The 72,089-nt window shown below is 35.0% G+C and overlaps 5 protein-coding genes across 5 annotated transcripts; 1 reads left to right on the forward strand and 4 right to left on the reverse strand.

Annotated features, from left to right (window-relative positions):
* Positions 1 to 6,243: 6,243 nt before the first annotated feature.
* LOC131617378 (F-box/kelch-repeat protein At3g23880-like) lies at positions 6,244 to 7,741 on the reverse strand. The gene has a single exon (XM_058888677.1). The coding sequence runs from the start codon at positions 7,705 to 7,707 to the stop codon at positions 6,559 to 6,561; it is 1,149 nt and encodes a 382-aa protein (XP_058744660.1). The 5' UTR covers positions 7,708 to 7,741; the 3' UTR covers positions 6,244 to 6,558.
* Positions 7,742 to 36,136: 28,395 nt separating this feature from the next.
* LOC131617380 (uncharacterized) lies at positions 36,137 to 37,565 on the forward strand. The gene has a single exon (XM_058888679.1). The coding sequence runs from the start codon at positions 36,487 to 36,489 to the stop codon at positions 37,420 to 37,422; it is 936 nt and encodes a 311-aa protein (XP_058744662.1). The 5' UTR covers positions 36,137 to 36,486; the 3' UTR covers positions 37,423 to 37,565.
* On the reverse strand, positions 37,490 to 40,785 carry LOC131617379 (calmodulin-binding receptor-like cytoplasmic kinase 1). Its single transcript, XM_058888678.1, has 6 exons — positions 40,459 to 40,785; positions 40,042 to 40,286; positions 39,095 to 39,260; positions 38,902 to 38,991; positions 38,490 to 38,785; positions 37,490 to 38,251 (listed from the first exon to the last, which is right to left on the reverse strand). The coding sequence occupies exons 1-6, from the start codon at positions 40,694 to 40,696 to the stop codon at positions 37,916 to 37,918; spliced, it is 1,371 nt and encodes a 456-aa protein (XP_058744661.1). The 5' UTR covers positions 40,697 to 40,785; the 3' UTR covers positions 37,490 to 37,915.
* Positions 40,786 to 43,782: 2,997 nt separating this feature from the next.
* Positions 43,783 to 46,029, reverse strand: LOC131619284 (protein RBL-like). The gene is made up of 5 exons (XM_058890398.1): positions 45,936 to 46,029; positions 44,682 to 45,763; positions 44,054 to 44,486; positions 43,876 to 43,950; positions 43,783 to 43,790 (listed from the first exon to the last, which is right to left on the reverse strand). The coding sequence occupies exons 1-5, from the start codon at positions 46,027 to 46,029 to the stop codon at positions 43,783 to 43,785; spliced, it is 1,692 nt and encodes a 563-aa protein (XP_058746381.1).
* A 10,176-nt stretch (positions 46,030 to 56,205) lies between these two features.
* Positions 56,206 to 61,670, reverse strand: LOC131620714 (probable anion transporter 4, chloroplastic). Its single transcript, XM_058891866.1, has 9 exons — positions 61,129 to 61,670; positions 60,740 to 60,966; positions 59,512 to 59,872; positions 58,787 to 58,831; positions 58,539 to 58,685; positions 57,715 to 57,852; positions 57,583 to 57,616; positions 56,831 to 57,010; positions 56,206 to 56,513 (listed from the first exon to the last, which is right to left on the reverse strand). Exons 1-9 carry the CDS (start codon positions 61,528 to 61,530, stop codon positions 56,506 to 56,508), a joined length of 1,542 nt encoding a protein of 513 aa, XP_058747849.1. The 5' UTR covers positions 61,531 to 61,670; the 3' UTR covers positions 56,206 to 56,505.
* Between the last annotated feature and the right edge of the window lie 10,419 nt (positions 61,671 to 72,089).

Consider the following 72,089-nt stretch of genomic DNA (forward strand, 5'->3'; position numbering starts at 1 on the left):
ATTCCGCGAGTTTGCAATTGATTTCTCGACGGGAGCCAATCTTGCCTCCACCCAAACATTTCAATTTTACACGGAGCAAGAGATTTCCAAATGTATTTCAACGATAAAAGCATCGGGGGCCTGCATAATCTCTGCTTAATTCCCCTGCAGAAAATTTTTATAATACTAAGAAACCGAAAAAATATCTCCATAGAGCCACATAACTTCATCCACACCCTCTGCAATAGGAACAACCTCCAATAATAGATTATTCAACAAATCCAGCTTCTTTCTCTTCTCCTTCGAATCAACCAACAAGTGTATAATTTTATCTTTATATCAAAATAATGTTGTTTATATGATTTTTTTTTCACACTTCAATTTATATTCATCTTAGATTTTTATTTATTTTTATAATAGTCTATGAGGCTATGTTAAGATTTTGTATTTTATAAAATTATATTGGACAAAAGATGGGAAACTTGCATCTCAACTAAATTTTCCCTCTTACCCTTAACCAAACATCTAAATTAACACTTCAAAATAAAATATTTAAAAAATTTGTAAAACAAAACAAAATATTTTAGAAGAATTAGACTTCAACCTCATTAGAGCTACAAGTAACAACAAATAAGTTTTCAGACATATTTTGGGGTCCTAAAATGGACTTTCTCTAGAATTGCACCTCATTAAGCTTACCAGCTCTAAAAACCGTCAAATCATACTCCCATGGATACTCAAATACCTATTGTCCAAGACAACGATATAAAACAAAAGGTTTTAGTCCCTCAAAAACTCTAGGACTTCGTTCTAAAAGACACGCAAAGAATTAGTCTTAGGTACACAATTATAACCTACAAATCTCACACATATGATCGACAATGTATAGAGTGTAAGAGTTTTTACATGTACACCATTCACCGTTGAAATGCTTAAGAATACTTAACCAAAGTTCATTGTTAGTTCCTTATTCACTTCCCATACATGAATCATAAAAGTCCTTCTCGAATCATTTGACACCGACTGATGCATGGCAAGCGAGCACAAAAAAAACCCATTACTGCTAAGGATCACAATTTGAATTATATCTAATGGATACCCACAAAGGATAGATTTAAATCCTAAAAAATGGTTGTGAGTGTGGTTATAGGTAATTACCCCTTACAATAAGTGGGTATGAGCATAAGAACGAGTACTTTGGTACCAACTCCTCCCTGTACCCGGACAATAAATATTTATATATTTTAATTTATTTTATTATATAAAATGTATGTATATCAATTTTTTAAAAATCTATCATTGTTAAACTATCACGCGTTTTGTTCTTATTTAGAACTCTGATTCACAATCGACAAAATAAACCTACATGTGATATAGCTCGATGAGAGTGGTGACTAGTATATCCTTCATAGGTTCTGGTGAGGATTTATAAAGTATTTGAAAACACGCTAACCCTAAAGTTAATATTGGCCGTTAGGTTTTTAGGATTAGATAGTGTGTACTTTTAGAGGTGGTAATATAAAGCTTATACAGCCTTGAATTTGTGGTTTTAGCCTTGGATCATCCAAAATATCAGTCGAAATTATAGCCCCTTAAGACTTTAGCTGGCATAGTCAGGTAATGGCTTGAATTTTGGTATTTTGTGATTAGGAATCTTTTGTTGGGAGCATTGATTAAATATGTTGTATTTATGATTGGTCCTGAGACGAAATTGACTTGTCAACATAGACGTATTAACTTTAATGTGTTTTGTTTATGTATTGGCATTAAAATGTTGATTGAAAATATGGATAATCATATGTTATCTCCTGTCATATAGGCGGGATTCGGGTTATTCCCTATAATATATTTTTTTTGGATTACCCTCTGTAATTTTAAGATACCCTCTAAGCGTGTAAAAAACAGTGAAAAATCAGAATAAATCAAAAAACAATTTTACAGGGGAGATCATAAAGGGCAAAAGCATAGAACTTTTCATATTTCAAGGGAATAATCCAAAAATAAAATTATAGAGGTAATCCGAATCTGGCCTACATGACAGGAGGTAAATCACTAATAACCATTAAAAATAAATTTCCCATACAAGAAAAATCTATGTATGGAGGTGAGAATATGATCATACTCTCTGAGTTTCCAAGCCTTAAATTGTTGTCTTTCACTTCTCTCTATTTCTTTGTTCACGTGGATCATGATATCTATATTCTAGTGCACAATTCTTCACATTTAGTTCTTGTAGATTTTCCAACAAACACAACAAAAACACATGGATAATTTTCTAGTGCAGAGTAACCCTCAAACATTTATATCATTATCTACTAATGAACAAAGTTACTTGTTCAAATAGGCCATAAAAAAAAGTTTACATGTTCAAATAGTGAAAAGAGTGCAAAACTAATGGTATAAAATAATATACTAAAATTACAATCAAATAATTGACATTTATCTTAACTATTAGGAATTTAATTGGTTAGAGGATCGTGTCATCTTTAAAGGAGGTTGCAATAGAGGCCTTTTTGTATGCTTTAAGTTGTTAGAGGTTCTATTAAGCTTTAACCGATGATGACTTTACACCATAGGAGACCGGTGATGGATTCAAAGAAGGTCATAATAGGCTTTGCGCAATAGGAGGCTAGTGTCACTAAATTTAGGAGAAGGGCCTCCAACCGAAACAATATTGTTCAACCATGATTGATATGAAGAAAAAGTCTTTCTATTTAATTTTTTCATACTAACACAATGTAATAGAACAATTTTATTGGATAACATTGATTATTTTTATAGAACATTTTTAATGAGATTCTTCGTAATCTATTTTTTATAAGGAGCAAATATGCTTCTATAATTCTTCTCTAGACTAGATGAATCTAAAAAATTCTCTATAAAAAGTGATCATAAGAATCTTGATATTATAGTTGAGGCATCCTCTAGACATGCATCATGCAAAAGAGGTTCACTCATCTTATCTTATAAACCGTTTGAATGCACTTGGAAAGGTAGTCTTCAATGAAATTGCTACTGATAAATTTTTTAGGTGTTTTAATAAAGAATGGCAACCAAAGGTCATTGCAATCAAGGAAGCTAATGATCTTACGACATCAGACCTCACTACATTGTTTGGTAAGCTTGAAGAACATGATCAAGAACTCACTTGTCTAGAGAAACATGAGAAAAACACAAGAAGAAGCTAAAGAAGGAGAAAGGCAAGGATAAGGAGGTAGAAAAGAAGTCTACTACTCTAAAGGCTTCTAGTTCGAGGTCCTCAATAATTGAGCGATAGTGATACTAGTGACGACGAGAATTCAGATGATGAAGAAATTAGGCTTTTTGTGAGAAGGTACAATAGGTACATCAAGAGAAATGGTGTAAAAAACCTCATCAAATTTAGAAGACAATCAAACTCTTCAAAGGAAAATGATAATAACAGAGATAAATCAAAAGATTCATGTTACAATTGTGACAAAGCAGGTCATTATAAGTCGGATTGTCTATTGCTTGACAAAGATAAGGAAAAATGTCAACACAAGAAATCTAGAAAGTCTATAATAGCTTATGTTGCTTGGGAAAGTGATAGTAACTCCTCAAGTGATGAGAGCTCAAGTGATAGTGAAGTCAGGGAAAATGTATGTCTCTCGGCCCATCAATGTCAAGAGAAGAAAAAGAATGTAAGTAATTCTAAATATGAACTTGTTGATAAATTCTCTTATTCCGAATTGTAAATATCTTTTGAAAATCTACATAGAGAAGCCGTAAACGCTTTTAAAAAGTTAGCTTCAAACAAAATGATTTTTTCACACTTAGAAGTTAAGGTTTTAGAAACCAAAAAACAAATGGAAGTTCTAAAGCAATCTATATTAGATGTTCAAAAACTTAAGAAAGAAAACGTTATCACAAAGAAAAGTTTTGCTACAAAGGCGGGATTCGACAAGAAGAGAAAAGAGAAACATTGTTGTTGATAGTTTAACCCTTCAAATATATTATCACACTAGGATATGTTATCGTGGGTTCATAACTATCCAATTATCCATTAAAAACCCTTCAAATATATTTTTCAACTTATAACTTTACCAGAGCCTCGTCTTTTTCATGGCATCTAAATCCTTTCTAAATTCCAGTAACTGTATAGCTTCAGTTTTTTTCTCTCTATATTCCAAATTTCCTTTTTGCAACAGAGAATTAGGTGACAGTTATTGAAAATATATTTGATAATGTTAATGTACTGCTGAGAAGAAAGCAGGAAAAAACTGAACATGTAATAATGCACATGTTTGTTATAGTTTTCGCACAAAATAAAGTTAACATTAAGTTAAATTAAATCATGAAAAACAAAATTTTGTGTTAACTCTAACAAACATTGGTACATAAATCTATAATATAAGAAAATTAGTGATTTTGGTTTTTACAAAATTACTCATCCTTATTTTTTTTACACCTATTAAAATTGTTGGTTTTTTTGTCTATCTACACAATTGTCCATTATAATCTTAATATTTTATTCAACTATATTTTAACTTACTTTAACCATTCTTTCTCTCTCTTCACCTTTTTAGTTTTTTACCCTAATCTCTCTATACTCCATTTACTCTTTATAAGAAAAATAGTATTTATAATCCAAATATTTAAATTCAAAAATAATATACGGGAAAAAATCTATTACTGATTTAAATATTTTTATATACGAAAATTTACAATTGATCCAAATATTTTTGTAAATGATACCTAAACATAAATAATAATTAAATACGGGAAAAATATATTATTGATCTAAATATTTCTATATACGAAAAATGGTATTTATGATCTAAAAAATTTTATTCAAAAATGGTATATGAAAAAAAATATATTATTGATCTAAATATTTTTATATACGAAAATTTACTATTAATGATCTAGATATTCTTATAAACGTTACCTAAACATAAATAATATTTGTATACGGGAAAAAATCTATAATTGATCTAAATATTTTTCTATATGAAAAACGATATTTATGATCCAAAAAATTTTAATTCAAAAATGTTATACGGGAAAAAATTTATTATTGATCTAAATATTTTTATATACGAAAATTTACTATTGATCCAAATATTTTTGTAAACGATACTTAAACATTAATAATATCTGTATACGGGAAAAAAACTTTTATTGATCTAAATATTTTTCTATATGAAAAATGGTATTTATGATCCAAAAATTTTAATTCAAAAATGGTATACGGGAAAAAATATCTTATTGATTTAAATATTTTTATATACAAAAATTTACTATTGATCCAGATATTTTTGTAAATGATACCTAAACATAAATAATATTTAAATACGGGAAAAATCTATTATTTATCCAAATATTTTTATATACGAAAATTCGTATTTATGATCCAAAATTTTTTTATTCAAAAATGGAATACAGGAAAAAAATCTATTATTGATCTAAATATTTTTATATACGAAAGTTTACTATTGTTCTAGATGTTTTTGTAAACGTTACCTAAACATAAATAATATTTGTATATGGGAAAAAATCTATAGTTGATCTAAATATTTTTCTATATGAAAAACGATATTTATGATCCAAAAAATTTTAATTCAAAAATGTTATACGGGAAAAATTCTATTATTGATCTAAATATTTTTATATACGAAAATTTACTATTGATCCAAATATTTTTGTAAACGATACTTAAACATTAATAATATTTGTATACGGAAAAAAAATCCTTTATTGATCTAAATATTTTTCTAAATGAAAAATGGTATTTATGATCCAAAAATGGTATACGGGAAAAAAATCTATTATTGATTTAAATATTTTTATATACGAAAATTTACTATTGATCCAAATATTTTTGTAAATGATACCTAAACATAAATAATATTTAAATACGTGAAAATTCTATTATTGATCTAAAAAAATTTATATATGAAAAATGATATTTATGATCCAAAAGTTTTTGATTCAAAAATGGTATACGGGAAAAATCTATTATTGATCTAAATATTTTTTTATACGAAAATTTACTATTCATTCAAATATTTTTATAAATGATACCTAAACAAAAATAATATTTGTATACGAAAAAAATTTATCATTGATCTAAATATTTTTATACACGAAAAATGATATTTATGATCCAAATTTTTTTATTCGTATACGGGGAAAAAATCTACTATTGATCTAAATATTTTAATATACAAAAATTTACTATTGATTCAAATATTTTTGTAAGTGATATCTAAACATAAATAATATTTGAATACAGGAAAAAATATATTCTTGATAGATGAACGGGTTTGTTACTAGTTATTATAGATGAACACAATCATCACTACGAAACATTGATGAGTTTCAAACAAACATTTAACAAGAGCAAGCATTAGAGTATTATAATCTACCAACTTTTGATACATAAAGAACTCTAAAAATTTTACATAAACTAAAAACATACCATTCTCTAAAATGTACATACCCAAAAATCTGAAATTCCACATGAGCCACACAACTACATGAATTGCCTCATACTCATAGCAAGTACATACATTTTTTGAAATGCTTCCTTCTTGTTGAAGAAATACATCCCAAGATTTAACATCGCGGTAACACCAAACTCTCCCGGTGAACATGTAGATCCATCCCAAGATTAATAGTTAAAGACGGATAATAAAACTCACCACTATTTAAACTATATAGTACAACTTGGGAAAACAATCTGCTTACCAGAAGAACAACACCATTACCTGAAACAAACTGAGGTTCGACAAAAGAAGCCGGTTTCAAATTAGGGATAATCACAAATTTTATCCATGACTCAACATCACCATAATCTTTCATCAACCACGCAACCCACTGAATATCTTTAGCGACATAACTGTAACACGCACCAAGGCAATTATTCAAAACATACAACGCACCAACCGAGCCACCAGCATTTCGAGGAAGCAACACTTCCGAATAAGTCTCCTTCTCCAGATCAAACGAAAGAATCACACTTTGATTAGAACTAACTCCTCCGTCATTTTCATTTTCAACTATCCAATTCAGAGTGCCGCTCACAAATTTCCCTAACAACCTAAAGGGCCTAATGCGCGTAGGAGGAAAATCCTGAATTGTTTTCCAAGAATCGTCACCAAAGGTATATATTTTTGTCAACGATTGACTCGAATTGTTCCGATTTAACAGAACTAATAGCACCTTGTACTTGTTATTAACCTCATCATATCCAAAGCCGTGATGCTTGATATTGGAACTAAACGAAACGGCTTGTGGAGATTTTTCGGAATTGAATCTGATAGACGGGTTACACATTCTGACGCGTTGATCGCTATCGAGGAGACAAAGCAGGCCGTTACATGAACCGATGATAAGATAGTCGTGATTTGCGATTCCGGTGAAGGTGGCGGGTTTGTGAGGAGTTGATGGGTTTTCGCATAATGAATTGAGAGGGTAAGATAGGATTCTGGATTCTTCTAAGACGGAGAAGACTAACTGTTGGTGATTTGTGGTTTTGATTTGCAGATGGGTGTTTGCGAATTGGGGATCGGAGATTAGGGTTTTCCATGATTTGCAGACACGTTTAAATTGAAGGAGGGATTTCACCGGAAGCCTAAGGAGGATCTCGGTGACGAGATCTTCCGGCAAGAACTCGCCGGCGAGTTTTTCCGGCAAGAGAGGGGATGGAATTCGGTGACTAATGGAGGTAGGAACGGTGTCGTTTGGAGGGTGGTGGAGAAACATGATGAAAGGGTGAGTGAGAGTGTTGCTGAAGATATGTATGCCAAAGTGAATTTATTGGTTTAGAACACGTTTGACAATTTTTTTAAATCAATTTTTTTAGTCTTAAAAGTTGTTTTAAAATTCTGTCAAAAAAAAAAATTGTTTTAAAATTAAAGTTAAAGTAAAAACTTTTAAAATAAAGTTAAAGTTATTTAATTATAATTAATTTTTAAATTATTTTTAATTTAAAAATATTTCATAAAATATATAATTTAATATATATTATTTTTAAGTCTTAATGCGTATTGATTAAGTGTTGTATTAACATATATGATTTAGTATATAGTATAAGAAATTAATAATATTATTATTGAAAATTATTATACAATAAAACAAGATATAATATACAAAACAAATAAAAAGTTGGACAATACTAGTAGACACTCCATCTCCTTATAAGGAGAAGAAAAGTAAATAAAAAGTTGGGTCAAACGAGCTCTAAGTGTAGCTTTTCAATCATTTTTCATATATCATTTTTTAATCAAAATTTTTGGATCATAAATACAATATTTAGATCATTAATAGATTTTTTCTCGTATACAAATATTATTTATGTTTAGGTATCATTTAAAAAAATATATGGATAAATAGTAAATTTTCGTATATAAAAATATTTAAATTAATAATAGAATTTTTTTCCCGTATATCATTTTTTAATCAAAATTTTGGATCACAAAATATATAAAAATATTTAGATCATTAATAGATTTTTCCATATACAAATATTATTTATGTCTAGGTATCGTTTACAAAAATATCTGAATCAATTTTGAATTTTAGTATATAAAAATATTTAGATCAATAATAGTTTTTTTCCGTATAACTTTTTTGAATAAAAATATTTAAGATCATAAATAATATTTTTCATATATAAAAATATTTAAATCATTAGTAGGTTTTTCCCATATACAAATATTATTTATGTTTAGGTATCGTTTACATAAAAATATTTAGATCAATAATAGTTTTTTTCCGTATATATTTTTTTGAATAAAATTTTTTTGGATCATAAATATTATCTTTTGTATATAAAAATATTTAGATCAATAATAAATTTTGTCCCCTATACAAATATTATTTTTGTTTAGGTATCATTTACAAAAATATTTAAATCAATAGAATTTGATACTAATAGAATTTGACTATACATAATAGTAATATGTTACAATTGAATAAGCAATACACTTTTTTTCCATATATATATATATATATATATATATATATATATATATATATATATATATATATATATATATCCTATTTACATCGATAACATATATTTGTGAAAATATTATTTTAATGGTATAAACTTCATTAATGACATATATTAATATAATAATATTTTGAATCATATAAATTAAAGTTAATGATAAGTGACACACATTTTTGTATTTTATCCAATAACACTTCTTTTTTTTAAGCTAAAATTATTATTATTTTTAAAAAAATATTGTATATTAAAATAAAAATTATTTCAAATTATATTTCTTAGTTATTAATATTCAATTATTAAAGTTAATTTTTAAAAATTAAATACTATTTTAAATGTAAATTAACAATCTTTTAAAATGATCATAATAATATTTTATTAAAAAATAATTTATTGGAATATTTTGATTCATAATTTATTAGAAATAATAATAATAAAGTAATAAAAAGTGAAAAGTGAAAAGTGAAAAAGTGAAAAGTGAGTTGGAAAGTAAAAAGTGAAAAGTGAGTTGAAAAAACCAACAAAATTCATTTTTGTCCCCAAATTATTAATTTAGACTAAGATAACACAAACGTATTTTTGTGATTTTCAGAACAACAAATTTTCTTAAATTATAGATAATACTTCTCCGTCGCAAAATAAATGTCACATTTGGAAAAATAAAATTGTCACATTAAATTACCGATACAATTTTATATTTAATCTTCCAATTGTACCCTCCAATAAATATGGGATGGAAGAAGTAATAAAGTTATGTTAATTTATACACTAAAACTAAGCGTTTATATTTAATACAATTTTTTTTATCTTTTAAGAATTAAATTTATAATTTCTAAAAAAATTGATTCTTTATAATATTGTTTTAAATTTATATGATGATTTCAAAAATATTAATAATTTTATTGATTAAAAATTATAAATATAGTTTAAATAAGACATGGGCAACATACACACGGTTCGACAAAACAATTAAAGAAAATTACCATTTAATTAAAGAAAAATTAGAGTAATCGAGTTCCATTGCACTTTTAAAAGATTTTTACTATAACCAAATGTGATTATAAATTGCTCAAGCACAAAAGCAAGAGACTTTCAATAGCCCAAAAACATAAGCAAGAAGCTTCAATACTTACGCACACAAGCAAGAGACTTTCAAATGCTCAAGCACACAAGCAAGAGACTTATGGATCTATAACAATAGTTAATAGAATGTGATAAACTACACTTGATATACAATCAGAGGTGTACATAGAATACAACACAGACAAACTCGAAGACTTAGGGATTTCTAGAATATACAAGAGTTAAGAAATCGTAACTTAAGCTTCTGCTCTTTGTTTTGACAGAGTAACTTCTCTTTGCTTGTCAAGGCGTGGTGTTGTGTATTTTCTCTAAGTCTTCAACTGCATTTATAGAGAATCAGCAAAGAGACATTAGAGATAACTTCATGCACAAGTGAGTCTTCGAGAGAAACAATATCAGATATGTTGCAAAGCTTCCTGATATCGTTAATATTGTTGCAATACCATTTGAAACTCATTTGCTACAAGAGGAATTATCAGTTGCAAATCTTCACGCTTCTGCAAATTTCTACTTAGTTTTCAAGTGAAAAGAAGAAGACAAATTGACCTCAGAGTCTGATAGCGACTTGTCAAAAATTCCTTGGTTCTTGAGCTTTGACTAGCTTCAGGTTATGATCATTCAGAGTTTGAGTCTTAACTTCTGATCCTTCAGACTCAAACTCTTCAGAGGTGAACTTGAGCAGAGTGTAGGATCTTCAGGTTCTAATATTCAGATGATGATGTGATGACCCGATTTTATTAGCTATTTTATTAATTAGCTTATTTGGTGTTTTTATTAATTATTTAGTTTATTTAATTAATTGGTGTGATATTCATTTAATTGGAGTTTTGTGCTAATTAGATTAATTGGACTATTAGTAATAATTTGAGGTAATATGTTAATGGACCTAGTTAGTGAAAATAGAAGGTGGGTAATATTTGAGTTAAGTTCAAATTAGAGAGAAAGTGTAGTAAGAGGGTTAGGTCATTTTCATAACATAACTTTGGTAAGAGAAGAATAGAGAAAAAAGATAAGAGAAGAGGATTTGTGAGATTCTTGAAGATAGAAGGAGAGTAACTTGAGGTAAGGGTGTGAATCCAAGTGATTATAGGTAGATATAATTGGATAATGTTGTGGGTAAAGATATGCTATGTGTATGATCTCTTATTCCCTCAATTTCATAGATTTAGAAAATGTTAGGATTTATGTTAAATCAATGAGATTTATGATTTGTTCATGTTTAATGTGTTATATGGATGACCCATAATTAGAAACATGAATAGGAACCCATAACATGTGATGAGTTGCTGTTTGAAATGAGTTTGGTTGGTTAAAAATTGGATTTTGTTTGGTGTTGGGATGTTGAATTCACATCACCATTTTTGTTGTTCTGGTGTGATCGGTCACCATTTCTAGTAGTGTTTCGTCATTTGTTTGGCATTAGTCTCCTAAAATCGGTAACACTTTGTCTTGTATTTTATTGTTTTTTAAGTTATTATTACATTTCGTATTTCCCTTCGCGTGTTAGTGTTTTTAGTGGTTTATCTCTTTTTGTCGCATTTTATGTGTTTCCGTGGTAGGTCTTCATGTTTCCAGGTCCATCCAAAAGCCCTAAGGATTTATGCGAGAAGAATTAGAGTCCGGAGTTTCCTAGAAGTGAATTTTGAGCATCACAGAAGCCTGACACGGGTGTCCGTGTCACCGGACACGCCCCGTATTAGCAAGTGTGAGATCTGGAAATTTTCAGCATGTTTCTCATTGTGATAGGCATGTAGTATTTTGATCATAACTAGAGCATCATAACTCCGATTGACGCGGTTCCGATGGCAAAATTTTGCTAACAAAAAGGGCTACAACTTTGATGAAGAACTCAAAGCCAAATTCTGAAGTTATGGGCTGACACGGGCCGTGTTACGTGACACGGGCATCCGTGTCAGGAGGCCTGGGAGGAAAAAATCAAGTTTTAAGATGACAGAAATCTGACACGGGTACCCGTGTTGTCTGACACGGCCCGTGTCAGCACGTGACACTAATTTTGTGATTTTTTCATATTTTTACCATGGGTTAAGTTGTGGGGGCGTTTTGGATACTTCCAACCAACCTAAGTGAGTCTATAATATTTAGATGAGTTTTCATGATGAGAGGAGGGACTTTTTGGACATACAAAAAAATTGCAGAAGAAAGAAGAGAGCTCTCGAGGGTTTTGGAGAACGGAGATCTTCAAGAGCAATTGTGATTGAAGATCAAAGAAATCCTATTTTCTTGTAATGTATAATCTTCCTATTGTATTTTCTTTGAATATTATGAGCGACTAAACCCCCCAATGCTAGAGGGTGTCCCTGAATTGCTATTGTAATGAACCTAATTTCCTTTATGTTATGAAATTGTTATGTGTGTGAACTTATTTGATTGTGCAAAGTGCTTATTGGTTTATCTATCAGACAAATAGATTTTTGATTTATGCTTAAGGGTTAGGTCGGAAAAACCACCTTATCGTTGTTTGCACAATAATATTACTGTTGTTATTGCTTGGGAATGGGGATTCTCCGTAGTAACCGTAATAATCTTGATAAATTATATTGCGCTTGATCACTTCTTGAATTGCTAAGGAATTAGGATACAAGACAGTATCAAAAGGTTTTCCGCTAAGGAATTAGGGAAGATAACTCTTGAGATTCGGTAATAGTTCATGTACACTGATATTTCGTAAATAAGGATTAAAGGTTGTTGCAAGGCAATTCATACACTTGACCCTATCATATTTTCTCATATTGTTTTAAAGTCACTTTTACGCTTTCTATTAATTTGTTATCATTTATCGTTATTTCCAAACAAACAACAAAACCCCCATGTTCTTTTGTTCAATTGAATTGTTACGATAACTTATATTTCCTACGCAGTCTGCGAGATCAATACTTGGGATTAATCCTATTATTACTACATCGGTAAAAATAATACACTTGCTATTTTCCGATCATGGTGTCAAGCGCCGGGCGAAGGAATTCTTCCACCGGGCGAGTCAGGGGGCGAGCGAGGTTTTTTGTGACCAAGCTACTGACTTAGAGCGCCGGGCGAAAGTGCCCTGTTTTGCCAAACTTCATAACTTTTGATCCGTGACTCTGTTTCATGCACCGTTCGAAGCTTTAGGAAGCTAATGTGATTATCTATATGATAGGATAGAGTTGGTTATAATTTTATGGTTTAATTATGATGTTGTTGTGTAAAAAACATGTAATTATGTATGTGTACGTTATGAATTAATGTAATGTGGCTAATATTAGTGGATGTGTTATGCGCTATGATATCCATGATATGTGTGAATGAATATATGATATTTGAATATGTATATATCCATGATATGGGAATGATTATTTGAAATATGTATGTATTGATATGTGAATTGAATAATGAAAATACAAAGCATGTTATGCTAGGCTTGAATACATGTGATTGATTAATGTGTGTTAAGTGATGCATTATTTGGTATTGAAGTCATGTGGTGTAAAGTGGTGTAATGTTGGAAAAGATGTGATTATGTAGTTTAAGAGGTTGAGAATCGTCTTATTTGCATAAGTCTTGTTTGTGGCACACTTACATTAGCACGAGTCTTTGAAAGAGGCAATGTCGGGTAATTTCATGGAGATTATTTGCTTGTTCCAAACCTAACGATTATGGGGTTTGAAAGCTTAACGAGTATGGGGATTTGAGGTGGTTATCTAGTTTGAGAGATGGACAATCGGCTTGGCGGAAATGATAACAGAGGGATCCACATGCATATTGCATAGAGTCGCACGTGTTAGTGTGAATTATTGTTGTGTGTGATTATGTGATATGATGGTGTGGTATGATTTTGGTTGAGAGGTGTATATATGGGTTTTGTGATTTGATATGGTATACTTGATTGTATTTCATCATTGGATTATGATTGTTGATTTTGGTAATTGGATATGATTACTTGAATTATGGAACCTTGTCGGATGAGCTAAACATGTGAATCCTGATATATTGTATATGAATGCATGTTTATGGGAAGAGTGATGAATTCGTGAAATTTATTCTTGTTGTGTTTTACATTTCCCATTATTATCTTTATTTATAATGATTTGAATTCTCAATCTTCTGTTTGAATGATGTTCATTGCGACATCATGCAAGTTCTGACGAGTAGTGAGCTTGTCCGAGGATTTAGCCGAGGATCTTTTGATTTATCGTTTTGATTAGGTAGTGAGTCAAATGCTCTGGTCATGTAACACTTGGGGGTTTATTTGAACTCATGTTTTTAATGTTTGGATATTGTTATCTTGTTCATATTTGGTATGATAGTTTGAATATGTTTGTTGTATGGCTATGTTGCCTAGTTGTTGGATTCATATGACATGTATAAGTTGACTATGTTATATGATTTGGTAGATGGATACAATATGGGATATATTCATTGAAAATGTTTGAGATTTATTCTTCCGTGTGCGATATGCATAATTAATGAAACATGAAGTTTTCAAATTGTGTTATGAAATGATCAGATGCATGTTATATGTTTGTTTTGGGTTTTCATTGCGGTGAAAACAACATGTGACACCCTTTTTATTTTATGCATGTTAATACTCTGTGTATATTTATATTATATATTTGGGGTTAGAAAAGGGGTGTTACAGATGACCTTCTCCAGACTTTAGTCTTCAGAAGTTGACTTCTTCAGAGGCTGACTCTTTAGAGTCTGATATTTAGAATATGCATATAAGCTTCTCTTTGAATGTTCAATACAGTATCAGAACTAACTTTCAATCATTATATTAATTTTTGTACCTGCACACTTGAACGCACCTTAGTATACCTAATTGTTCTTTAAATACTTTGTTATCATTAAAACCCAAGGAATATGATACACACCAATTTTATTCCAACCCGAAAAACTTGAAAATAGAATGACGAAAAAAATAAATAAATGGGACAAATAAACTATTTATACAAGATTGGTAAAACGTAAGGGTATGGGGACAAATGTTGGGATATATGATAAAATTTTCAACATGCACTTGCAAACAATGCCCCAAAAAAAGTATTTCTCTTTACACCCTTTAACCTTCTCTCAGGCCCTTGGAAAAAAGTAAAAAATTCCCCTAAATTTAGAGATACATCTCCGAACACACCATTCGTAATTTTAACATAAGGTTAATTTGGAGATTCATCTACGAAGGTATATTTCGGAGATGTATTTCCGAAATTACCCGATATTACAAATTAACCAAAAACCAGAAACATTACAGTAGCATTGAATTGAAAACGAAACAAACAACAACACCAACTTGATAGTAAATTAAAACATTCAAAATTACATAGATAGTCATTAGAATAAATTCAACATTACATCTTGTTATAACCTGAACGTTGCAACATAATGATTATATAATTATATCCTCGACGGCTCTTTGAATCTTCACATCCACTTCACTCGGACCCTTTGATTCATAATGGAGAAAAACACTTCAAATAACCTTTAAATCTTCATCCGTCTTCAGTTCAAAGTTGGTGAAATCTTATGCTTGTTGTCAAAGGAGGGTGACAAATACTCGATCCTAACAACTCTGCAAATTTATAGAAAGCATAGGAAAGTATTCAGTTTGGATATTAGATTTGTGAGGGATGTTTCCTCGATGACCCTAAATGGAAGTGGTGGCTCTTCGCCATTGATATACACAAATGCAAGGTGCGGATATGAACTCATTCTCTGGTTTTTTAGTGTTGTATAGAAAAATGGATTGAGAGACACCTTGTTTATACAAGTATTGGGTCACTTTGGATCTTAGAAACCTTATCATGTCATCAGGTTACATTTCGGATATGTATCTCCGAATAAACCAAAACTTATTTTTACAAAAAGGGTGACTTTGGAGATGAATATCCAAAGATGTCCCTGATTGGTATAACAAAAACTTAGTATACTAGCAAATACAATGTAAACCATAAGAAAACTCGAAAATTTAATCAAGATTACAGTGTTGACGATAATATATTAAAAAAAGTGTATCGATTACAATCTAAAATGCATCAAAAGATTCAATATCGCATAAATCTACAATTGGTTCCACCTTCGACTTTTCTTGATTTGATTCTCTTTCAAGCTCGCTCAATTTGGTGAACTCTTTTAATCCTCTCCAAAAATTGATCCGACCAATATCCGCCTCATTTGTTGAATGTGTCGTCCACTCCAACGATGTAGCTGGTATTGGACACCCAGGTTTCAAATAAATCTCAATAAAATGTAGGGATTTTGAAACCCACCCTATGCACATGATGCATCCGAAAGGATCTTTAGGTGCACCACTCCGAAGTTGAAAAAATGTCTCCAAGAACCCATATATTGTCAGATCGATACACACTCGGTCATATGTACTTGCTATAAGGTGGCCCATATCAGGGAAGCGCATCCATTTTGAAAATGGTGCGGGACCGCTAACACAAGGAATAAATGGATCTTGAATTTAAACAAAATGTTTTTGTCATGTATCACTTTTGTAGAATTATTTACTCGTCGTCAACTATTTCAAAAGGGATATGCGGACAAATTGGTGATTCTCCTCTCCTTTACCAAGCAAGCCGGATACGGTCCAAAAACCGCAATTACTATCATCCTTAACATTCACAATCTGCTCAATGTGCATAAAAAGCAACATTTTTTTAATGAATTGAATATTTGACATTAGTGGTGAATGAGGTGTTTCATACTCCAAAAGTTGTCCATCATATTTCAGTCCATATGACTTTCAAATGCTCAAAGATCTCCAATTGCTCAAAGCTACCTATCTCCTAAACAAGTGCCTCTGAGCTAGGGTTTTGATCTACTCAAGAAGAAATCAACTTCTGGCCTCAAATGGATTTCATGGCTTCCCATATGTCCCAAAGAATCCCTATACCAAGTTTCAAGTCTCACAGTACAAGTTTGCTCAGTCAAAGGCTCAAATGATCAACAATCGACTGATTTGACCTAAAAGTAAGCTATGGTCAAATTACAGTCAAAACTCCTGATTTTTGGTCAACATCAACATTTTAATTTTAGATTCATCATTTGATCAAGGGTTGATCATGATTCATCAAGAAAAGCTCCAAAATTATCAAAACCCTAAGTTTCTAAATTAAGGTTTTTTATGAGAAAGTCAACCCAACTTTGACCAGCCATATCTCTTTCATACTTTATCAGAAATTCCCCAAACAAATCCTATTACAAAGGAAATTTCTTTCTCTACAACTTTGATTTTGGGCTCAAGGTCAAGAAATGCTTCCGCATAAGAGATATGAGCCAATACATTACATGTCCTTCTAGAAGCTCGCAAAAAGCTGTTTTTTGTCAGAAGCCATATCTTCAAGATAAAATCCTCAAATGGAAAAAAGGTTCCAAAGTGGCTTGTAGAGGACATCTTGGTCTTTCCAAAACGTTCTAGAACATGGTCATATGATAAAAATTGAAGGAGATACGAGGCTCAGAAGTTGGTCGATTTTCAAGAAAAACATAAAACCCTAATTGCATAATTTGGTGTTTTTGGGCTAATGGGCCTAACATTTTAACTTCAAACATATCCATGACCCATAATATGACCTTTAATTCCATCATCATATTTTTATCATTTTATTTATATTTATTTGAATTTTTATTCACTTAAATACTAAATAAATTAAATAAAATATAAATGAATGAAAATTAATTGCATGGATTCATCTTTTACCATCCAAAGGCCTAAGATAATGCCTCAGGAAGATCCAAAAACGTGGACATGTGGTATGGAGTAGATTTGGCCAATTTTGGAAATAATCATAAGTTTAATTCCAAAAAAAATCGTTCCTTTTAAACACCAAAGATCCAAGCCCACAAACTTGACCTAATGCTTCTAATATATATATACACACTAACCCTAATGGAAAGCAGGACGATTTTTGGAAGAGAAAAACTAGGGTTTAAGGTTTCAAAGGTTCAAAGAAACTAGGGCATGAGAAGATTTTTTTCCAGAAGATTTCAAGGACAACAAACACTCCCATCATCTTCCTAAGGTAACACACGGTAAAAGCATACCATTAACCAAGTCTTATAGCACTCAAAACGCACGCATGAAGGTTCCATACTTTACATACATTCTTGAAATTCATAACTCATGTTTTTCTGCGTTTTAATATTGTTTGATCATGTGTTCGAGTCTATGGCATGCATTGGAGAAGATATGAACCCTTAAACCAAGGATTGGACGCACAAAACGCGAATCACCATTGTTGGGATTCAAGGTTGTGAAGCTCCAAAAACCCTATCTACGGGCCGTTTCAGCCAAAACCAAGGCCACCATTGGATTTGTGGCATGCTGTTTAGTAGATCTGTGTGCCCCTTTAATTTTGTATAACGTGTTTTTGTTGAGTTTGAATCTGTACAGGGATATCCATGAGATTTCGCAAGAAAAATCGCAGTAAATTCTGAAAGAAAATCCGCAGCTAAATCGAAGAAGACAATAAATAGTGATTAAGATTATTGGGGCACACGCGCCTTGTTTTGATTGACCGGTCAGCATACTCGATCCTCTCTCCACGCGTGGCTTCCGTTCATTGGCGAGTCAACCATTGGAGATTCTATCTCTCGTTCTGAGTGGCTAGCACATGGATTCCTGGGCCCACATTGACTGGTTTTTGACTTGGCCATTATTTCATTTGTGTTTTCTATTTAACATTTTATTTCCATTATATTATCAAGTTAACAATCTAGCACAAGTGGAAGAATGAGAATATTGGCAACTAATACATCCTGGGTTCGACCCTTGCGTTCTACAAGCTATTTTTTCTAAACTTTGCTACGCAGATCTTATTTGCAGTATGCGTATGTGGTTATAGTGTGCCTTCCGAGTCTAGCCATCAAATTCAGTCCAAGATCAGATCCAACGCTCCAGACAAGCCACTCCACCATGGTACCTCATAGATCAACTACACTTGATCATTCGCCCCAGGTTTTTTTATTATTTATTTATTTATTTATTTATTTTCCTTTAAAATGCTTTGTTGTTTTTTTCTATTATTCTTTTTTTTAAAATAAACTTAGTTTTCATAAATAAAACCTTTTTTATTTTTAAAACTTTTTCTTCTCTTTAACCTTTTTTAAATTAGTAATAAATTTAGGGTTTAATAATTAAATTAGGATTAGGTTTTTCAATTAATTAGGTTCCCAACCAATAATTAATTAAGGACTTTGATCAAAATAAGTTTTTACAAACCCTTAAGGTTTAGGTTTTTTACCTGTTTCTTTTTATTAACCATGGTTAACTTTTCCCCGTTCGGGGTTTGCCTTTCGCCTTGTTTTTTACTGTTTACCTTGTGCTTGTATATTTCCCCAAAGCCATGTACAAAAAGTTTTCTACCTTTCTTTCTGCCTTTTATTTTCTGTTACCCTTCAAAGGTTTTATTGTAATAGTAATTAGGTTTATTTTTCCGCCTTTATTTTTCTGCCCTACGGCTACAAGTATTTATTGTAATAGCGTAGGAACTTTAATGTCTGCCTTTATCTTTATTAATTGCGTGGTTAGTAATAATAGGGAGTGACAAGCCGGCTAATAAATTTAGTTTTCCTAAATTATAAGATAAATATAACTGAACTGAATCACCTGATTGTGGCACACACACACCTTTAGGGTAACCTCTTTTTGTTGCCTTGTTGCATGTTGCCTTTTTAATTGTGATTTTGAAATAGTCAAAGTCCCTCAATTCCGAGGATACCTAAGCAAAACTAATGTTGTCCTCAGCTCATTATTATCATCAATTTTGTCCCTCGATGTTGCCTCCATAAATGATGATCGTCCCCCATTACTAAGGTATCCTTGCATGTTGCCTAAAATGACTATTATATCCTTACCTAAGACTACCTGCCCCCTTTATGGTAGGGACAGTCTTGTGGCGAACGATAATTTCGATGACCCTCTTTAAATCCTATGAAAGGACTACCTGCCCTCTTTATGGTATGGATAACCCTTTCCCATTAAAGTCTAAAAGAACAAAAATTTCTAAACTTAAGGGTAATTGCTTTTTAATTGCTTGCTCTTTTTCAAATTCAAAATTCAAATGCTTTTCCCACTTCTTTTCAAAAATCAAATTCAAAAAGGCTACGCTTATTTACAAGCTAAAGTCCTTATTCGAAAATCTTTTTCTATTCACACACTACACTTCAAACATTTTGAAAACAAAGTGAGCTAAGCAATTAAGAGTCCATGGATAACCATGGATACAAAGGGTGCTTACACCTTCCCTTTGTATAACTTACTGTTGAAAGAGTAATGTGGTACTTTTCGTTTATCGTTTCCACAGGGATTATTGCGATATCACCGCCGTTCTATAGTCTATTTTGTCGTGAGTTAAAGTTATCATGGGGTTTGGTTTTGATTCTGGTAACGTAGTTCTTTAATCTCATGCAAGAAGTGCTAAACTTGGTATGTGGTTTTAAAAGATGGTAAAAGAATGTCAAGATTAGATTTTTGATAATTTGCTTCTAAGATATTTTCTTGATCAAGTATGTGAACTCATGAATGATACATATAATCACAATCCTCTCAATATGTTTCATGTCTAAACCATATTGTGAAATTTTCCATTTTTATCCTTAAATGATCTCTCAACCTAACTATCAAAATGACAACACTCAAGGCTTAATATAGGCAAATATCAACTCACAAAGCTATTTCTAAACTTTACTTGTTGATAGATAAAAAACCTAGGTCAAGACTTGAAAACATTTTCTCAAATAGAATACAAATCTCATAAATAAATAAACACAAGGTTTTTCACCATATATATATCATCACTTGTTCACATACAAAAGATCAAAAGAAATACAAACTAAAAGCAAATCATCTACCTCTAATCTTGACACCAAGAAGGTTTAGCCACCCATTTCCATGGTGACTTGAGCAACAAGCAAACTATCAAGCTTTATGAACATCAAGATGGAAGTCTCCAAGATTGATGGGTAAAAACTTAAATTTTACTAACAATGAAAGTTTTAGGGTTTTCTCACTCCAAAATGGTGTAGTTTGATTCAAGAGAGAGAGATAAAAGATGGAATATGGGTCTCAAAATATCTAAAAAGCACTATATAGCATGGCACATCAGCCCAGATTCGCCCGGCGGAAGAACAGCTTCGCCGGGCGAAACCCACTAAACAGGCCACGTGACCTTAAAAGTACACAAAAGAACCCAAAAAAAATATCTTCTTCCGCCCGGCGAGACAGATGCTCCGCCGGGCGCTCCAGAGCGAAAACAAGAGGAACACTGACACCTTCAGAGTTGCCAAAATCCTCGATTCTTCGACTTTTTTCCCGATTTTTCTGAACATTTGCTATCACCAATAACTGAAATACTAGAAAATAGGTCAAAATACCAAATATTTACATATGACAAAAATCACTTATTTACATAAGCTATTCTTCTAAAAACATAGAAAAAGGGTTAAAAAGTGCCTTAAAGACATACGAATAGAAACAACAAAAGACACTCAACAAAATCTCCCCAACTTGCATCTTTGAATGTCCTCAATCAAAGGAAAGTTTTCAAGATTAAACCAAAACGATTCAAAGCACAAAATCAACCAAACAAAACTTGAATGGTTCAAACTTGACAAGTGCACACCCAAGGCAACTTCATAACTTAGATAGATACATAGCACTATAACGAATTAAACCCTAAACACAAACTTCAAAATGCAAATCTTTTCCATAACATGCTCATGTATGAATCACCTAAATTTCTCACAAAACAAGGATTATACACAATATAAACAATGGACAAAACACTCTCGTTAATAACTATATTAACATCCATAACAATTCATACGTTCATCTCGACAGTTCGCAAAGAAAACCATGGAACAAAGATCACAAAGGACTTTTCTCGGTTGTAGCTTGGCTTAGGATAAAAAGGAAAGGATAATATATAAGGTCATTGAAACGAAAATTGGTAAGAAACAAGAAAAACAATTCTCAATCTGATAAATTCATTCTTGCTCAATTCACAACTTCTCACAATTCACTTCCTTTTCTTACAATGCATCTTCTCTTTATTTATTTTATTTTTTTGATTTTTTATTTTATTTTTTCTCTCTATATATATATATATATACATATATTCTTATAATCATGTATTTAAAAGATGCATTGCCCACCACACTTTCTTTCCCGTGGCAACTTCACAAATAGGAACCACTCTCCCCAACTTCACACTTTTCTATCTCAAGAGACGAGAATTGCTTTTCAAAGTAAGATAAAGGTTCAAGGGAAAGTGTTTACACAAGAAAAATATGAGAATGAATCATCATTGACTAAATTTGCTTGATCAACAACACAACTACTAAGTGGTAATCTTAATAATTTGTTGGCATGCAATGGATTCATTCACACAAACTTTCGGCTCAAAAAGGTTTACAAATGCGCACACACTAATTCGGTTAAATGAAGCCTTTTTGGAATGGTGGTTTTTCTCAATAATACAAACAATGCCTTGATCCTTTCTAAGTTCCATAATTTCAATTGAATACAAGATTAAGCATGAATCGAACGAGCTAAACATAATTACTAGACATCACAATATTTCGGTGAACAATGGAAGCTACTCACATTTATGGTTAAGTCCTAATGATTCACACATGAACATATATTTACTAGATGATGCATATCACGAATTTGCATAAAGCGTTAATTTAATTAACGTGCTATCATTCTACAAAGCGATTAAAGTAATACCTTATTTGCACACTTTTGAGAATTTTATCATCACCATCCAAACATTTAAGTTGACAAATTGCGGAACCAAAATCTTAAACAATCAAACTAAGAAGCAACAGATTAAACAAAAAAAAAAATTTACAAACTAAAATATATAAAAAAAATCCAACTAAACTTAACATAATACAACAAAACATGGCCAAGCGCCAACATCCAAAAGTTATAAAATACTTAAAACATAAAAAAACTAAGACAGAAACGAAGACAAAATAACTAATAAACTCCTAATCAAGGATGTCATCACCAATCTCATCACCATCTCCATCAGCATCACCATCAGCATCATCCACCCCCTCAGAAAAGAAAGGCCTGCCCTCAGGCCAATTTGCATAAGCGGAATAATCCTCGCGAGAAGGAAAAGGGGGGTCTCACCAGAAGGTGCAGAATGATGCAGATACAACTTCCTCATAGAGTCCATAAGGAACTCACTGGACCTCCTTCCAGCCTCAAGCGCATCCCAAGTATAATTTAAAGATGATCTCAACCTCGGATCCCAATCTTCATAATCAAGAGTCTCACCATGCTCACCTGCAGCAGAGGACTCACCAGCTTCCTTCTTCTTTTTCTTGGCAGCCAACTTGGCATTACAGTAGCGGTTGATGTAGATATCATCAACCACATCTCTTTTCCTTTCGTTCACCACACTTGGAAAACGAACACCCTGCTTTTGACACAAAGAAGTAATCAAACAAGGAAAAATGATAGGTGCGCTAGAATGTACCCCAGGACGACGAGTGTTCTCGATGAAGATTTTCATCTCATTAGCAATGATTTTAGCAACGTCGACCGTCTTGTTTTCCAATATGTGATAAACAAGCAAAGCCACATCAAGAGGTGCCGAAGACTTATGAAACCTAGGCCTTATGTTAAACACAATCAGAAGAAGCACCGCCTGAGCCAAAGGAGTCATACCAATCCTGTTGTAACGAATCGGCTCCTGAACATTGTTCAATTCCACCTGCTTTCCCGGTTTAAGAATCACACGAGAAATTATTTCCTGGTTTTGATGAGTTCTTCGTGCCACAGAAAACTCATCAGTCTGGATATTTGGATCAAATGGATTCCAAGGATGGCCCAGTAGCTCACTGATCGCATTACGCGAAAAATCGATCTCCTTACCTCGAACAAAAGACTTGTAAGAACATAACTCACCCTCCGGTTGAAGTGCATTAGCATAAAACTCACGGACAATCTCATAGTTTATGCAATCAACCGGAGTGAGCAACCTTCCCCACTTCTTTGCATTGAAAATGTTTGCAATCTCCTTGTAGCTTCCCTCAGTGTCAATCATAAACTCACAGACAATCTCATAGTTTATGCAATCAACCGGAGTGAGCAACCTTCCCCACTTCTTTGCATTGAAAATGTTTGCAATCTCCTTGTAGCTTCCCTCAGTGTCAATCATAAACTTCCTCTCCGCCAAAATCTTTTTTTTTCCAACATTGGCATGCGGTCCTGGTGGATAGCACTACTAAAACGCGATTCATCAAAAGCTCTTGGCGGAGGATTTGAACTACCAGCCGCGGTTGCATCCTTTTGAGACTTGGATCGCTTCCTTTGCTTGCTAAACATCTGCACAAAAAGAAGGAACCACACAAAACAAGCCACCAAAATCATTAGCTACAAAACATACCACAGATTGTTGGAACCAAAGAAAAATTTGCAGGTCTGGTGTGACTCGCCCGGCGAGCCAGAATGCTGCAGAACTGATGGGTTTTAACAACAACTGCAGAACAAGCAGCATCATCCACCAATCTTCCTACACTCTATGGAACTTCTAATCACCTCTAGACAACTCTATATCATCCTATTTCAACTAAATGTTTTCAAAACCCTAACTAATTTCATTACTCTAGTCTAATAGGCATGAACACAAAAGAGAAAAAGAGAACAAAGAGAGAAGAATTTACCTTAGCTTAACAATTGAGGAATAGAAGAGCAAGAGAAGAGGAATGAAAGCAAGGCTAGGAGAGGTAACGGCTAGGGCGCACAAGGAAAGGGGGAAACTAAAATTATGCAAGAATGAGGGCAAGAGTGGGCCTCACACATTAAGCCCCTTTCTCTGCAGCCCAAGCACGTGACAAACAGTCACAGAAATTCAGCCTTCGCCCGGCAAGCCAGATGCTCCGCCGGGCGCTCCACACCAGATTCAGAAAAAAAATTTAAAAAAGATTACATGTCTTCCTCCCTTCTTACACAACATTCTAATAAGATTATAAAGCTCAAGTAACAACTAAAAAAAACAGTAAATACTTACAATGTCGGGGTGCCTCCCGACTAGCGCTTTGTTTAACGTCGTTTAGCTCGACGGCTATAAGTGATCAAGGATCACTAAGAGCAAGCACACTTGTTTCTCTATTGAACTCGCACCCACGGTACACTTTCAATCTTTGCCCGTTAACAGTCCATGCTTCTTTGGATTTTGGGTCTTCTACCACAATTGCTCCAAAATGCTTCACCTCCTTGACCAAAAAACGGACCAGACCATTTTGACTTCAATTTTCCCGGAAAAAGTCTCAAACGGGAATTGAAGAGGAGCACCATTTGACCAACCTGGAAATCTTTTTGCCGAATTTTGCTATCATGATAAAATTTGACCTTTTCCTTATAAATTTTGTTGGAATTGTAAGCATTAAGTCTCAATTCATCCAACTCATGAATTTGAACTTTCCTTTTTTCCCCGGCCAAGTTAGGATCAAAATTTAAAAGCTTTAACGCCCAAAAAGCTTTGTGCTCCATCTCAACGGGTAAATGGCAAGTTTTACCATAAACCATTTGAAATGGAGTTAAACCAATTGGAGCCTTATAGGCGGTACGATACGCCCACAACGCGTCGTCAAGCTTTTGAGACCAATCCTTTCGCGAACTTGACACAGTTTTCTCAAGGATCCTTTTAATCTCACGGTTTGAAACCTCTGCTTGGCCGTTGGTTTGCGGATGGTATGGAGTAGCAACCTTGTGCCTAACTCCATATTGCTTCAACACTTTTTCAAGTGGAGAATTGCAAAAATGCGATCCGCCATCACTAACCAACACCCTTGGCGTACCGAAACGCGAAAAAATGTTCTTTTTCAAAAATTTGATTACGGTCTTACCGTCAGCTTTTGGTGAAGCAATCGCTTCCACCCACTTAGACACATAGTCCACAGCGACCAAAATGTATTCATTGGCAAATGAGGATGGAAATGGACCGACGAAATCAATTCCCCAACAATCAAACACTTCCACCTCTAGGAAGCTTTGTAGGGGCATTTCATCTCGACGACCAATTCCACCACTCCGCTGACAACTGTCACAACTCGACACATAACGATAGGCATCTCTAAACAACGTAGGCCACCAAAAACCCGCCTGAAGGGCTTTAGTTGCCGTACGTAATCCATTGAAGTGACCACCATATGGTGAATTGTGACAATGCCACAAAATACTTTGAGATTGCTCACTAGTAACACACCTCCTTAAGAGATTGTCACTACTTAATTTGAAAAGATAAGGCTCATCCCAAACGTAAAAGTTAGCATCGGATAAGAACTTCCGTTTTTGGTTCCAAGTAAGATCTTCCGGTATCCACCCGGTAGCTTTATGGTTAGCCATGTCAGCAAACCAGGGTCTAACTTCTTGGACCATAAACAGTTTCTCATCAGGAAATTCCTCTTTGACCTCACTTTCAAATTGTGTTACCTCGGTATTCACCAACCGAGATAAATGGTCAGCTACCACATTTTCAGACCCTTTTTTGTCTCTTACTTCAAGATCAAACTCTTGAAGCAAGAGAATCCACCTAATCAGCCTTTGTTTTGAGTCTGGCTTAGTGAGCAAGTATTTGATAGCTGCATGGTCAGTATAACACACAATTTTGGAACCAATCAAGTAAGAACGAAATTTCTCTAATGCAAACACAATAGCAAGCAACTCTTTTCGGTAGTTGCGTAATTGACTTGCGCTTCATTTAAAACTTTGCTTGCATAGTGAATAGCATGAGAAATTTTGTTCTTTCTTTGTCCTAACACGGCACCCACCGCATAATCACTCGCATCACACATGAGTTCAAAATCAAGCGACCAATTAGGAGCGACGATTATGGGTGTGGTTACCAACTTTTCTTTAAGCTCTAGGAAAGCATTTAAACAAGATTCATCGAAAAGAAATTCCGTACCTTTGTTGAGTAGGTTACTCAATGGCTTTGCCACTTTGGAAAAATCTTTGATAAATCTTCGATAAAACCCGGCATGTCCTAGAAAACTTCGGATACCCTTCACATTCAATGGAGGAGGCAACTTCTCTATAACTTCAATTTTTGCTTTATCCACCTCAAGGCCTCTTGAAGAAACCTTGTGGCCGAGCACAATTCCTTCGGTAACCATGAAGTTGCACTTCTCCCAATTGAGGACCAAATTTGACTCCACACAACGACTTAGCACGGTATCAAGATTTTTCAAACATAAATCAAATGAAGCCCCAAAAACCGAGAAGTCATCCATAAACACTTCGATGCACTTCTCAATTAAGTCGGAAAAGATAGCTTGCATACACCGTTGAAATGTTGCCGGTGCATTACACAACCCGAAAGGCATTCGCCGATAAGCAAAAATACCGAAAGGGCATGTGAAAGCGGTCTTCTCATGATTCTCGGGATTGACTACAGTTTGATTGTATCCCGAATACCCGTCTAAGAAACAATAAAATTGTTGACCGGATAATCTCTCGAGCATTTGATCCATAAACGGTAAGGGAAAATGATCTTTCCTTGTAGCTTTGTTTAGCTTACGATAATCGATACACATCCTCCATCCAGTCACGGTTCGAGTAGGAATTAGCTCATTCTTCTCATTTCGAATCACCGTCATCCCCCCCTTCTTAGGCACCACATGGACGGGACTCACCCAAGCACTATCCGAGATCGGATAAATCATCCCGGTTTCTAACATTTTCACTACTTCCTTTCTCACTACCTCTTTCATCACCGGATTCAAACGTCTTTGTGGTTGAGCTACCGGTTTAAAGTCATCCTCCATCAAAATCTTATGCATACAAAAGGAGGGACTAATGCCTTTGAGATCGGAAAGTGTCCATCCCATTGCTTCTTGGTTTCTTTCTAGGACCACAAGTAATTTTTCTTCTTCAACCTTAGAAAGGGCGTTGCTAATGATAACCGGCTTGTTTGCATTCTTCTCAAGAAACACATACTTCAAGTGAGAAGGTAACACTTTCAATTCCACCTTTGGTTCTTCAACTTCAAGCTCATCTTTCAACTCATCAATTTGAGCTTCAAAAGGATTCATCTCATCACATGCCTCAAGATTTCTCAAGCAATCTTCAATTTCCTTCTCTTGATCTTTTGTAAGCACTTCAAGAGCTTCCATCAAAGTTTTCTCAAGAGGATTAGTCAAGTGCATTTCATTCTCCACTTTCATAATCGCTTTTTCTGTGGCATCGATTCTAAAACAATCATCGTCATCACTAGGATGCTTGATGGCTTCAAAGAGATTAAGACATAATTCCTCGTCTTGGTATCGCAATTTCATTAAGCCATCATCAATGTCTATCATCATTCGGGCCGTCTTCATAAAAGGCCTTCCTAAGATCAATGGTATATCAGGATCTTCTTCCATGTCTATGACGACAAAATCAACGGGAAACCAAAATTTGTCAACCTTAACAAGCAAGTCTTCCGCAACTCCATGAGGATGAGCTGTGGACTTATCTGCTAATGATAGTGTCATTCTAGTCGGCTTCAAGTCATTAATTCATAACCTTCTCACCATAGACAATGGGATCAAATTAATGCTAGAACCGGTATCCACCAATCCTTTGCCTATTCGAACATTTCCAATAGACACCGGCAAGGTTACCCGTCCAGGATCATTTGATTTAATCGGTGTAGTGCATTGAATTAACGCATTACAACAAGAGCTCACCGTGACTACCTCCGGATCCAAGAATCTTCTCTTCTTAGTGATGATGTCTTTGATAAATTTAGAGTACATCGGCATTTGCTCTAATGCTTCGGAAAAAGGAACATTGATTTGCAACTTGCTAAAGATGTCCAAGAACCAAGCATAGTGCTTTGCATCTTCTTTCTTTGACGGACCGGGAGGGTAAGGTAATTTCTTCACTTGTATAAAATCATCTACCTTCTTCTTTCCCTTCTCACTCACACTCAATTTTTTTCTCTCTTTTTCTCCTTCTTTCACAAGAGTTTCTTTTTCCTTTAATTCTTTCTCTTTCTCATTTTCAACTAAATCACCCTCAACATTTTTTTCTACTTCAATCACCCTATCTTTTTCTTTTTCAACAATTTCTTCCTCAAATATCTCTCCTACACCCATATCAATATTTCTACCACTACGAGTTAGAATTGACTTACAATGCTCACGAGGATTTTCTTGTGTAGTAGCCGGAAAAGGACTTTTGTTTTGATCGGCAAGTTGCTTTGACAATTGCCCGACTTGAGTTTCAAGGTTCTTGATGGAGGCATCCGTACTCTTTTGGCTTGCAATTTGCAATTGCATAAATTGACTAAGAGTGTCCTCTATTGAAAGTTTTGGTTGTTGGGGTTGTTAAAGTTGTTGGTTGTAACCACCTTGATAAGGATTTTGACGATTCGATGGACCCGCTTCCGGCCTCCATCCTTGTTGATAACCTTGATTACCTCTTTGTTGGTAACCTTGGTTATTGTTGTAAGGTTGTTGTTGTTGTCTCCCACCATAAACTTGATTAGGATTAGACACATAATTCACCTCTTCACCCGGTGGAGGACAAAAACCAGTTTGATGGTCACCCCTACACAATTCACAACACATCACATGTTGATTTTTAGAAGGGATCCCATTTATCTCTTTGATTTGTTGAGGGAGTTTTGACATTTGTTGAGTGAGCAATTCTACTTGTTGTGTCAATAACTTGTTTTGAGCAAGTATTACATCACTAGTATTCAATTCAAGAACTCCCGGTTTTCTTTGCAATGCACTACGATTGTGTTGCCCTTGATGATCATTCAAAGCCATTCTATCAATGATAGCAATTGCTTCAGCAGCTGTTTTTGACATCAACGAACCACCCGCGGTAGCATCTAAAAGAGTTTTTGGTTGAGGTTGGAGTCCATTCCTAAAGATATGGATTTGAGACAATTCATCAAACCCATGACCTTTGCATTTTCTAACCATGGACTTGAACCTCTCCCATGCTTCATTGAGAGATTCATTCGAACCTTGAGAGAATACCGCAATAGAAGTTTTCGCTTCCATGAACCTATTGTGAGGAAAGAACCGATCCAAAAACTTCTCTTCTAACTCGTTCCAATTTGTCATGACATTATTTGGTTGATCAAGGTACCATTCCTTAGCTTTTCCAATTAAGGAATGAGGAAAGAGTCTCCTGAACACCTGTTCTTCTTGGTCTTCTGGAGCACCAATTGTTCCGGCGATCTCGTAGAACTTTGTTAGATGAGTAAATGGATCCTCGTGATCTGCCCCTGTGAAAGGATTCTGATAAATTAATTGAAGTAACCCCGTTTTCATTTCGGAGTTTCTTCCATTGGCCTGATCACGAGCAAATTGTGCATTGAGACGAGGGCTGTTAACACATGGCCCTCGAGGTGGAGGATCCGCAGCCATTTCTTCCTCAACCAAGTTTTCAACCTGAGTTGAAGAAGAAGATGCTTCTTGTTGTTGTCTTCTTTCCCTAGCTAGTTGTCTCCTCCTACGAGTTTTGCTATTTTCTCTACGCGCAGTCCTTTCAATCTCAGGATCAAAAAGGAGTTGATCTGCAGGTACACGTCCTCGCATAAACTGTAGTCTGAAAAACAAACCAAACAAATTAACAAACACAAGGAATATAATCTTAGAAACAAGAATTTAATTATAAGACTCAATACAAAACAAACTATTGCAATGCTTGCAATATCTAAACAACAATCCCCGGCAACGGCGCCATTTTGTTGAAAGAGTAATGTGGTACTTTTCGTTTATCGTTTCCACAGGGATTATTGCGATATCACCGACGTTCTATAGTCTATTTTGTCGTGAGTTAAAGTTATCATGGGGTTTGGTTTTGATTCTGGTAACGTAGTTCTTTAATCTCATGCAAGAAGTGCTAAACTTGGTATGTGGTTTTAAAAGATGGTAAAAGAATGTCAAGATTAGATTTTTGATAATTTGCTTCTAAGATATTTTCTTGATCAAGTATGTGAACTCATGAATGATACATATAATCACAATCCTCTCAATATGTTTCATGTCTAAACCATATTGTGAAATTTTCCATTTTGATCCTTAAATGATCTCTCAACCTAACTATCAAAATGACAACACTCAAGGCTTAATATAGGCAAATATCAACTCACAAAGCTATTTCTAAACTTTACTTGTTGATAGATAAAAAACCTAGGTCAAGACTTGAAAACATTTTCTCAAATAGAATACAAATCTCATAAATAAATAAACACAAGGTTTTTCACCATATATATATCATCACTTGTTCACATACAAAAGATCAAAAGAAATACAAACTAAAAGCAAATCATCTACCTCTAATCTTGACACCAAGAAGGTTTAGCCACCCATTTCCATGGTGACTTGAGCAACAAGCAAACTATCAAGCTTTATGAACATCAAGATGGAAGTCTCCAAGATTGATGGGTAAAAACTTAAATTTTACTAACAATGAAAGTTTTAGGGTTTTCTCACTCCAAAATGGTGTAGTTTGATTCAAGAGAGAGAGATAAAAGATGGAATATGGGTCTCAAAATATCTAAAAAGCACTATATAGCATGGCACATCAGCCCAGATTCGCCCGGCGGAAGAACAGCTTCGCCGGGCGAAACCCACTAAACAGGCCACGTGACCTTAAAAGTACACAAAAGAACCCAAAAAAAATATCTTCTTCCGCCCGGCGAGACAGATGCTCCGCCGGGCGCTCCAGAGCAGAAAGATGGCCAAAAAATGAGCTGCTTCGCCCCTGGCTCGCCTACCACTCGCCGGGCGGAGCATCGCTTCCAAGCAATTCGCCGGGCGAAAACAAGAGGAACACTGACACCTTCAGAGTTGCCAAAATCCTCGATTCTTCGACTTTTTTCCCGATTTTTCTGAACATTTGCTATCACCAATAACTGAAATACTAGAAAATAGGTCAAAATACCAAATATTTACATATTACAAAAATCACTTATTTACATAAGCTATTCTTCTAAAAACATAGAAAAAGGGTTAAGAAGTGCCTTAAAAACATACGAATAGAAACAACAAAAGACACTCAACACTTACCCCCCGAACTCAAAATCTTTTTAAAAGATCTTTTCTTGTTCTTTTAGCCTTTCTATATATTGGATAAAATAAAAGTCGGTGGCGACTCTTGCTATCCGCAACATTTTTAAAAAAAGTCAGTTCTCCCACCGTATTACAAGGTGGTTTGCTAATTCAAGCACTCTTGTGCACACTTTTTTGAGATTTTGGAGTTGGAGAATCCGGGAAATGTGAATCAACATGTTCAAAGTATGATGAAGACCACTTTGTTAAATTGTCATCTTGAGTCGGTTATAACTTTTTAGAGGCACCTTTAGTTTTAACTGGTTCCGAATGAAGTTTCAAATTTATGGTTTCCGGATAGACAATCTTCCTCAACTGCTCTTTGATGTGCAATTCCACGTTGTCATTTTCCTTAGAAAATCTATCTTGGATTATTTCCCACTTGGTATGGATAGTTATACTTGCTTTACCATTATTCAACACACCATCATCATCAAACTAGAGTCGTTTCCAATGGTTGTAAACTTCATCCATATGTATCAGGGAATTAATCTTAATTTTTTTTTTCAATGAGACAAGCACATGGAAGACTGTAAGTCTTCCTAACTATACATCCACACTTGGCCTTATTCGTACTTGTCTGTTACGCTCGCTTCGCTTCATGAAAGATGAAATTCAATCCAGACCGAGAAACACAACCAACCAATTATGAATAAAGAATGTTGTCTTTGAATCAATGTTCTTGCACGGTTATGCTCCGACCAAAAGTAGTTATATTTTGGTATGTTGATTTTGGAGCATTTGATTCACAACATTTCATTCTCTACAAAAATCACCCTTACTATAATCCAACCATTTCTTCAATGCCGAATGTGCAAACTCAACTTTGTTGGTTTTTGTGTTGTCGAGGTGTCTAACCCGATCAGTCCAAGCACAAACAATCTTCTCATCCACTTGGTCAAGAATAGTATTCTTAACGTATTTAGAAAATCTGGATATGTGGAACACACACTCCTAAAATTCATTACAAATGCAACATACAAGTCTTCAGTGGATGAATTTAATATACACGTCCGTGCATCCATTATCTTTTCCACCACCACAACTGGTTTGACCATTTTCTATCTTCACCCTTAATTTTTTGGTGCCTACCGCGAGTTTAAGCCGACTCCTCACGTTTTTTGTAATGTGATATCAAAAAATTAATGCGTACGATGTAGGAAACACCTTTATAACCGAATTTATTATTGCCATGTCTCGATCGATGACTATTACCTTCACCAATTTTTCTTGATCCTTCAACAAACCCTGCTTATTTCCAAGGCTCATGTAATGTTGACCTCTTTTTCGGATTCCAAAAATGCAAATTCCACTAAAAACGTCTTCTCTATAGAGGACAGTGGGAAATGTGTTGAAAAACTTAATACTTTCGGGATGATTCAAGAGTATGTCTCGAACTATTACTTAATCATCACAAACTCTGTACCTAGAAACATAATGGTTTTCATCCAAAAGTTTCAAAAGTTTTTTCGTTTCGGATCTTGGACCCCTTATCGCCATGTTGTTTCAATGACGTGCATTGTATACCTGCTTGATATTTGAAACATTTTCTGGTTGTTTCCATTTCAAATCTCAAGTATGTTTTTCTGTGCCACTCTGTGTTGTGGAGTCCGGGAGCACCAATAGGACCAATGCTCCAGGACTACAAGAGAGGGAGACAATATATCTCCACCTAAAACCTTAAGTTGGTAGGTGAATGAGTCTTCTCTTTTATAAATCCAACATTCTACTCATTCATAGGCAACGTAGGACTTTTAATCACTCACACTTGCACCCAACATTCTCGCCCACAAGTGTGAATTCCCCACATCCTATAACAAGATCCAACACTGGATCCAACTCCTGCTCCACCACTAAGCCTAACCACGACTCTGATACCATTGTTAGGGATTCCGGGAGAGTCAGGAGCACTAATGGGACAAATGCTCTAGAACCACAATAGAGGAAGACACCACATCTCCACCTAAAACCTTAAGGTGGTAGGTGAATGTGTCATCTCTCTTATTTATCCAACATTACACCCATTCATAGGAAATGTGGGAATTTTAATCACTCACACTTGCATCCAACATTTATGAGTGGTTACAGTCCCACATTGCTTATGAATGGGTGGAATGTTGGGTGCAAGTATGAGTTGTTAAAGTCTCACATTGCCTATGAATGGTGAAATGTTGAATTTATATGAGAGATGACCCATTTACCTAACACCTTAAGATTTTGTGTTGAGATATGTCGTCTTCCTCTCTTCTGGTCCTAGAGCATTAGTTCTGTTGGTACTTCCGACTCTCCTGGACTCTCCAAGACTCTGATTATAGACATGTTCGAAACAATTTCCTTCTCTTCCGGTTTAAGGCGACATACGATCGGATGATCAGCTAGCTCTGTTTGCAAGGCATGGTTATGTATTCTAAAAATCACATTAAATTTCCATATTTCATCTACGTTACAATATCCGCGCAAATTTAAACGGACAACCATATTTTCTCGTTCCGGTGTCATCACATTTCAACTTCGAAATAGGAGAACGTACATGCCACTTATCTCGCATCTCATGGTTACTAATGCTTGCCTTCAGTTATAACCATTGTCGAGTCTTCCAATTACAATGTCAAACCTCGAATTCTTGGCTACCATGCGGACCCATTGAAGCATATGTTCACGAGCAATAAATAGTTGTTCATTTATGAAATGTTGACCAACATCTATCTCGAAAAGAACCAGTTTATCATCATCCTTCACTTCATTCATTTTTACATCATGTTTCACTTCATCTGATTTAACATCACTCTTCACTATATTCGGTTTTACATCATTACTTACAACAGCTTTGGGAAACATATTCGGGTGCATCATATCTAATAAGAACCAAAAACCGAAAAATGCTTATAATTAGTAACAAAAAAATTCGGATATACACATTCAAAATTATGGTAGTGAATTCAAATATGTATATTCGGACAAAGCACACATTTTTGTAGCTCAAAAACAAGATTAATGCAAACAATGAGGGGTGAAATAAGTGAACTTTACCTTAAATTGCAACTTCTTTTGCTCCCTTTGATGTGATAAAATCCAAGAATGTTGGTTTGGAATCGAAAAGTTGGTTGAAAATGAATAATAAATTTTTTAAGGATTTTTGGTTATGGAGGAAGTTTGAAGTGTGAGAGAGTTGATCATGCAAGGTGGTCATATATCTAATTTTTGAAGATATATCTCCGAAAAATATCATTGAGTGGTTAAATGATAAATCATCTAAATGAAACATTATGAAATGACTTCAGGGGTCTGTTCGGAGATGTATCTCTGAACTAAATTTTGTTAAAAGAATGATATTTAGTGTGTTCGAAGATGTATCTATAAATAAATTCAAAAATATTTTAGAGTTTTCAAATGTGCAACAAAAACTTCCTCCTAAAAATGTGATAAAAAAAACAATAAACCCAATAAATCCTAGACACAAAAATTGACATTTCTGACCTCCTTTTTACTATGAACATGCTAGTAAACATATTATTGTTTCATTCATTAAAAAGATTAGGAATGATTTCTTCAATCAAACCATTATCTAATGAATTAATGTTGGTATTGAAAATCAAAATCTCTTCAAAATAAATAAAAAAAACAAATGATTAGCAATAATCACAAGATTAGTCAACAAATGGTCATCATGCATAATAGAGATAGTTTTATGATACTTTATTTTAGCTATATATAGAAAGAAAAAATATGTAGAAGTTATAACTATTAAAATTTGATACAAAACTCTAAGTCTAACCTATTTCCCAAATGTCAAAATTCTAATGGAGAAGATTATTAATTTTAAACATCAATGATAAATTAGATATACAATTAAAGACAACAAAGAAAAAAACATCGTACTACTAGTCAATTATAAGACAAACTTTGAATTTTGTCTTACTCCTAAAGTAATATTGGAAGAAACATAGTAAAATCATTGCTTGAAAGTTGAAAGGACATTCCTTATGCTCCCTTGTCTTTCGGGCATGTTCTATTTCTAGCCTCTAGTTCGAGATTTTTTCTCCAAAATATACAAACTTTCTCTTTCTCACCTCAAAATTCATGCAAACAAAAAAACTAACATCATCACCATTGCAGATTTCATCCTATCACTCATAAATCATAACATCTTCAAAGGGTTATCAATAGTTTCATTCATTTGTCATCAAAGAATCTATATTGAGAGTTACATTACATCTGCAATTTTTCATTCTTCATATAAAGGATGGAAAATGTGTAAAGATGAAATTGTTGTTTACACCAATGGCATTAGAAGATGAATATTTATATTGATGATGCTATAAGGGATTTGAAAATTTGAATTTTTTTATGATTTAGAGAGAAAAAGTTTAATGGCTTTTCGCGCCTTTAGATCACAATCGGTATCGACACAAGGATCATATAATTTAGCAGAGAAAACAATAGATGATCATGTTCCGAGCAAAGTTGCGCAAAGCACGGTAACATGTTTGTACCAAGCCAATGTAGCTGGATTTTGGAGAAATGTATCAATTCTATGGTGCAAAAATCTCATGAACCATTCGTTACACATCACGATCGATAGCGTGGGAGGTGATACAAAATTCAGCTGCAAGATTGACGTGAAATCGTGGCCTTTTTGGAGCAAAAAAGGGTACAAAACATTCGAAGTCGAAGGGAACCAAGTGGAGGTTTATTGGGATCTTCGGAACGCGAAATTCTCAGGTAGTCCTGAACCGAGTAGCGATTACTATGTAGCCTTAATTTCAGACGAGGAGGTTGTTTTGTTGTTGGGAGATTACAAGAAAAAGGCATACAAAAGAACGAAATCTAGACCTGCGCTGGTCGACGCGGTGTTACTTGTGAAGAAAGAAAATGTTTTCGCGAAGAAAAGTTTCGCTACAAAGGCGAAGTTCGACGAGAAGAGAAAAGAGAACGAGATTGTTGTTGATAGTTTAACGAACGGCGGACCTAATGTCGATCCCGAAATGTGGATTACCGTCGACGGGGTTGCTTTGATTCATGTTAAGAATTTGCAGTGGAAGTTTAGAGGGAACCAAACTGTTATGGTGAATAAACAACCTGTGCAAGTTTTTTGGGATGTTCATGATTGGTTGTTTAGCGGTTCCGGTTCGGGGCCGGGACTTTTCATATTTAAGCCTGGGCCTGTTGAAGCTGAAAGTGAAAAAGAAGGTAGTGTTGTTGAAGCTAGTGAAAATAATGATGATGCTAGTGTTGGTTGTTATTCATCTCTTAATGGTTCTACTTTTGAGTTTTGCCTTATTCTCTATGCTTATAAGATTGAGTAATAGAGAATTAAGAGACAAAAAAATGTATGATAGTGAGATTCACTAATTAGTATCATGATTTTTCTTAGTTAGCTTCATTTTAATTTTTATGAGTATGTTGGAATGAATATTATTTGCTACTATTGTGAAGCCGAATGCGCGATTCTGATGATTTATATCGAAGTTGCTGCTACATTGTATGTCTTAGAGTTTTCCCAATGTTTATCATTCTCTTAACTTAAACTCCTTTTCCTCTCATATGTTAGAATGTTGCGCATAAACGTATCAATCAATACGGTATAATCAAATGTTCGGAAAAAAATACAATCATATTGAAGCCAAACTGGCATTGGCATTACACGATAGCCTATCTAAACCGTGGTTTGAAATTGCAGTATGCAACTATAATTGCGGCCGCAATATAAAGGTTTTAGAGGTATCTGCAATTGCATACACATCTTTCACGACCGCAATTTAAAAATCATGATTGAACAATTCAAACAATAAACAAATTTCATGAACGAATGTGATTAGGCGCGGAGGTAAATTTGTAGCTGTCATCATCTTCAATACCGAATACCATATGCTTATTCTTTTCTCTTTGAGGAATGTTTTCGGATTGATGAGAAGGTAATGTAGGAATAGGTGTGATTTCGTCTTTAAAACTTTTTCGGATTCCCCACAAAACTTCGGCACAATTCTTCATAGGTGGCCTTGCATGTATAGAAGGTGCAAGGCATTGAAAAGCTAGCTTGAAAACCTTCTTCATTGCCTTGATGGAGGCTGGATTTCTTCTCAATCTTGGATCCATTGCAAACACAGCTTCTCCTTTTCTCAGCATCTTCATTGCCTGCACGCATACACACAAATTATATCAGATGAAAATTGATTTTGAATGAATTGATTCTGTTGAATCGGTTGATGGTGAGATTGTCATAATCACGATAAGTTACTGTGATTTTGGCTACATTGTGATTTTGTCAAAAACCTAAAGACATCCCAAACATACACTCTAACTAGAAGTGAGTCGAATGTAAAGTGATTTGTAATTGGATATGTTCAAGTAAAAGATGGTTTAGCATGCATACCCATCTGATTGTGACTCTCTCGTCAATTTGTTTCTTCGGTTCAATCGGATGTCTTCCTGTCATCATTTCAACGAGCAATACGCCGAATGAATAAACATCACTCTTTTCGGTGAGTTGATATGTTCTCAAATACTCAGGATCCATATATCCAGCAGTTCCTTTAACTTGAGTTGAAATATGAGTTGCGCCAGGGTCATCGGATAACCTTGCGAAACCAAAGTCTGCAACTTTAGCCCTTAGATTCTCACTAATTAAGATGTTTGATGCTTTGATGTCTCGATGTATAATTGGATTATCTGTCAAGTTAAACAACACGAAATTCAGTTGTTATCAGTATCTTACTATACATCGAGTTTTATCTCAATTTGATTTTAAATACGATATGAATCCCTGATGTGACATTATGACATACCTGTGTACATATGAAGGTATGTTATTGCATGAGCTACATCGATTGCTATGTCTAGGCGCTCACCGATTTCTAGTCCATCGCCTCGAGTGCCTGCATAAATAATTGACTAGTTTTATAAATTCAGAATATGCAGTGGTTTTTCGGTTTCCCGATTCTTAGCATTACAGATTAGAGAGTACAATGCAAGATTTACCATCTAAATGTTCTCTGAGATTTCCATTAGCAACATACTCAACAACAATAAGCTTCTCATCTCCATGCTCTAAATATCCATATAACCTCACAAGATTCAAGTGCTCAATTTTTGATAAAGTGTATATTTCATTCTTGAACTCATACAAGTGACTCTGCAGAGCTTCCTGCAAAAGAAAAACTTGACTACATTGGAAAAAATTCCAAAAAGAATTGCACTAAAGTGGCTGTTCAATAATATATGCTAGTAAATATTCTTTAAGGTTTGTTTGGATTGCCTTATTTGAACTTATCCTCATAAGCACTCATAAAGTCACTTGTTAAGAGTCTCTTAGACAATATATGGTCTGACCATATGCTTACAAGTGGAGGCAATCTTTACCTTACATGCTGGTTTTTTAGGGTTGAGTTAGTCTCAAACTACATTTCTAAGATAATATCTCTGATTAAGATTTGTTGGGCCACGTGTATTTGGTTTCCGCTATCAGACCACCCATAAGTTCAATAATGTTGGGCGGAATATTGGGTGTGGGGGGGAGTGTGTTAAAAGTCTCGCATCGGACAATAGGTAGTCTGACAATCACCTTACAAGCCAAGACAAATGCTACAATCGGACAACTAAAGGCGGAGGGCGGACCTGGAAGGCGAAATTTCCAACATCACCTTATAACATGTCATAACTTGTTTTCATGTTATTTCTATAAGCTTTACAATATAGCTTATGAAAACAGCTTATATATCATACATGAAAAGAGTTTGTCTTTATTTTATTTTTTTTAGAAATAGTTAATTCATAAGCATTTACACTATAAGCACTTAATTATTTTGTTTATCCAAACATAGTCTTAATATCTAATCAAAGGCATATTTTCACCATCTACAATAACAAATGCAACAAGTTAAGAAGATTGAAAATCATGAAAAGAAGAACATTATGCTATCTCATACCTTCTTCGCCCGCTTCACGGCGACAATAGTTCCATCATTAAGCTTCCCTCTATAAACAGTTCCAAATCCACCTTCACCAATCTGATTATCCGGCGAGAATTTTGCAGTTGACTTAAAAATTTCATCAAAACTAAAATTCCCAATCCCAAGCTGTCCACTTGTATTACTAGATGATGCATAGGAAGAAGAAAATTTCCATTTTGATGAATTCTTGTTAGTACTATCAGATGATAAATCAGTTGAAGCTGAAATTAAGACAGAAAAATCTCATCTTAGAAAAATGCTACAAAAGTACTCATCTGATAAAAATCAATTTTTTTCACCGCACAATCAAATAACCATAAACTAACATAACAAAAGCATTTCAAATAATCTAAAAACAAAAAACAACTTTTTTTTCTTTTTGATTATACTTACATGATACCATGAATCTTCCTTTTGATGTATTCTTTCTGTCATCACTTCCAACAACATTTGAGGATGTTTTTTTGCTTTTGCCACTGAAAATCAAAGCAAGTTTTTTGACAATAGATATGAAACTTTTGAGTCCTGAATTTCTCTTTGTTGAATCAGTTTCTGTAATATCATGAAAATTTGGATTCTTTTTTCTTTGACTAGATTGATATTGCAAATTGTTGCTTGCTGATTTCTTCATTTGTAGATGCTAAAGATTTTGAAGATTCAATGATCATTTCTTGTAGCAAATATCTAAGAGAATTGCTATTATTCCGCTTCCACGTGTTATTTGAATTTTCTTTCATTATAGTAGTTTATTTTCTCTAGGACTATTTCTTCATGGAGATTTTATTCTTGGCCAACGAGAATGAGTTGCTTTATTTATTTTTTTATTTAATTTTTTTATAAAAGGTCAAAGTCATACAAATATTCATAATTTTTTTTACAAAAAGTTATTAATAACAGTAGAAAAATAAAGTTTTCTATGCAATGAGAAGTGGTAAAAATAAACCAGGTCAATTTTTCTTTGCTTGCTGTGATGCTAGGTCAATATGTGAGTGTAGTTGGGATCATAAATATATTGGCCGCCGGCATATATCCAACTGTGTTTAGTGTTTGATAGTTTGTTTATTTATTTTGAGAAAAGTTGGTGGGGGAGAGGTTGAGAAAAAATGTGTGAGAGAGAGAGAATGTGGGGCACACCAAAAAATCATAGCTTTCCATGATAAAGGTAATAATTGTAGTTTGTGGAACTTGTTTAGGTTTACTTCATTGGATTATGTATTGAATCTTTGGATATGTTCCATAGTTGACTAGCCATCTTTTTCGAAAAAGGTAGCAAAGTTGGAGTTTTATAGCCCCTAGAAAAGCTTATCAATCTCCACACTCAATCAAAATAGGGCTTCTTATACAATGCTTATCAATGGTCTTGTGTTGTATCACAAAGTACACTTAGAGTGTATGGCCTATAAGGTTGGGATCTTACTTAGCTTGCATAGTGTTTCATACTTGCCTCTAACATATGACATGTTCTTAGTTGTATAGTGTAGGTGATAACATACCAACTTATTCAACTGCTTCAAGTGTCATTCTTGCCAAATGTACCTATCTAAATTGAAGATTAACCAAATTGTATTTTCATTTGCCATTGGATGTCCCTTAGGAGTAGTAATGGAAAAAGGAGTTGCAAAGAATAGAAGGTACATGTTGCATAGGACTTCAAGTGTCATTCTTGCCAAATGTACCTATCTAAATTGAAGATTAACCAGATTGTATTTATCATTCGCCATTGGGTGTCCCCTAGGGTTAGTAATGGAAAAAGTATTAGGCTAGGAGTTGCAAAGAATAGAAGGTACATATTGCATAGGAATCCGTTGGAATTGAGAAGGTCTTGTTGTTGGGTTGATCAGCTGGATTTGAGTAACAATAACTTTCTAGCCTTGGTTAAACTTCTTAGATTGTTGACGCTATAGAATTGTTACATGAATAGACTCATTTGGTTTATAACTCCCTAACTTGTTGGACCTTGTTATGAATCATACTTATAATGCCAACAAGCTAAGTAAAGACTTAATATTCAAATGTTGTCTATTAAAAGACTTTGTAACTACCACTAGTTCCTGAAGTGGATCAAATGTCATAGCTCTAGATGTGATGGCGAGAGGTATGGTTGCGGGCATTTCCACTCTTTGTGAAGCTTCATTAGATTGTTGTTTGCTTGACTTCATCGTAAATGATGTGGATGGTTGATCCATTATACTTATGCTCTTTCTGGTTTGTGGGTGCATACGCCAAATATAGATTTAATCTGGTGAATAGAATTTTCTAGTGGTATTGGTCGTAATACTCTATTGGGAGTGCAAAATGTATTGTCCAACATTGAAATATAGTCAAGGATCGACTAATAATTTTCGATTGTGATTCCCTTGTCTTAAAGTAATTACGTTGAAGAATGAACTATATTTCTCAATAGTGGGTTCTTTATCTACTCTAGAGAGAATTAAGTACGATGTGTGAGGATATGGAGCTATTTCACTAAAAATAAATAAATAAAGTAAAGAGATAAAATATGTAAAATAGTTTGACAGATCGCATGTCCCGAATGATTTACAATAGTATTTATATATGAAACTATCATATTTGTCCTAGAATCGTGAACTACAAAAATGTAGTCTCATTCGTCTATTTACGTGAATAATGTGTTAGTGTTACCTCAACGTTGAGATATATGGCCCGAGCTTGGCTTCATGTCTTATGCTTTTGGATGTATATTGTTGACCTAATCTAATGTGCATCTTCCCTTGTATCGTGGTTGTGAAATCTTCACCCACTTCGGCTAGTGGCATTATTAGCACAAACACAACCATAAATCCTAATTGTCTAGTTCCACTACATTTTTATCCGTCCAAAATCTTCGCGAACATGACGAATCTCATTAGACTTGAGAAAGATTCAGGTAATTCATATTCAATTGTGGTCATATACAAGCATGACCTTGCCTGAAAAAATCTATAATTGTTTATTTTGTCTATTTAGACTAGCATGTAATTTATTTTTATATGTAAGCCATACATATTGTATGGATCAATTTCAAATATAAAATAATTTTGTAGAAATTAAAACAAAGGAAGAATAACCAAAAGAATAAGACATATATTTGATATAAATAAAAGAGAGGTGCTATTTGTACACCACTTTCTTACACCCCATTGTACACCATACATAAAAACAAAGTAAAAATGTCCTACACATATACCAAAGTTGATTAAATTATTCAAAAAAATAAAATTTGTACATTTGATCCATACTTTATACGGTGTAGGTGTTGCATAAAGTGTAAAGATAACTTTTCTCTAAATAAAATTATTGTAACACCCTTATATTAACTATCTAGGAAACTTAATATGAAAGGGTTAAACATAATAATACAACATAGGTGTTCTCTGGAATATGATTGGCATAGCAACCTCAGAGTAAAATTTCAAAATAAAAATAAAATACAAAGTGATGTTACATCATAAGCAATCCCACTTTAATGATAATACAAAACCAAAGTCCAAAACCCCATTGCTCCCACCTCTTCATACGGCTAAACTTGTGGTTCCTTGCCTGAAAAAAGAATAAATAAACCTGGAGTGAGAACTACTTTTCTCATTGAGTTTCAACTAAGAGATCCTAACATCAAACTTGAATTTATTTTATTTTAAGAACGATAGAATCACATACTTAAACTTAATAGGAAAACATTGATTCACATCTAAGCATCTAATTTCTCGAATGAATAATTCAAAGATCTAAACATAATTGACAAGTAAATTCAAGAAATCCTTCATTATTCGGCCGAAATTTCCTAAATTTCCTAATAATAAAAAACATTACCTTTATCCTTCTTAGAAGGTTTTCGCCCTCTTTTAATATGTGTTCCCTCCGCATCTGCATTAGCATTAGCATCATCTGTAAATAATGTTGAAGCCAATATGTAAAATTTGCAACCTTCATAGAGGAAATAGTAATATATGCTTTTAAATAAAAGAATGGCAAAAACCATTTTCATTACCATTATTTTCCTCATTTAAAAGTTTTTTCTTGGATTTTGATGCTTTCTTGGCTTGTTGTTCCTGCAACTCCAGCATCTTCTGAGAAGGTTTTCGCATTCTTTTACCCCTTGTTCCCTCACCATCATCTATATATAATGTTAAGGCTTGATTCATCAACTCTACATTTGGTTCAGCTGATTCGGGAATAAAAGATCCAGAGTTATTGTTGTCCACCGGATTTGAATAGTATTCTAAAAGCATGATTTGAGGTTCAGGAACTTGTGGTTCCTGAACTTGTTCCTGAATCAACAGTAGTTCAGGAGGATCGGGAATGGGAGTTACTGGCAGGTAACATAACTCTTCTTGAGACATATCAGAGTCACTGAAAGTGGTATCTTTCTCCACCGTCAAGATGTCAACTTCCTCATCTTCATCAACATCGGATACATTTACCTGAAATTATAAGAACTTCGGATCAAAAAATGAACACTGGAAAGAAAGCTATGTAGCACTGACACTTCTAAAAGCATGTGTCTGTGTCAACTCAGACACTTGCGATCACATTTAATTTTATTATAAGTGTTGTCGTATCAATGTCAGTGTCGTGCAGAAAAACATAACTTGCATGACATTCTAACACTCACGTACCTTTGGTCTGGGATTCAAATCAAATTCATCTTCTTCCTCCACAAGGACCTCATTTTTATCAATTTCTGTGAAATCAGGATATAAAGCACTCCAATACTCAGTGTAATGTTTAGCCCAGATATAAACTACACCGGTCACGGAAACAGATACAATGACCGGTCGTACAGGATGCCATGCCAAATCGAGAAGACTCTCCTTGGGCCCTTTCAGGATTCTCGCAAGTTGTCCGTCTCTATTCCATATATAAATCTTGTGTTCTGATTTGTTAGCAGAACCACCAACAACCCACTCACCGTTAGCACTGAAACAAGGTGCTTTCAAGTGCACCTTCCTGACCGAATCTTTAAATTCCCGGACCAAAGTTAAACATTTTGATCCTACCGCGTTCAACTTCTCAATGCCATCCAGATCCTTTTGGTTCTCATCCAGTTCATCAAGTGCTCTAATTTCATTTTTCAAAGGGAGGAGGTTTTCATAGATTCTGATTATTCGTTCATATGAATTCGTTAGAAGATATCGTCCATTCCTGCTGAATACAACATTCTTCACTATAGAATCAGAAACACGAACCATGGCGCGCACCTCACCGTCTTTCCCATCAATCACAAGAATTTTCCCTTTCGAATTTCCCACATAAACTAAGTTGCCAGTCTTGTTAAAACATGCAGCCGCAGGCGTGACAGGGGTTCCACCAGGCCCCTTGTTACGCGAGGCCGCAGGGTTTAGTCCATTCGACTTCTCTAACACGGAAATTTTCAGAAGAGTTGTATTTCCGTTGTTTAAGTCAACAATCATCGGAGTACATGAAACCGGACATACCAAGCAGAGAGACGAATTCGATGAACCTGGACAAAAACTAACTTGTAGAGGAGTTTGTATCAAAAATATTCTAGTTATTCTTGTACCACTCATAACATCCCACATTGTTAGCGACTTGTCTACAGCAGATACCAAAATTCGATTACCACTCCTCGACCAACAAACACTGGTTATCGGAGAAGAACATTCTTCATCTCTAAGCTCCTTGGCAATGCCCCTGGTTTCAAAATCCCAGATAACGCAGCTTCCGTCGTTGCACCCAGCTGATTCAAATGATCAAATAAATAAAAATTTAACGATATCAGTATCGTGTCTGGTGTCTGGTGTCTCTGCTTAGTAGAAAATAAAATATAGGCGTACTAGTTAACAATGTCTGTATCGTGTATGGTGTCTGTGTTTAGTAGAAAATAAATTGCAAAAGCAGAAGAGAGTTACCGGCTAGCAGAGTACCGCGACGATTGAAAGCGACACATTTCATAGTTGGTTCATGTTCCAAAAACTCCTCTATAACTTCAGGGAAACCTTTCATAACATGATAATTTGAAAATTTGAAAATATGTCAGAACTTAGAATATAAAAAAATGAACGGAAACTATATGAAATAAAATTGAAATGAGATAAATGGATTCGTTCATTCATTGTTATGTGAAGGTAGAAGAGAATAGAGAATGAATAAAATTGAAGAGGGAAAATGAATGGAACAGAGTATGGAAGAGTGAGAGGGAAAGTGGAAGCTCGAAATATGATCATTTTATTTTGTATTAAGAAAGTAAATAAGAATTCACAAAAAAAAAATGTAATCTCAAAATCAATTTCATCTTAATATATCAAATATCTTTGCAGTTTTTAATATATGAAAAAAATTATATAATTTCATTTTATGTATTTTTGTGGTGAATAATCTATGTATTTATTTTGTAGATAAACAAGATAAATTCAAATAATAAAAACAAATGAAGGATCTCTATAAAGAGACTTGATAAACTTCTATCTACCATGAAATTATAAGAAGTAAAATCTAAAATACAATAATAAAAAAAATATTGTTTTTATTTAAACTAAAACTCAAATGTGTCGAAAGAGTGACCAATGTGATTAGTCTCTAAAAAATATGTATTTATTTTATAAATAAACAACAAAAATTCAAATAATAAAAACAAAGCAAGGATCTTAAAAAGAGGTCAAACTTCTACCTACCATGAAATTTAAACAAATAAAGTCTAAAATACAACAACAAAAATTGATGTTTTTTTAATTTTATTTAAACTACGTTCAAATGTGGCGAAAGACTAAACATCGTGATTCGTCTCTCAAAAAACGAGTCGCAAATGTACTAGACAAATTAAAGAAAAGATCACGAATTTGAATTACTAGATTATATAAAAAAACATGTACTAGATCGTATCCATTATCAATCAAATAAATTAAATTTATAGTCATTGATTTGATAATGACACATGTGATTTTACAGGAAATCTAACGCAATACCTTCATTCAAAGCCATTAACTCATCTGACGACATACTAGAACTGGAACGATCTTTCTGGCCTCGTGAAAATCTAACAGCAAACTCGCAGGTAACGTTAGCAGAGACCTTCTGACGACTAGGCTTAACAAAGACTCTGTAGCGGCTTGAGAAATAAAGACTACCTTCTGACGACTAGGGTTAACAAAGACTCTATTACGCTTAGGGTTAACAAAGACTCTACAGCGGCTAAGGTTAACTATGACTCTGCAACGCCTGTGTTTATATACTACTAAATATTATTATAAATGGAAATCATGAAAAGAAAGTAAATTTTATATACATTAAGTATATTTTTTAAAAATATATTGTATACATCTAATACCATTTTTAAAAAATTAAAATAAAGTAAACTGGGCCTAAGTCCAAAAAAGAGAACAACCACATAGCCACAATTCGATGAAAATAAACCCCCGTGTAATCAATTGCAAAAACTAAACTAAATTGAGCAAAAAGTACATTCTTATGAATACCTAATTCGAACAACCTCTGGCATCATATGTTGGTTAAAACATCAATGAATGCATTTGTTTTCACGATAAGTGTTATGGTGTAGACCAAGGCCCAACCCACTTAGAGTTATATCTTAAGGTCTAGGGAGTTAAGGTAATTTGCAAGTAATTGACACTTAGTTATGTATCTAATCATGGTCATTAATTCACGAGGACGATTAGATCCTCTAACAGCTATCCCCCAAAGAATGATTTAGAACCTCATAATTATAAGGTGGTCACACTCTAAAATGTACTAACATAAGGTGGGATAAACATCTAAAGACCTTCATATAATAAGGACATGTAGATACTCTAACATTTGTCATTTAAGGAATTTGTCTTCGAAGAAGACTCTAGTATCTTTGAACCATGAGACATTTACACTTTAGCACCAGATGATCAATCCTCAGGGATCACCAGATGACACCTACAATATTTTTTAACATTTTTTCTCTTAGACAAAAGTTCATATAGATAAGATTTTAGGGCCTCTAAATCCTAGAATCCTACTATAAAAGGAAATACTTCAATCTAGACTTAGTTATACACTACTCTAAAACCCTAAATCTTACATTACAAGTATCACTAGCTTGGTCGTCATAGTGTTTGTAGGTACATCCATCACATGGTATGTTACGAAGGATAGTCATACCAGAGTTTATCAACAATGCCATCTCCATTAACAATACTTGAAGAAAAAGATCTTCGTAGATTATATGGTGTAGTCTATGGGAAACGGTTTCCACATTTCCATGCTTGCACTTAACTTAGATTTGATGGTGGATTCTCAATATAAACAAACGAAATTCACAATTGCAACGAACTTATAACCTTTTCATTCTCTTGCTGACATGGTCATCTGACACTGGAACTTCAAGACAAATTTACTATTTGACTTCACCTCTGGAAGCACTTGCAACAAAGGTTTCCTCCCCACAACATGGAGGTCCCCTAGGTTCCTATGAGAAACCATGAGACCAGCAACTTTCTTAGAGACTTATTACCCCTTCCCCTTCACAATATGATCACCACTCCTCTTACTCGTATAAGTCTTAGGAAAAAGAAAAGGCCTAAGAAAGAATGTTTACCCATTGAATCAATTGCTATCTTATCCCCTAAAAACATTTAAAATGTGAAAGGGGCCTCCTAATTCAATTTGATCGTCCTCACGCTGAATGAGGGGTAAGTTGTGTGGTTCATGAGCCTAAGGTCAAAATCAATCAAATCTTCAAGCGTATTGTGCATATATTTCACAACCCACTTCACTGCACCCATAAGATAGTCAAAGTTTGTAGATATTTTAGAAGAAAGTAGACAAATGAAGGATGGAACAATGAGGATCTATATTGAATGATTCAATAAGGATGTCATATTGGTGAATCAAACAGACAGCTAAATAAAGATATATTTGTGTAGTCTGGGATTTCATAAAGGAGTAAGAACATTGAAATTAAAGAACCTTTTAGACGAAGGCAACTTATCTAGAGGGGGTGAATAGATCCCCAATTAAAAAATACTTAGTGAAAATTATGTTTTGACAATTTGTTAACTATGGAAAGCGCAAAACGCCCTGATCAACTCTCGTCTAATCCAAACAGTTATCGGAAAAAATTGATATGAATTAAAACCAATAAGCATTGCAATGATAAAGATAAAAAATTGAGACAATATATTTTCAAAAACAACACGTTTGAATATGATTACACTAGTAATGTGTTTCTAATGAAATATAAAGCAACAAACACTAAGGAAAAAATTGTCAAACAATTGAGGTGCAATAAATGTTGATCATATTTTTTATGGTTTTGTTGATTTGAAATTCAATTGCAGTCTTATGGATTGTAATCAATTTAACAAAACAGTTTTGAAATGATAACAAGTTTATCAAACTGTGTCGATTGCACAATGAAAAAATTCAACAATTTGCAATTGAAAGTAAATGAGAGAGATAGAGAGAGGACACAAGGATTTGTTTAGGCAGTTCACAAATCGTCCTCGCTATGGCTACGTCTACCCCTAATTCCAAACAAAATTGAGATAATCAATCTTACTTAGCAAAAATTTTTTACAAGAGAATAGTAGCAATACAACCCTAGAAACCCAATGTTTGATGTTGATTCTTACTTCTTCTCTTCCCTTGATCTTGAGCTCGATTAAGTCACCCAACAATATTAGTTTGATACTCCGGTTACCTCTACTCCTTTGACTGAAGCACCGTTTTTTAAAGCTTTCACTCAGGTGACTCCAAATTGTGAATTATTGTCACCCGATAATACCAATTGATTATCCGGTTACCGTTACTCCTATGACAGTACCACCTTTTTATTACCTTTCACTCGGCAGAATCCAATTACGAATTATCGTGACCCAAGTTTTCTAAATGATCCTCTTGTTACCGTTACTCCTTCAATATAACCGCCTTCTCCGAAGCTTTCACTCAGTTGAATCCGAATTGCAAAATCTTGTGCAAATCACCCCAAATTAACACATTGATCTTGGAGGACAAACCCTAACTGGTTTCCCAATGAAACTCCCATAGATTCTCAACCCAATTTACAATTCAACAACCTAAATTGGACGTTATCAATCTGAATCTAGATGGCACCCAACAAGAATTATTATGTGTAATTGTTGTGTGTATGCATAGATGAGAGATTGAAGATGAAGAGAATTATTTGTATGTTTATGTTTCATCTTGTTTGAAATGATGCATGTATGAGGTATTTATATGTGTGCAAGTTGGAGGAATAAAGAAAACTAGAGGTTTAGAAAAGAATGCAAAATTTCAAAAAATTTGAAGCATGTCCTAACTCATTTTGACACATGTGTCGAATGATGCAAGTCATGAGTCGACTTATAGATGGAAATTTTCTGCTATGTGTCGACCTGAAGAACCTTATGAGTCAATTCATGCAAACAGAAGCTACGAGCTTTAAAAAACAAGTACATATGTCGAATCATACGACGTATGTGTCGACTCATAGAAGAAAATTTTCTTCTATATGTCGACCTGAAAAACTTTTGTGTCGACACATACATTTCAGAGCCTACAAGCTTTAAAATTCATACACATGTGTCGGCTCATTGATCATATGTGTCGACACATAGACTTGTTTTTCATGTAAAAACATGTTTTTAATGTATAAAACCTTTTCTAGATGCATTATAAGCTTCTTAATACTAAGATACACATTAAGACTCAAAGATACCGTCTAATATTCAAAAATGCTAAATTTTTCCTAGTTTTGACATCATACAAAACATCTCTAATGGGATAGTGCACTTACAAAATCCAATAACTTAAATGACTATCTCGAGAAAGCTAAATAAATATTCAATATGAGAAGATGTTGGACATGATTAAAGAAACTTTACTTATCATATATAAAATAAAATAAAAACACAAGTGGAAAGAAGGATAACACGCCAAAGACACTAAAGACCAGCCTTCATCTAGATATAAAGAGTATATGCCTACGAACACCTCTAGAGAGCGTGTTCTTTAAAAATGTGCCAACGTTGAGTTTCAAGAAGAAAAAATGTAATTTTTTAGGAAGGTTTAGGATAGTGTAATGCCCTACACTGCTTTCAGGATTATCGACTTACCCCACAAACCAACACGGGTTTTTTTAGCATGATTTGTCCTCACTCGCATGCTTTCTGGGAAAGTTCCTAAAAGGTAACTCATCCAAATACTATTCTAAGTCAAGCACGCTTAACTATGGAGTCCTTATTTGTTATGCTACTAAAAATAAAATGCATCTTGTTGGTATAGGTAGTATCAATCCTTATAAGATTTCCTCAAACCATCCAGTCTTATACTTACAATGCCACAAGATCCCTCTCATTTCGATGTGAATTCAATTTTTACCTAAAAGCTGCCAGGAGCCACTCCGTATCATGCCTTGTGCACCGGCGACCATTTCCTTCCCTCGTCAGCCTCGGGTGTTACATGCCCACCAGTTTCTACTTTGTTCGTACCCGAACCACATCGTACTAGGAGAGGTCTACTCTGTTACCCTTCGTAACACCCCAGACTGCTTTCAGGATTATCAAATGACCCCACAAACCAACACTAGTCTTTTCATCATGCTCTATCCTCACTCGCACGCTTTTTGAGAAACTTCCTAGAAGGTCACCCATTCAAATAATACTCACAGTCAAACATGCTTAACTATGGAGATCTTATTTATTATGCTACCGAAAAAGAAGATGCATCTTGTTGGTATAGGTAGTATGAATCAATATTTATAAGTCTTCCTTCAACCATGCAGTCACATACCTGCACAGCCTTAAGATCATTCTCATTCTGATTTAAATTTGGTTTTTGCCTAGAAGTTGTCAGGATTCGCTCATTGTCATGCCTTGTGCAGCAACGACCATTCCCCGCCTTCGTCGGCCGTGGGTGTTACATATTGTGTGGGTTTGGACAAATTAAGATATTAAAGATCTATAGAAGTAACATGCACAATATTAAGGAGTATCGCCATCAAAAGTATGTGGTTGAAGACTTGGTTCAAAGAGGAAAACTATCAAGAAAATATTTGATAACTCATAAGTCATTTAGGGGAAAAATAACTCAAAGGATAATAAGAGCAAGAGTTTCCAATAAGGTACGTTATTTCTGGTGGATTTTTTATTCATTGAGAAGATCTCAACCATCATGAACATTAACCATGAGATTTAAAACTTCTTAGAAGCCCATCCCATGAATGTTTTTGGGCGAGAAGAACCTTGAAAAGAGAAGAGACAATTAAGGGTCGCTTGTGTGGTTTCTAAGGGATTCTAGAGCACTTGACAACAATCTTGCAACTTGATTTAGAGAAATTTAAAGGAAATTCTAATCCCAACCGAAAAGAAACATATATGATAGAGAAAAAAAGTATCAGCCTCGATGATGGTGATTTTACAAGAGTACCAAATCGTTTCAAGTAGTAAAAATGGTAAAAGCAACCAAGCATAGGTTCCTAGAACTATAATTAGTATTGAATTGAATTTAATATCTTACAGATTGAACAAAAAGTTTCTAAGGTTGATATGAGTGATGACAATGGTAAATTGTGTGTTTGTAAAATAAAAAATAAAAAAATTCCATTTTTTATGTAGTGCAATGTTAAGAAAAAGCGTCAACAAAGTACAAATAATTCAGTACAAATTTAAAATAATGTCAGCAACATTAAATAATGATCGAACAACTAAAATTCACACTGGTCCACCACGGGCTATGTGTGTTACTTGCAATAACTCGGTATAGACCTCACCATCGGGTTTTATGTTAGGAGTAAATTTATGGTATTTTCATGTGTTAGTATGACTAGTTTCGGTTCTAAACTTAAGCAAATTGTGATAGTTTCATAGGTTTTTCGGTAAGAATTGAACTTTATAAGTTTATTTCAAGTTGTGAAGTAAATCGAATCACTTTAGGTACTATTGATGCAGGTTTGGAGCTGAAAAGTAGCCTTACAAGAGCATGAAGAGGAAAGAAAGCTGGAAGAATCAGAAGCAAAGCAAAAAAGGAAAGATACAGCAAGGCGTGCCGCGGTAATAAGAGGTTGCGCCGCGCCAAACTCACTGTTTTGGGCCGCGCCGCAGGAATCCGTGTCGCGCCGCGAGCACGGCGAATCAGGATTTTTTATTATAAAAAGAAACCCTTGCCGTCATTATGGGTGTGCAATTTTTGGTGAACAAAAATGAGAGAAAAGTCTGATTCTACAGTAGAGAGCAACCATTGAGGGTGGATTCTACATCAATTAAAGAGATTTTCTTGATCATGATGAAGACTTCAATCAAACTTTGTGTGTACTTCATATCTATGGAGAGCTAAACCCCTTGTGTGTTGAGTTTAAGGTAGTAGTTAACCTATGATCATGCAATAGCATTGATTAATTCTTGTGAACCTTCGATGCGACAATACAAGCGCGATCACTATTACAAAGAATTCGGTCATGCACTCCCATACCAAACACATTGACATTCGACATCATTTTCTTCACGATCATGTGCTTAAAGGAGAGGTTGAAGTCACTTTTGTGGATACACATAATCAGTTAGCAAATATCTACACTAAACCTTTCGCAAAGGAACCGTTTTACAAAATTCGGCGAGAGCTTGGAATCTGAGATGAAGGTGATGTATAAGTACTTCAAATTTTTATTCATTAACAACCGTAATGAATCAACGGTACACTTCTCTCTAATTTTTTTTTATGGTCTATAACTATAATCAAAAGTTGCATTATATAGTATAATAACATGTTTATATGCTAACTTCAACATTGCCTTTCAAATTTTTGAGTGCTAAAGCTACTTTTGTTAGCTGTTTTTTTAAAATTTGTTCGTGTGGAAATCAATTACCACTTTATGGGAAATCGATTTTCTGGGTCCAAAATTATTTTTCTGCGCTGCTGTTGTTAGGCTGTTTTAGTAATGGAAATCGATTACCCCTATATGGGAAATCGATTTCCTGTACGTGTTTTTGTTTTTTTTTCTTTGTTTTTTGAATTCAAGTTTTCTCTCTCTATGATAAAAGTGCTTTTATGTTGGTCAACACATTCATTTCTCTCCAACTACTCTTCCACCTATCTTCCCTTGGTCAATCAACTCCTTCAAACCTCTTAATTGCCCACTCATAAATCTTCTCTTACCAACATTATCATCATAAAATTCCACTTTAACAAAACCCTTATAAACACCCATCTTCTCACTACACACAAATAAGCTCTTCTGAAAATCACTTATTCTCCTCTACTTCTAAAAAATCCGAAAATCACCCACCAAACCCTAATCCCTTCAAAAACTTCTTCCATGGCTTCTTCAAGACATGCCAAAGGAAAGGCACCCATTGGTGACAGCTCTCATCACTCAGATTCTGACTATGAGCAACCTACAAAATCCAGAAAGCTCTTACATCAACTTCAGCAAAGGAGTATTCTTCTTCAAAAATATGGTAAGTTTGATACCTTCTCCCCACCTAGCTTTTTGTTTCCTGAGATGTTACAATATCAGAAAGTAGATGGATTTGTGTCAAGTTTTTGGTTCTACTTTCCTGGCTAGTATATGGATTTGTGTCAAGTTTTTGGTTCTACTTTCCTGGCTTCATTAGAGAATTTTATGCTAATTTGACCATTACCCCTAGTAGTGTTCTTAGGACTAAGGTTAACAACAAGAGAATTATTTTATCTTTGGAAGAGTTTGGAAACGTGTTAGGAGTGCCTTCCGAAGGTGAAAGAATCATTCGTGGTTTCACTCCCGACGGACCTAATTGGGAAAATTTCAACATGCTGGATTATTACTTTAGTCTCTGTCGTATTACTCGTGAGGAATTATATGCTCGCCAAGCTCGGTTAAATTCCTCTAAAATCTTCTTGTCAAGCAAAAATTTGTTGGTAAGCGACCGTATGTTACACTATTTTTTAGCATATATGTTGGTTCCTAAAGGTGGTAACTACACAAAGGTCGACACTATTGAGATGCAGTTAATGTTTGCAATAAAGCATAATCTAATAGTTAACTGGGCTTATGTGATTTTGAGACACATGGAGTATTAAAAAGGGTTGTTCGGAGGATACCCTTATGCTAGAGCTATCTCTCTAATGGTGGATGCAAGTGATGTTGACGTACGTCGGGCAGCGTCAAAAACCACGGGGAGGACTAGCATTATCTCTAGCAACACATGTTTGAAAAATATGGGAATTTTTAAGGATGTTGATAGAACTTTCAAACATACGAATGCCGAAGATGTGGTCGCACCACCACCCGCTCCCGAAGGTGGATATACTTTGGAACTTATCTACAACAAACTTCACCAAATGGACCTCTGCAATGCCTCGGAACATGCCGCCATATGTCAAGACATAGTCTTTCTCAAACAACTCTACCAAAATCAAAATGAGAGTGAAGAAGAGGATGACCGAGAGGGAGAAGGAAATGAAGAAATGAATGAAAATGACTAATTTATGTTCTTATATGTTCTTGTATGTTCTATGTTCTTTAGTTTCCTATGACTTATGTTATGTTCTATGTTTTTAGTTTCCAAAAGTGTAGCGTGCACTATTTTATGTTTCCGTCCGTTAAGCTATGTTATGTTCGTTAAGGTACTATATTAGGTTTTACCGTTTATTCCTATAATTTTATATGTTTTACCTTCTTGCATACTTTTTCCATCCTTTTTCCTAATAACAAAGGGAGAGAAAGTTATGGTATATGGTTGTTGTGTGTTTTTCAAAAAGTTGCAGCAAGTTTTCTTTACATATGCAAAACAACTCCCATTCATGGGTGCATAGATTAAGTGGGAGCTTCTCTCATTGCTAAAGCCACATTGATCAAAAAACTTCAATTGTTTGTCATCATCAAAAAGGGGGAGAATGTGAAGTCAAGACTCTCCAAGTATTTTGATGAAGAGTATGTAGGAGTGTCAGGTCGAACTTGAGGGATGTCAGGTAAATTCTTCTGAATTAGCCCATTATGGTCTCCAGATTTGGAAAAGCTACATCAAACTACACACAATTAGCTCTTATTACAACACCATCATAATCACTGAAAGCACCACATCTTTCCTACAACTTGCAATTGAAATTGCAATTGATTTTTAGTAAGTGAAAGATTCTGGAAAGGTTGGCAAGGAGATAAGGGATAATATGAAGTGGGGATATAAAAGTAAACATTTAAGGTACACATCGTTGCACTCCTTTAAAAATGGTGCGCCTTATAACACCCCATATCCATATTTTGTCCTTGTTCATTATATTTTAAGAATATTCTCCAACATGTTAGAACACCAAAAAGATCAAATGCATGTAGAAGAGACCTTCAATGCACATGGGCAAAAAACTATACATCAATTTTACAACCGCAGATGGTTGGTGTCTCTTATACAACATAACATGACAGTTAGAAAATGAAAAGCATCTGTGACACTACACTTAATCTCCTCTCATGTACAAGTAATTGAACTGTACAGTAGTACTCTATTTAGCTTCCGGTACTCTTCAGCCGGCTGTACAGAGTTAGAGATGCATTTCATCAGCAATTTACAAATGAACAGGAATCAAACTATTACAGTATGCAATAGAAACCAATGTAAAGCATTTTTATAACATAATAACAAGAATCTCAAGTAAAACATACATGTATGTGTGTAACGCATCATGAGTATCTTAAAAGAAAAAAGAGAGATTCTTCAGAAGTTGTTGAGTGAAGCTAACTATTCACATAACTCCAAGAAAGTATATATACAAATCCTAGACTAGTATTCCTCGAGTAAATTCTAAATAAAATTTCAAGTTTAAAGGTAAACATACTATACATACTCACCAGGATCGTCAAAATTTACTCTTTCTCCCGTAGAGAATAGGCAGTAGAAAAGGGCAGCTAGAAAATATAAGAGTGATGTGAGCAGCAGAAATCCTCGGAACGAACCAACTAGCTCAACAAAAAAGCCAGCTCCAACTGTTCCAATTATAGCAGCAAGTGTTCCAGCAGTATTTGCCATTCCTACAAGAAATGAAAAAAGTACAAAAGTACTCTGTAAGAAATCTTAATCTAGGTACAAGGACAGGTATTTTCTCAACTCTTAGAAAATTTTGCAAATATTTCACCCTATTTCACCCATACATAATCATACATGCCACAACCAACTACCATGCAGTAAGAATCCTGTTTAATTTAATAGTCAACGCCAGTAGGTAAATTCCGGCGTGTTTTATTTTCCCAAGTTTCATAAAATTCCATGAAGGGTTTCGGCACGTGTTTATACCACCATAGCACAGCTTGGCCAATTATATTCAAATAGGTTCAAAAGTCCAACATAGAAACTCTCAAGATTAATTAGATACCAGCTGCCGCAAAGAGATGGAATTACCGAATTCTAGACCAAAAATATAACTACCAGAATAATTAGATACCAGCTGCCACAAAGAGATAGCATAAATTATAAAGGTTCAAAACAATTTCAAAGGAATTTACCGATGAAAAATGTTTTGTAAATGACAATAAATGTGTTTTGAACAAAAAATTGTATACCGTATCAGGAGGTTTACAAGATAAAGTAGAAATTATTATCATACCATGTAAAACACCAGAGTACTGTGGTGCAATATCCTGTGATAAAAAATAAAAAAAAGGAATATAAATTAGAGTCACAATACTTTCAAACAGATATATATGTGTGTATCTTTTACATGACTGAAATCAGAAACCTGAAAGTTCACAAGAAAACCAGAGTGACCGAAAGATTTTGAGCCAAAGGCCAATGTAAGCCAAGCAGAAGCAACCGAAGGGTTTCTTGCTGTTGCTAAACCAATGAGGCTAACTCCAGGACCAACAAAACCAATGGACTGCAGTAAAAGAGCAGAATTAGTATTATCCATTAAAACTAATATACAGTGAGAAGAATCAAAGCCAGACTGTAAAATGAGTACTGAAGACCACAACAATAACAATTCTAGCCTTATCCTAGTAAGTGGAATTAGATACATGAATAAAAAGACATCACCGTATTTCGTCCAAAACTTTAAAATTTTAACATATTATCCCTATTTTAAAATGCAGAACCAAATGCTATCATGTTTTGGAAGCACTTAATTCACATTGCTTTAAGCCACCAACAGCAAGGCAAGCTGATACTAACTGCTAAGTTCTCAATGCTTTGACACTTAACAGATGATATTGTAAGCAAAGACAATATTAAAAGTTTGACAGATTAGGAAAGAAAAATATCTTGAAAGAAATTAAGAATTGAGATAGCGACAAAGCTGGTATTTATGCATAAATGATCACTCGTTGTAGTTATACAGTTCCAGATCCATTTATAATCACTAAAAGGTTGATCTCTATCTCAAATTCTACCAAAAGATACTCTTCCTACAGTTTGTCACAACTCATAACATTACAACAGTAAAGAAATATTATTTTTAACAAAATCAGATGAAGTTCATAACTGATAATTTCACAATTCCTCTAATCAAGGGATAAATTTTAAGTCCATATACTCTCATTTTTTCCCAATGTGGGTGTGACATACCTGCATAATCTTACGAGTCAAAGTAACACTTGTACCCCTTTGTATCATCATATCTGACCAAAAGCCAGCAAGATAAGTCGTGATAGCCATCACAACCCATGGAACGGCACTAAACCACGCCGCCTGCCTGAGATCCACACGATATACCTATAATGGGATTTCATTTATACACAGCTTATGTATTGATTTCTAAATATATTTATTGCTTGATACATGTCAATCACAAAGCTATATATAATAAGCCTTACTGAGTTGAAGTATATTGGCATCCAAGAAAGAACAACAAAAAAACCCTGTAAAATAATAAAAATAAATAAAGTTAAAAAGGGAAACAGACATGATTTTGCATGAACAATAATTTGCAACAGTGATACAGACTCGTGTGTCACATTTAAGAAATATGCATTATAATTTTTTATTCAATATATGGGAATAAAAGTGAGGACTACCCCATGCAATAATATAAGTGAATCCAGTTGGGTCATAACTGTTAGCACCCCATATGATAGATGCGGACCAAATGGGCTGTTAGCACAGCTGCAAATCCCTAGCCCAGTATCCAATGGGATTGAGCTAGAATTAGAAGGAATGGGAAATAGAAGTGGGTTTATTAGGACTATCCACGTGCAGAGAGTGAAAGGGAAATTAAACAGTGTAGCGGGAGTCAGTAGTATAGGGAATCAGGGGAGAGAGGAATGGCATCTTTGGAAATCATTTGTGTTAGTTATGGACAGAGAATACTGTTCTCTATAGAAACTTGGCTTTGTGGGCATTAGGACATTCATCCTTTTGCAGTTATATTTTATTTTCAGAATTGTGCATTATAATTCGTGTTTTCTGTATTCTGTGAGTTGCAGGGACTTGGGTACGCAGCAATAACAAATGGTAGTCAGCTATTTATTGTGACTATTGTCAACATCTATTACCAACATCAGCAACAAAAAACTAAACAGATGCTATAATGAAGCATTACCCAGCTATGCATGGAGTTTGCCACAATTAGAGCCCATGTTGGCATCTTTGAAAGCAAGCGCCTGAAAGGAGGGATAACTTTAACTTTATTTGCCTCCACCGGAAAAGACTTTGGTCTTTTACTCAATATATACTCCAGCTCATATTTTGATATCTGAGGACTTCGGTCAGGAGTGCTTGATGTTGCTGACAGCCATACCAACACCCAGAGAAACCCAGACAAACCGAAAATCACAAATGGACCAAATATACCGCCTTGCGACATGAGAATGGGAGAAAGTGTGAGCCCTATTGCACATCCAAGCTGAAATCCAGCCATCGAAATGCCAACAGCCCTTGCCCTTTCAGTTTGAGGAAACCATCTAAACAGAACAGCCAAATATTGTTCATTATCAATTTTAACTTTCAACCCTTTCTTGCTCCATCAACTTCATACAATAGCAATAACCAAAGAGCATGTTATGTCATGTCATATAATAAAAACACAAATAAGATATAAGTTCAAAACAATCAGAAACCATACTGAGACATTCTAGTTACCATTTCAAACTTTACAATTGTGCAAACCAACCTGGATCATCTAGGATATACCTGTCTAAACCATAGTCCTACTTGGATCATCTAGGATATACCTGTCTAAACCCTAGTCCTACTTTGAGCTCTTTCACTTTTCAGGCTTAGAGCTCGAGTGACTATGGACCATCCGAGATATGATCTGTCAAGCACACAAGCAGTGTTATTAAATGGCGGTACCATGGCCGCCATGGCGGATATACATGGTGGATTTTGGGCTCGCCGCAATGGTAAATATTGGCCGATATTGCAGGTTTTTTCATCATAATCCGCTATAACGGCGCCGCAAAGCAGCCGGAATGGCGGCACTGTGGCTCTCCGCCATTGACCGTCATCTGTGTGTCGACAACACTGCACACAACCACATGAAACCAGGTCATGGGAAAAAACCATGCGCAGACACATTTTTGGTACATATATGGAGAATCACCAACTACAACATACTTGTGCCTTAATATCCCTAATCAAAATCAATACCGCTTAAAACCAAGCCAATAAATATATTCATTCCTTAACCTTAGTCCTGCATTAATGAGGATCACTTCACATCTTTCACAGTTGAAAAGTGGGACCTATATTAATCCAAGAAAAGACAAAACACACTGGCTAGATCCATCTCTAAAACCCTACTCCTATCAATGGTCAAAATCGAATACCTGGCCACCATGTTATTCATGGAAGGAAGAGCCACACCTTCAGCCACACCGAGCAAAGCCCGGACAGCAAGCAGAGTCAAAAGAGAAGTCTCTGCAGCCCATGGAGTAAGAAAAGTAGCAAGTGACCATAGTGTGACACCCCAAGCCATGACCACTTTGCCACCATACTTATCCACCAATATTCCTCCACCTATAGGCGAAATCAGATATCCCCACAGAAACGAAGACTGCACCAAAAGCAGCCAAATGATCAATTAACAACAACAATAGCATAGTCAATTCATCAAACATTTGGTGTGTGTGTGTGTGTGTGTGTGTGTGTGTGTGTGTGTGTGTGTGTGTGAGAGTGAGTGTCAGTGTGAGTGAGAGGGAGAAACACAATGACACACCTGAATGATTCCGGAGAAAGCGCGGCCCCAACCGTTGGCGAGCGACAAAGGAACCATGGCAACAGACATGACTACACGATCGGCGTTGCAGAGAGCTAAAGCAAGAGCGAGCATCGCCACCACTTTGACTCGCTCAGAAGTGATGAACTCGGTGAAACTCGGTTGTTGTTGGCTGTTGTTTTCGGGAGCTGAGTTGAACTGTGCATCGTTGGAAGAAACGCGGAGGCGGAGAAGGGGACGGAAAGAGGTTGAGACATTGGGATATTGGATTCTTTTCTGAAATCCCGAACATGTTAGGTTGAGTTTGGATGAGGAGAAGTTTGCGACTATGCTACGGTGTTTTCTGGGTAATGTTGGTGGTTTTAAGGCGGTTGCTCCGCCGAAAACGATGGCGAAGGACATCGACGTGGTGGTCGAGACGGAGTTCGTTGTGGCTGTGGCACCGGGGTTGTTAGGATAGTATGCTACTAGTTCTTAATTACCAAAATGACCTCGTTTTTAGCAGAGTGTAAAAGTGGTCAAATTTTGGAGTCAATCAGTTAATCATTGTTCAAACTTCAAAGTGTTGTACGTAAACTTCATTTGGAGTCAATCAGTTAATCGTTGACTATCCTCATAGGTTTTTTTGAATGAGAAATTTTTTTTTTCCTTATCACTCCAGTTTGAGGGTCAGTTTTAGTATTAAATGGGCCAAGTTTCTTTCGAATCGCAGTTGTGAGAGATTAAATTGTGATTCTTTTTATCAATTTCAGCGTCAATCATCACTAGACTAACTAACCATATGTTAATCTTTGATTTTAAAGTTAAACATAATCAATTTTTTCATTAGATGAATTTGAACATATAAATGATACTTTACTTTTTTTTTTTATACAAAAATGACTCGTGTGGATAGGCGTGGACAAATTTCAATCATTTTGAAACTTACTTATTTATTTATTGTTTATTTTGTGCAAATGAATTGGATTTGGTCGGGTGATAGATTGATTTAATTGCTTAATTTTAATAGTTTAGAATTATTTCAGTCGGTTTATAATAATTATTTTAACCCATTGAAAATCAAATCTGAACGAACTCAATTAATATTTATTTATCTTTTTTATTACTATATAGTTGATCCATTATAAAAATAAGGTTGATAATGTTTTCAGATTATTATATTTTTATAATCTAACTCTGGCATTGTGTACTCACAAATATACATGGAAATGCAATATGAAATTTTGAGTATTTTTTAATTTGTGCTTTTAAAGTATGATAATGACTAAATTAATGTCAAATGATAATGTTAAAATTAAAATAAAAATGAATGTTTGTGAATTTTGTAAAAAAAAAAAAATCATTTTTATGAGTTTAACCCAATAAATATAAATCGATTAAACTCGTTCGATTTATCCGCCAAATTAATTTAATTGAATCTGTCGAAAATCAAAATTTTATCGGTCAAAATTGAGTCTTTAGAATGAAATTACAATTTGCATCTGATTTAAGTTTTGGGTATAATATCGACCAAAACCAACTAATTGTCCAGCTCTACTTGTGAGATTATATTCTCCTATGTCTTGTCATGTGTATATATGTAGATAGGAACAGATCCTCTGTTGTGTAAATTTTTTGCAGTGGAATCTGAACCCTTCAATCATTTACACTTTATCTGAATGAATAGAAAATCATTGTAATTAAAGGGTGGGATTTGCGTCGGACACTCTCCGATGAAAAATCCACTAAAGAGAATATGCTCTTGGATGTAGATTTTTTAACGGCGGTTATATATGATTGTTCTCGTTTTATTTAATATTAAAAAATTAAAAAAAATTTAAGATATTAGCGAAATTATAATATTAGAAAGTACAAATATTTCAATCAAATTTGTTTTATTTTAAAAATTGTTTTCGATAGAGTTATATCGCTATATTTGTAAAGGGCACACAAGGGGGACGACATGGGAGCCAAGTGATGTAACATCTCGTCCACAACGCCTTTATGATCACTCATTTTTTATATCAATCGCCCATTTATTAGATGTGACACTCTTTTCTCAAACATGTCACCCACTTTCTGGATAACTCATCTGAAGCGAGAGAATGTGGTAAGTGACGTATCCCTAGTCCACAATGGTGAGGAAGAAATCAAGGAGAAAATTAACCATGTTCTCTAAACTAATATGGGATCAACTGTTCACTCCCACGTTCTCTCAAAAGTGGTTGTTACTTCTTAGACATAGGGTAAGGAGAGGATCTCATTTGCACATGGATACTAAATACATAAAGTTTCTCACCCCTTACGTGAACTAGCTCTAAATCCTACAACAAAACATAAAAGCCTCTAACAACCCTTAATCAGTAGGGGTTATCATATATTGTACTTTTAGCTAATATAATTGGCGCTATCATGAGACCGCGATAAAACTTACATGGGCCATCATAACAGCATTTAGCTGGAGTGTTATCCTCACACCCAACCTTTTCGTTCATCATGGTGAACAAAAAGGAAAAAAAAACTTCGCCCACTAGGGAGGCTGACATCGAGGAAAGCGCAATGACATAGATGTGTGGTCCCATAGATGACCTATGCCTCCAAGACCAAATTTTGGAGGATAATGTCCTCCATATCCAACAATGCCAGCAGGAGATCGATCATACAGAAGTGATGGAGATATTGGACACCTAACCTCTCTCAGATGAGATATAGGAGGTCCCATTCCAGAGAATTTTAAACTTCCTTTGTTGGCTAAGTTTGATTGGCGCAATTACCTATCATGGAAAAGATATGTGCTGCCATGAACAACCTACGCCACCAAAACAAAACTTTGAAAGATAACGTCCTCCATATCCAACAATGTCGGCAGAAGATCAACCTTATGGAAGAGGTGGAGATATTTGACCCAAAACCTCTCTTATAGGAGATATGAAAGGCGTCCGTTTTGGAAAATTTTAAATTGCCTGAGTTTAATGGGCGTGGTGATTCGTACCAACATGTTGTCTCCATCAACATGCAGATGGCAATAACTAGAGCTCTTGGTAACATGAAATATAAGCTCTTATCCATCACCTTCAGAGATGTCAAAGGAACAGTGCAAATCCTCTCAACAGGCAAGTTAAGTATTTCTCAAGACTTCTTAAAAATTAAATAAATAAATCTTTTTTCCTAAAGGAAAATTTCATGCAAAAATAATATTATAACCCTCGGCAATGTGGCATATATTGTCTTTTTGTAAAAGGAACCTACTAGTCAAAACACACTTAAACACAGCTGGCGCATCTCCTCTTAGGAACTAGCCATTCCAAGAGCGTATGCGGTAGAGCCCAAGAGACATCTACCTTGAACCAGGATAAAAACATGATGTCATGGACGGGAACCCCGCCCTTGGCTAGGGGCGGTTCATAGTGATGTTGAATACTTACACAAGCTCCCCTAAAGTGGGACATGTAACGACAAGTTTAGTAGTTACACCATTTCACTTCAACTGGGACAAGTAATGACGAAACTTAATAGTTACACCAGCTCCCCTCAACTAGAAAGGCTAATGACAAAGTTTGATGGTTACGCCAGTTTCGACCAAAGGGGCGGGCGACAATGAGTTCCATAGGTCTTTCCAAAACCTTCCAAGAGAAAGATCCAAACAAGACAATATAAATGGTGCAAGTCCTCATTTAAGGGGGAATTAAATCAAAGCTTAATAATGGCAAGAGTAATAAGTTTACTCAAATATAAGAAACAGATTCTAGAATAATCCTAATAATATAGCAAAAAGACCACGAAGAATATTAAACAAGATAGGTGATCATTAAAACAGCGGATAAAGAAATGTAAATAAATAAATATTGATGTTCGTACATGTTACTAGTAAACTTCATAACACATCGCCTAGTATAATATACAAAGAACCAAAAATTATGCATCACTGTAATGAGCCTAAGCACCATCATCATCCACCAAGGCCTCTTCCTGGACCACCTTATGTGAGTCAAGTTGATTGCGAATAACCTAAAATCCATGACAAAGCACTTCCAGGTGGTCAGAAGCTTGGTTGAAAGAACTGCACACACTTTAGAGGGCCTGGTCGAGTGTCTTGTTGACCTTCATCCTCAAATCAGACAATTTTCCCTCGTAGGCCTCCTACTCATTTTCCTGATATTCCTTCTCCTACTAAAGAGCCTTCATAGTCATGTCAGTGCGAGATGTCATCGTCGCAACAACAATGGTAGCCTCTTTGTGAGGCTTCTTCTCCATCTCCAAAGAATATTAGGCTCCGCATACTTGGAATCAAGGTAAGAAGAAGACCCTTGAACTTTCGCTTCCTCTGAAGAGACTTCAACTTGTCTACCTCTTTTTGAATATCCAACACTTTCTTTTAGAGTTGCGATTTTTCATGCTTAGCCGTTTCACATTTACCCTTCCAGACATCCTTTTCCTTATAAGAGTTTCCAATGGCTAGAACATCACCCCAGCCAGCAGCAACCAGGGAAAATGGAGAAGCCTTCATGTAGGCATAAAAGGTTTCCTCAAAAAAGAGTTTTATCTTCTCTGTTTTAAGGAGATTTTGGAGATATATCAGGTCTTCCTCATAAAGGGAAGCAAGTGCCTAACAACTTAAGTAGAGGATAAGATGACCCGACAATGGTTACAATAAGCCCATCAAAAGCCTTTTGAGACATCGAACCCGCTTCACTGAGCTTTCCTCTTAAGGAGGTCTATGATCATGATCCTGGTCCCTCTTATTATTAAGGGTAAATAGCTTTTTTGCTCCCTGCCATATAGGCGAGTTTTGAACCCCCCCCCCCCCCCCCCCCCCCCCCCCCCCCCCGTAAAAAAAAAGTTGCATGGATTGCCCAAACATTTCCAAAATATTTTAATTTTAACCTTAAGCAGGACACATCATTAAAAATGCTGATGTGGCTTCGTTTTTTATTATTTTTAATTCAGAAGTTATGCCAGATGTGTTCATTCCCAATTGAAAAGTCCAATTTTCCCTTGTACATATAACAAGAAAAATACACATAGAGATGGAATCCACTTCTTCTTTTCAACTTGACTGTATCCTGTTCCTCTCTTGTCAAATTTCTCCTCTGCAAATTTCTTTCCACGCTTATTCTTTTGTAAATCTTCTTCTGTTTTGCTTCTGTTCTTCTCACGGCTAAACAACAAACTACAGAAATTAACAAATCAACACAAACAAACATTCATGGTGAAAACCTAGATTCCTAATTCAAACGCAATTGAAGAAAAAAAAAGTGTAATCAATAAAAAACAATTGAAGAAAACAATTTTTGCTACTTCAATTGTCTGCCTGAACTTCTCTTCTTCTACTGCAAATTCGAGTAGACCGCGTTTCGATGTTGTGAAGTGGTTGAAGGAGAGTTGTTGATGTGTCACGTGGATGAGGTGTTAAAGTCGTTCAAATGTTGGTAATGAGTTTTGAACAGATGTGAGCGGATCGGTTCTGATGGAGCTTCGTGTTGATGAGGGTGTGGGTCGCGAACGAAGGTCGCGAACGTTGTTGGTGATAAGTTTTTAACGTTGTTGTCGTGTTCTGGGGTTTGAAGAAATGCTTGAGTTGGATTAAACTGGGTTAGTCATGTTTCAGGAGTTGGCGAAGAAAAAGATGGAGAAACAATGGTGCGAGAGCGGCGAACAGCAGGGAGGAACGAAGAAACGAAGAAGGAGGTGGCTAGGGCATGAGAGAGGAAACAAGATTCTTATCCCTAATAAAGAGGGCATTTTGGTCGGTTCATAAAAAATAAACACATGTGGCATTTGGTTTAAATAAATAATAATAAAAAACGAAGCCACATTAGCATTTTTGATGATATGTCCTGCTTAAGGTTAAAATTAAAATATTTTGAAAATGTTAGGGCAATCCATGCAACTTTTTTTTACAGGGGGATTTTTTTCAAAACTCGCCTATATGGCAGGGGTGAAAAAGCTATTTACCCTATTATTAATAAGAAGAGACTAAACCTGACATTCAACCCCTACGAGAATAGCCATAATAGAAGGTTGAACTCGGTCATAAGAGCATGAGATAATTTTAGTAGGGGCAAGAGTACCAAAATCAATTGGAGGAGGAGTGGGTACCTGAACCAAAGAATTTATGACAAAAACTTTAGCCTATCGTTCTTTATCTAGATAAAAAAAATTCTTCAAGGAAGCCATTTTATCTGAAAATACAAAAACATCTCATTAAAAAAATGGCATTAAGGGGATGACTCTCTATTCTCAAAAAAAATCTTTTTTCTTTTTGTACTACTAATCGCTCCCACAATAACACGGGTGCCGATCAACCTCTTCCTCTTCATGAAAGGCTTCGCCTTAAAAGGGACGAAACCCTCTTGATAGTCGAGACCCTCATAGAAGGCATCAAGCTCTTCCTTCATATTAATCTCTTTGGGAGTAAGATAATCTAAGGGGGCGACATACTCGTTAAGCTCACATTTAAAGTGGACCCAAGATCAATACTTTTGAAACCTATTTGTACATGTACTAAGGGGGCAAGCATTAGAGACCAGCAAGGATAGGAATCCCATCGTCAAGCTCACGTTTAAAGTGGACCCAAGCTCAATACTTTTGAAACCTATTTGTACATGTACTGGGGGCAAGCATTGGAGACCAGCAAGGATAGGAATCCCATTGATAACCAGATAGAAAGTGGAGTGAGCTCCTAAAGTATGGGGTTTTACCAACACGAAACAGTCATGGAAATCGCCTAAGTTCTTAACGCAAGTGATAAACTGGATATCACCGTGGCGTAGTGAGATGGACCCTTAATCCCATATATTATTTCGTGAAGTATGAACCACCTCACAAATATGGAAAAATACCCGGTATGAGGGCTTCAAAAGTCCATAATCATCCTAGAGTTAGAACACCCTTATCAAAGCGCAAGCGTTGGGATGAAGCTGTGAAGGGGAAATTTTCAAGAACTTTAACACCTTTTTAAATTCGTTCAAAGGTAACTACAAATTGATCTGAGTAAACAGGCACTCGTAGAAAGGAATAGAGCATTCCCCGAAGTTGCTACAGATATTTTTGCCGTATTCCACGAGATTAACTAACCAATCAAAGGGACAACCTACTTCCGTATTAGCCTCTTTTAGGGGTGCAAGACTATCTAAAGTAGACGGGGTTCCCAATATTACAGAGTCCACCCAGCTATACTTGCTTGCACCAGGCGGCTTCATAAGACCGGTAGTTCTTTGAGGTATCTCATCATCCCAAAATATATATGATTTATTGAACCAATAGACACCAACAGACTGAGTCACAAATGCGAGATGATCCTAATATCGATATAAGTAGGATCCCGACCAAATTCAGATTGGTAAGTTCTGATGAAAGTGCGAGCTTCTTCCTTGTTCAAGGAAATAACTTCCACCTCCGCATAAATCAATGCGCGGTCACTTCTAGCATTGTTGTAAAAAAGGAGAACATCCAAGGAAGATTCATCAAGGGAAGTTTTCCTATCAAAAGTGAAGGATAGAAAAACACTTAGAAAGGGGGGGTTTGAATAAGTGTAGCTTTAAAAACTTGACCGATAAAAATAAATTGCACAGTTATTTTTATCCTGGTTCGTTGTTAACTAAACTACTCCAATCCACCCCCGCAGAGATGATTTACCTCAACTGAGGATTTAATCCACTAATCGCACGGATTACAATGGTTCTCCACTTAGTCAGCAACTAAGTCTTCCAGAGTCTTCTGATCACACACTGATCACTCCAGGAACAACTGCTTAGATACCCTCTAAGACTTTCTAGAGTATTCTGATCCACACGATCACTCTAGTTACAATCTGCTTAGATAACCTCTAAGACTTCCTAGAGTATTCTGATCCACACGATCACTCTAGTTCCTTACAACTTAATGTAATCAATTCTAAGAGTATTACAATTGCTTCTTAAAAGCTATAATCACAAACTGTGATATTTCTCTTAACGTTTAAGCTTAATCTCACTAATATATTACAACAGCAATGTAGTGAGCTTTGATGAAGATGAAGATTCTGAGCTTTGAATAGAACAGAGTTTCAGCAAGTTAATATGAGTTGTTTTGTTCAGAATCGTTAACCTTGCTTCTCATCAGAACTTCATATATATAGGCGTTGGAGAAGATGACCGTTGAGTGCATTTAATGCTTTGCGTGTTCCATACAGCATCGCATTTAATGTTATACGCTTTTGTCAACTACCTCGAGCCTTGTTCACGCTGTGTCTACTGACGTTGCCTTTAATAGCTTCTAACGTTCCTTTTGTCAGTCAGCGTAGCCTGCCACATGTACTTCCTTCTGATCTGATGTTTGTGAATACAACGTTTGAATATCATCAGAGTCAAACAGCTTGGTGCAAAGCATCTTCTGATCTTCTGACCTTGAAGTGCTTCTGAGCGTGATACCATCAGAACTTCAGTGCTTCTGATCTCATGTTCTTCTTATGCTTCCATAGACCCATGTTCTGATTCTGCTTCGACCATCTTCTGATGTCTTGCCAGACCATGTTCTGATGTTGCATGCTGAACCCTTTGAGACAAAGCTTCTGAGCGCTGAATTATGCATACTCTTTATATATTTCCTGAAAAGGAAATGCATTGGATTAGAGTACCATATTATCTTAAGCAAAATTCATATTATTGTTATCATCAAAACTAAGATAATTGATCAGAACAAATCTTGTTCTAACAATCTCCCCCTTTTTGATGATGACAAAAACATATATAAATGATATGAATTTGCGATCAGAAAGAGCAGACGGCAAAAGACAAATTACACAGCTATAGCATAAGCATGTGAATATGTCTCCCCCTGAGATTAACAATGTCCCCCTGAGATAAATAATCTCCCCCTGAAATAAATACTCGAAAAACTTTAATAAAAGACTTCCCTGATTATTTCGGTAGAGACGATCACATAAGCTTCTGTCTTCAGAGAATTCATAGCTTCTGACTTCTGCTTCCATTGGACAGCTTCAGAACTTGAATTTCTTTAGATCCCTAGAACACTCATAGCTTCTGATTCCTGCTTCCATTTAGGACAGCTTCAGAACTTGAATTTCTTTGATCTTCAGAACATTCACAGCTTCTGATTTCTGCTTCCATTTAGGACAGCTTCAGAACTTGAATTTCTTTGATCTTCAGAACATTCACAGCTTCTGATTTCTGCTTCCATTTAGGACAGCTTCAGAACTTGAGTTTTCTGGATCTTTAGAACATTCACAGCTTCTGATTTCTGCTTCCCTCGGATAGCTTCAGAGCTTTGAATTTCTACCAACATCACTTCATGCTAGATTTGTATCAGAACATTGTTGAATGTACTAGAGCATCATCAGAGCATCTCTACATCCTGAAATGTTACAGAACAAAAACTAAACGACAAAAGTCAGCATGAACGAGTCAGAACATAAAATGTATATTAGAACACATGATATGTATCAGAGCCATATAGGCTAAAATAATGTATCAGAGCAAATAGAATTTTGTCAGAGCAAATAGACAAATTTTGGATCAAATTCTATTATCAGAAATTCTGATCATTCTTCTTTCTTGCTTCTGATTTCTGAAGCTTGACAGCACTCAGCTTGCTTCAGTTTCCATAAGCTTATTCTTTTTACAGAATAACGCTTCTTATTGTTTTGCTTCTTGTGTGCTTTGAAGATTCTCTTCACATCTTTATACCTGCAAAACACTTAAACCATATAGAACTTGCAGTTCTTGTTAGTGAAAGCAACTGATTAAATCAAATCATTTATCACATATTTCTCCCCCTTTTTGTCATATCATCAAAAAACAGAAAAGATTCAGAGACAAACAAAAAGAAACACACGGAGGAAGAAGATGATTTCATTGAAGTTCAACATCAGGTACAGAAGTACATGAAGATAAGTAAGATCAGATGCACAAAAACAGATGCAACGAAAAGAAAGAAACAACACAGACTCAATCTAAGATGGCCCTAGCCTTGACAGGATCTTGGCCAGCATCTCTTGAACCTCATTGTTGTGTCCATCTTGCCTCACAATGAAAGTTCTAAACTCAGCATTGAGTGAGCTTTGCTCATCCTGTCTCTTCTGAATTTCTTCCAGAGTCCTTGCAAGACGAGAAGATTTATCAGAAGAAGCTTCAGCGCTTTCAACCACAGGAATAGCAACTTGATCTGTAGCTTCCATGGATAGATCATTTACAGGGATTTCCTCAACAGGATCTGATTCAGCAACATGATCTTCAACATCTGCTTCTTGCATAGAAGCATCTCCATATTCTGCAGCAGGAATTTTCGAGTCTCCATTCTCAAGTGCCTGAAGAATGGCAGCTAGATTCCTGGGAGCAGAAGGACCTTCAACTTCTGGTGGGTCAACAACTTCTGGAATGACCAAGCTTGGGTCTTTCTCAGAAGGGTTTTCCCTCAGATAGTTAAAGAGAGTCTTGAAGTCTCCGAGCAGAACAGGATAATCAGGAATAAAGATAACAATATCCCTGCATGGATTTGCTTCCATTTCAGCAGCTAGTCTTAATTGTTCCATCTCATCCAAGAAGGGCTTCTCTTCCAACAGATGTCTTCCTTTGAGACTAGCAAACCAGAAGTCTTCATAATTCCTCAGAATTCCACGAGGCCGTGGGGAAGCAGCTACACAGGCTTCCTGAAGTTCTAAAAACAGAGCATCTGATTCTCTGCGAAAGATCCTCCAGAAGTTCCGCATAGCAACATCATTCAATCCAGAACTTTCAGCAATTCTGAGAGTATCAAAGATACTTCTGAGATTCCTCTTTATTTTTTCAAAAACTATACCAATAGGGTATACAGGGCGGAATTTTATTTGGGTTTTTGAAAAGGCAGGGTTGGAAGTGAAGTACGGATGAGGTTCTCTATCCAACCTATAAGAAGATTCTGCTTCAATATCAGAATCTAACACTACCACTTCAGCTTCAGGAGGAGGCTTGGGAGTGTAGTTGCAATCACGGAGCAGCTGCTCA

Source organism: Vicia villosa, linkage group LG7, assembly GCF_029867415.1.
Source record: "Vicia villosa cultivar HV-30 ecotype Madison, WI linkage group LG7, Vvil1.0, whole genome shotgun sequence".
Lineage (NCBI taxonomy): Eukaryota > Viridiplantae > Streptophyta > Magnoliopsida > Fabales > Fabaceae > Vicia > Vicia villosa.

Coding starts and splice junctions, on each gene's coding strand:
- LOC131617378 (XM_058888677.1), bottom strand. CDS start 7,707: ATGTTTCTCCACCACCCTCCAAACGACACCGTTCCTACCTCCATTAGT.
- LOC131617380 (XM_058888679.1), top strand. CDS start 36,487: ATGGCTTTTCGCGCCTTTAGATCACAATCGGTATCGACACAAGGATCA.
- LOC131617379 (XM_058888678.1), bottom strand. CDS start 40,696: ATGAAGAAATCAGCAAGCAACAATTTGCAATATCAATCTAGTCAAAGA. Junction 38,992..39,094: donor TCTCAGAGAACATTTAGATG/GTAAATCTTGCA, acceptor TTATTTATGCAG/GCACTCGAGGCGATGGACTA. Junction 38,786..38,901: donor ATACCTTCATATGTACACAG/GTATGTCATAAT, acceptor TTAACTTGACAG/ATAATCCAATTATACATCGA.
- LOC131619284 (XM_058890398.1), bottom strand. CDS start 46,029: ATGAAAGGTTTCCCTGAAGTTATAGAGGAGTTTTTGGAACATGAACCA. Junction 45,764..45,935: donor TCGCGGTACTCTGCTAGCCG/GTAACTCTCTTC, acceptor CATTTGAATCAG/CTGGGTGCAACGACGGAAGC. Junction 44,487..44,681: donor ATTTGAATCCCAGACCAAAG/GTACGTGAGTGT, acceptor TTATAATTTCAG/GTAAATGTATCCGATGTTGA.
- LOC131620714 (XM_058891866.1), bottom strand. CDS start 61,530: ATGTCCTTCGCCATCGTTTTCGGCGGAGCAACCGCCTTAAAACCACCA. Junction 59,873..60,739: donor ATGAATAACATGGTGGCCAG/GTATTCGATTTT, acceptor TGTTCTGTTTAG/ATGGTTTCCTCAAACTGAAA. Junction 57,617..57,714: donor GTTTTCTTGTGAACTTTCAG/GTTTCTGATTTC, acceptor TTTTTATCACAG/GATATTGCACCACAGTACTC.